General features: G+C 39.0%; 1 protein-coding gene across 3 annotated transcripts; it reads left to right on the top strand.

Moving 5' to 3' along the window:
- The first annotated feature begins 32,460 nt into the window (after positions 1–32,460).
- Positions 32,461–57,189, top strand: CNR1 (cannabinoid receptor 1). Of its 3 annotated transcripts, XM_047735085.1 has the most exons (3): positions 32,967–33,742; positions 35,160–35,242; positions 53,265–57,189. In XM_047735085.1, exon 3 carries the CDS (start codon positions 53,328–53,330, stop codon positions 54,744–54,746), a length of 1,419 nt encoding a protein of 472 aa, XP_047591041.1. In that variant the 5' UTR covers positions 32,967–33,742; positions 35,160–35,242; positions 53,265–53,327; the 3' UTR covers positions 54,747–57,189. The 3 variants fall into 3 exon arrangements, with proteins under 3 accessions (XP_047591042.1, XP_047591041.1, XP_047591039.1); XM_047735086.1 differs by lacking the exons at positions 32,967–33,742; positions 35,160–35,242 and adding an exon at positions 32,461–32,540; XM_047735083.1 differs by lacking the exon at positions 35,160–35,242.
- Positions 57,190–72,089: the final 14,900 nt, after the last annotated feature.

Below are 72,089 nucleotides of genomic sequence, written 5' to 3'. Positions count from 1 at the left end.
AGAGGCAGGTTTCTTGCTGAGCAGTGAGCCCGATGCAGGGCTCTATCTCGACCCTGGGATCATGAACTGAGCTGAAGGTAGACGCTTAACTACTGAGCCACCCAAGGGCCCCTGCTAGGAAAAGTTCTTGAAGGGAATTAAAAGTGCTACTCCAATGAACACATGACTGATAAGAAAGTGAAATAGCTTTGTTGCTAATACGGAGAAGTTCTAATGCCCTGAAGAGAAGATCAAACCAGCCACATTCCCTGACCCAAAACCTAATCCAGAGCAAGGTTCTAACTTTCTTCAAGTCTATGAAGGGTGAGAGAGGTGAGGAAGCTGCACAAGAAAAGTTTGAAGCCAGAAGAGGGTGGTTCACTGTCACAAGTTATCCATAAGATACAGTTTAGATGCTTAATGAAGGTGGCTATGACAAACAACAGATTTTCAGTATAGATGAAACAGCCTTATATTGGAAGAATATGCCATCTAGGACTTTCACAACTAAAGAAGAGAAGTCAATGCCTTGCTTCAAAGCTTCAAAGAACAGGCTGACTCTTGTTCAGTGCTAATGCAGCTGGTGACTTAAAGTTGAAGCCAATGCTCATTTACCATTCTGAAAATTCTAGGGCCCTTAAGAATTAAGTCTATTAAATCTATTCTGCTTGTACTCTATAAATGGAACAAAAAAGCCTGGATGGAAACACATATTTTTACAACATGGTTCACTGAATATTTTAACCCACTGTTAAGACCTACTGTTCAGGAAAAAAGATATCTTTCCAATATTACTGCTTATTAACAATGCACCTGTCACCCAAAACTCTGATAAAGATGTACAATGAAATTCATGTTATTTTCATGCCTGCTAACACAACATCCATTCTGTAGCCCATGGATCAAGGACTAATTTTGATTTTCAGGTGTTCTTATTTAAGATACACATTTTGTAAGGCTATAGCTTCCATTGATAATGACTCCTCCAATGGATCTGGCCAAAGCAAATTGAAAACCTTCTGGAGAGGATTCACCATTATACATGTCAACAGCAAGACAACTAGAATTAGAAGTGACTGAATTGCTGCAACCTTGTGATCAAACCTAAAGGGCTGAGGAGCTGCTTCTTACGGCTGAATAAGGAGAGTGATTTCTTGAGATGGAATCTCCTCCTGGTGAAGATGCTGTGACGACTGTTGAAATGATAACAGAGATTTAGACTATTACACAACCTCAGTTGATAAAGCAGTGGCAGGGTTTGAAAGGATTGACTCCAATTTTGAAAGAAGTTCTACTGTAAGTAAAATGCTATCAAACAGCATCACAGGCCACAAAGAACTTGTTCCTGAAGGAAGAATCAATCGATGCAGCAAACTTCATTATTGTTTTATTAAAGAAATTGCCCAGCCATCCCAAAGTTCAGCAACCACCATCCTGATCAGTCAGCAGGCATCAACACTGAGGCAAGACTATCCAGCAGCAAAAAGATTATGACTTGCAGAAACATCAGATGATGTTTAGCATTTTTTAGCAACAAGATATTTTTTTAATTAAAGCAGATACACTGTTTTAAGCTGTAAAGCTATTGCATACGGAAGAAGCTACAGTATAGTGTAAACATAACCTTATATGCACTGGGAAACCAAAAAATTCATTTGACGCATTTTATTGCGATATTTGCTTATTGTGGTGGTTTGGAACGGAACCCACAATCTCTTCAACGTATGCCTGAACTCTGTACAAAACTATCATGGTAGATACATGCCATCATACATTTATCAAAACTCATAGGTACAATACCAAGAGTAAACTCTAATATGAACCATGAACTTTGGGTAATAAGGACATAGGTCTATCAATTGTGATAAATAGACCACTGTGGATATTGATGGGAAGAGTGCGTGCACAGGTAGAGACAGAGAGTATATGGGAAATCCCTGTGCCTTCTACTTAATTCTGTTGTGAATGTAAAACTTCTCTAAAAAATAATGTGTGTTAAAAGTAAACAAATAAGCCCTAGTCTTCAAGATACAATTCTTTCCCTAACAAGGTATTCCTGGTACTTCTTGAGGCTGACCTTCATCTATCTCTTCCACCACATCCCTCTATAATACCATTCATCCACCTATAAAATATTTACTTAGATTCTTTACATGCCACATATTGCTAGGTGCTAAGGCAAAATGGTGAAAAAAGCAGACACCATTATAATATGTATAACAGGAACGCCTGGGTGGCTCAGTTGGTTAAGCAGCTGCCTTCGGCTCAGGTCATGATCCCAGCGTCCTGGGATCGAGTCCCACATCGGGCTCCTTGCTTGGCGGGGAGCCTGCTTCTCCCTCTGCCTCTGCCTGCCATTCTGTCTGCCTGTGCTCGCTCGCTCTCCTCTCTCTCTGACAAATAAATAAAATCTTAAAAGAAAAATAATATGTATAACAGTAAATCATAACCATCGATTTCTTTTTCATTTTAAGACTTTGAATTCCTTGAGGACAGAGATTTTATCTTGTTTACCAAAAGATAGGGATGCAAAGAAAGTTTGTGGTTAGATATATGAATAAATAAATACATAAAATTTTTCTTTATGACATTTTGAAATTTTGAGTTTGGTTTGCATATTTATTTACACTTCCTTCTGAAAATTTTCTTCTGAAGCCTTTTAAGTAAATGGACATTTATTAGGTATACATACATTATTAAATTATTTTCCTTACTATCCAGAACCTCCTGAGAGGCTACCCAAGACTAAAAGAGTTATGATTCATGTCTCAGCAATATTGCAACTGAGCTTACCTCCTTTTGGAGTAGGGCAGAAATGCATACCTGTTCTAAGTGCTTGGGTTGACAATGACTGACAGAAGTCTTGGCAGAGGAAGAAGATTTTCAGAAATAGAGTTCAGCTTTGACATCACTAATTATAAGAAGTAAGATTTCTGAGTCATCTCTCTTTGAGATCTTACTTGGTCATGGTTTTTTCACTTTTTACTTCAATCCACATAGGTGAAAAAAGGTATTCGAACAATTTTTAAGAAATTCTTTAAAATACTTGCTCAACTTTTAAGTATGGAAAATTTCAAACATATGCAAGAGTAAAGTAAGTAAAATAGTGATTTTTCATTGACAGATACCCAGTTTCCACTCTCACCAGCTCATGGTCAAAGCTGTTTCATCTATACCTTCACTTGCGTCTCCAATCTCTGCTGGCCATCTGGATTGTTTTGAAGACAAGTTGGTCTGTAAATATCTAAAACATAAGAACTCTTTTTTAAAGATGTAATATATAATACCATATCACACCTAAACAAATTAAAATAATTCCCTTCTATCACTAAATAACCTGTTAGTGTTCAAATTTTTCTTTTATCCCCCAAATTTAAAATTGTACATTTGAATCAGCATCAAAGACCATGCACTGTCATTTGTTGATGTCTCAATTCTTATTTAATTTAAAGATGCCTCTCTCCTTCCATTTTCCTTGCAATTTATTTTTTAAAAAGAGCTTTGGTTTATTTGTTTGTCCTGTAGAGTTTCTGGATTTGCCAATCTCAAACCTAGGAGGTAGTTTGGCACATTGCTCTATTCTATGTATTTACTATAATTTGGTAGCCATATGTGGATGGTGAATGGAGTCAGGTTCAATTCTTTTCCCCCTTATTTACTAGCTTTCAAAAATAATGGATTGATTCTTCTCCAAACTGACCAATGAAGTTTTTTCCCAATGTCATTATGAAATTGAGATTTTAAATATATTTGATATTCCAGTGATCCTATATTTGCCTAGGGGGGCAGAGGCCTCTTTGAGTTGTCTCACCGGCTCGGCAGATATGACTCCAACAGACTTTAACAGCTTCCCAGCTTTCACATATGATATGCCAGACTCATCTTGCCCTGAACCTGAAGTCAGCCATTTCTCCATTAAGTCTTGGTTCGTTTTATTGGGAAATGGTTATTTCCCAGACCACAGTCTGGGTACTAGAGGTACACTATTGGGTTTGTCACTGTTCTGGGGCCTTTTCAGTAGATAGAGTTAGTGTACAAATATATTTATTTTAAGAATATAAACAAATATGTTAAATGCTTTTCATCATTTTACTCACGCTATCTGACTTTTGGAACAGATTATTTTAATATATACTTTTGGAGTAACATTATTAAAAACTTTCAAACTTCAGACTATGTTAGTGGGAGATAATGTATGAGAAAAGTTTCCACTTGAAAAATTGTTCTTCTGGATATGAGGCCCCTCTTTTAAATAAACTGTTCAGTTGAAAGGAGGGTTCAAATTCTTACAAGTGAATTTATGAAGAGTAGAACTGATCATAATATAAAATTATTTTAAAATCATTTTGAAGGCAAAAACAAATATACAGTTATATTTTGTAAAAATATAGAGAAAGAGGGTGCATATACAAAAAATGATTTTGGAAAAGCATGATGCTACTGAAAATAAATATACTTAATTCAATATTCTTTGTAAAAAATATAAAATTCAGGAAGTATTTTAAGTTTTTTTCTATAGATTCTTACCATGTCAAAGAAATGTGTACATAAAATTCTTGTATTGATTTTCATCTTTAAAAGTTTGAAAACTTGTTTTGAATAACAGTATTTCCGGCGGAGGGGGGAGTCCTCTTTTCTACATTATCTACTGTATCCTTAGCCTAATTAGTTTTGTTTCCAGAATAATAGGCTGATTAATTTCCAGCCCTATCAGATTTCCTGGTTATATCAGATTTGTATTAAAGAAAATATTTTTTAGACATCCCTGTTCCTTTCTTTTATATTCTGTTACATCATAGTACATTAGGATTTCTGGGTTCATAATTTTTCAGCGTTTTCATCTGTACAATGCATTTTCATCCATTTTCAAATGGATGAGAGCAGAGAAGAGCAGAAATAGCTTTACCCCAGAGTCAATTTCCCATACATTCTAATTCAGGAGTGTGGAGGAGAGACAAATTATGAAGTCTCTATTTTTGTCACAGTCTTGCTCCCCACCATTACCTTCTCATCTCTGAAAGCTTTTCATCCTATCATTAAAAGGACTGCCAGCAATGTGTGCCTATATTTTGGCATTTAACTCATAACTATTGAGAACACGTACACATTTCCCCTCCAGCTAGATGATGAATAAATCCTTAACTGATCTAAAAGACACCCCCAGTCACCAAGTTCAGGGCCCACCATTTCCATTTCTATGTGGGCTCTGATGCTACTTGCCTCCTGAGAAGGTGGTCTGGATTGAACCTTGCACAAAGAGCTGTTGTAGATGCCTGGAGTGCAGGTGCCTGGCACACCCAACCTGACTTGGACAGCAAATGCCACAGTGAGGATGACGTCTTGCCCAGGTTTTGTCACTCCACATTAAACAGAACGTGGACAGAGGGAGAAGGGTCTGTATAATATGGAAAATGAATCTTACAAGCCAAGATGAAAGGAATGTGGGTAGTGCACTTTGGTAGGAAAAACCTGGCTTCTGTTGGCACCACACCTGGGCTGCGGAGCTGGAGGTGGAAAGAAGAGGCAGAGGGTTCGAGAATCGACCGGAAGCCTAATTTTTAAGCTATGGATTTCCGTTTCTTCTCAGAACGCACGCTTTCATTTCATCTTCTCCATTAGTTTAACACAGACTCGTTTCAAATGCACAATTTCACTGCAGTGTGAAGGAGTTTAGGAATAAACAGCATAGTTTCAGGGGGAGGGGCAGATCACACATATAATCTTAGGTTAACTGAATCTCTTAGCATAAACCTAAAACAGGAAATTCTGTCAGCTGGTCCCTGTTGCTATTTCACTTTCACATTGTAAGAACTCCCTACAGAAGTTTCATTGTTTCATTTCTAAGTCAGTGGCTTGTTGTTGCTGCTGTTTTGTTTGTTTTGAGGGAGAGAAAGGAGGGTGGAGAGGAGTCCCTGCTCCCTTTGAGAATCTGACGCCTGCTAAGGATCCAATCTTCCCAGGAAAACAAATGCCGAAACACGTATTTTTACACACAGTTTCAGAAGGGCGTGGACCTCTACTCTGCTTCATTCCAGTTTTACTTCCCAGTCCAAGGACAACTTACTGCCTTTGTGCCGTTTTCTGCTTCTGGAAGAATCAAGTCCTTCTCAGATTGAGCCTTGCCCCAGACTGATCCAGTTTAGTTTCCCCCTGCCTCCACCCCTAATCATAGGCTTTTCATTCCCATCCTTACCTACCTGGCCACTGGCCATGGGCCTCTCTAACCAGTCTTATCTGTCTCTCAGCCTGACCTTCTAGAATGCACTTCCTTGCTCTTCTTCCTACCCAGCTCTCTCCAGAATCCTCCAGTCCTCCGGGTCTGGGCAGACCCCTCCTGACCAGCTCAACTCTGCAGGAAGCCTCCCTGCCTCTTTGAGGTTCAGTTCACACCCCCATCCCCATCTTTACAGTCACTCCGGTGGGGAGTCACAATAATGACACCATAATGACAATTCCACAGTCCTTCCTCGCAAATTTTAAAGCACTCAAGACTGCCCCATTTACATTTTAACGCAAGAATCATTAGTCCCTTGACAGAGAGAGCTCAGCTCGTCAATTCACAGCACTTTTTTCCCCTTTTTTACCAGTAGGGAACATTTTATCACAAGCCTAGATAAGTAAGATAAAATATGACTTAATGGCTCCCTTCATGCATATGTTTCATTAGAGATTACTCTATTAGAGCTACCAAAAAGGCACACTTTTTTCATAACTTAAAAAGAAGCCAAATCAGCATATTTCTTATCTAACCAGTTTTTGTTTTCCCACAAAAGTGACAGCATGTGAGAGCTAAGATTCTGTATATTAAACATGGAAACTTATTGTAGTTTTCTTACCTTTTTTTTTTTACCAGTAATATAACAATAATTAAAATTACATTGCATAAATATGCCTTCATACATAACATGCACAGAGTATTAACTATAAATTTAATTATAAATCTAGTAAAAGTCTTGTTTTTCCATGGGTGAAATAACATTGAACAGTTCTAATTAGTTACCGGTCTGAATTTCAGGTTATATGGTTTATTACCAAGTACATTTCTGTGATTATTTGCTTTCTTTGTGCTTTTTTAATTTGTATGTCCCTTAAGGAATTACTAAGAATGTCTACAAAAATGTGTCCCAGTACATGATATATGATACGTAGAATTATTTGAAGAACTCTCAATGTTTTTTTCATTTGAAAAAATGGCTTAAAACAAAAGATCTTTTGATGAGACATTCTCTCGGTAACTTACTCAAATTTCTGGGAAGCTTACTGTTAGTTGCTATACTGCTCTTAAACTGGGATAAATCTCAGCTGGGAAAAGAGAAGAAAAAGTGAAGACAGTAGGGTTAGTATTGTCAGCTTGCTGACACACCTTCAGAAATATGATCCTGATTGGCAAGGATGATATTAAAATGAAATTTACCACTTTATTTAGAGTCCTTCTAAACATGACACCAAGTTTTGAGGGCAAGATGATTTGGGGGCCAAATGCAGCAAACCTAGAGCAAACCTCTTGCCAGCCAGTAAATGAAAAGATGGGGCACCTCCCAGCACCTGCTTTCTCCCATGCTGTCTTCAACACACAGACAGCTCTTACCCGAGAACTTCAGTGTTAGGCTTACCAGTTCTCTCTGGTATTGCTTGGTCAAAGGCGTGGGATTGAATGTATCTTACTCTTTTTTTGTGTCCCCATTGCCAGCTCTTTAATGGGTGATCAGTAAATTCTTAAATATAGATATGACATCAGTGCCCGCTGTGGCCCGAATAAAACCCCCCACAGTCATATGTTAAAATCTAATGCTCAGTGTGATGGTGTTAGGTATGTGTGTCGGGGGCGTGGGAGTGGTTTGGAGGGGATTAGGGCAGAGGGTGGAGTCCTCCTGACTCATATCAGTGCCCTTATAAGAGGTACCCTAAATACCTAGCTTACCCCTTCTGCCATGTGAGGTTACAGAGAAAAGATGGCCATCTGGGGATTGGGTTCCAGCCAGCCACCAAACCCAATGGTGCCATGACCTTGGAGTTCCCAGCCTCCAGAACTCTGAGAAATAAATGTTTGTTGTTTCTAAATCACCAAGTCTCTGGTATCTTGTTCTAACAATCTGCACAAACTAAATAGTTATCTATGAAAATCTTCTTAGGACTTTTAACTCGACTATTTTTTAAAAAAGATTTTATTTACTTATTTGACAGAGATAGATCACAAGTAGGCAGAGAGGCAGGCAGAGAGAAAGAGAGAGGGAAGCAGGCTCCCTGCTGAGCAGAGAGCCCAATGCGGGACTCGATCCCAGGAAACCTGAGATCACGACCTGAGCCAAAGGCAGCGGCTGAGCCACCCAGGCGCCCCTTAATTCGACTATTTAAATTAACTCTTGTATCATGGTTGCTTTAATACCTACTAAGGGCCAATCTGATGGTATTTTTTTCTGAGCTGCTTTGCTTCATTAACATTTACTCATCCTGCTGTCTCAACGAAGACCTGAAGTCTCAACTAAGATCAGGAATCTCCCTGGTCATCCTAAAATAGGTTGCTCCCCTCCAAGTTGTTCCCATAGTACCCTGTGCTTCTACTTCCAGAGCCAAGTGGGAGACCAACAACCCACCAAACCACTACTGAGATTACTTCAAAGTGAATGCATCTGAGTTACAGAAGATATAGAAGGAATTCTTACCTGGACTTCCCTTATCTGACTGGAACAGAATTTGATAAGAGTCAGTGGCCATAAATCTGCCCCCCACCTCAGGTCTCTACTCAGGGATGCACTGAACTTGGGAAAAAAAAAAGTGTAAATAATTCTCATCAGAATCTTCTATCCTTTGAAACCCTTAAAAGTCACCCTCCCTTCCAGCCTTTATTAAGCTGGTATAAAAACCTTTACCCCAGGTGCTACTATCTTTATAGGGTACTCCTGTGTGTATAGTATTTTTCCTCCTGTTAATTTTTCTATTTCAGTTAGTTTGCAGGCCCCTGACCAGTCTAACCTAAGTCAGTAGAGAAATTTTCCTCCAAACACATTGTACTGTTCATTACAAACTGATTTTAACAGAACTATAAACTCTCAAAGCAGAGATTGAGTCTGTCTTATACTCACTGACTCCCCCAGAAGGTTCTCTAAGCAGATGCTTATCCTTGACCATTATTTCATTCCTTTTGACCAGAACAACAAAGTTACTGGAATTGGAATTCATGTATAATAGTCTTTTCCCCCCAAAGCTAACTGGATATTTCTTAATTGAACTAGATATTTGATCCTTGATGAATATACCAATTCTTCTTCTTCCTTTTTTTAAGCAATTTTATTTATTTGACAGAGACCACAAGTAGGTAGAGAAAGAGGGGGAAGCAGGCTCCCTGCTGAACAGAGAGCCCCACTCGGAGCTCCATTCGAGGACCCTAAGATCATGACCTGAGCTGAAGACAGAGGCTTAACCCACTGAGCCACCCAGGTGCCCCCAATTATTCTTCTTATCCACATCCTTATCCTACCCTCCAGATCCATGCCATGTTTTCCTACCTTTCACTAACCACTAGGAAACTGACAGTTCTTTTTTGCCTACCTTGGTACTCCAGTTGGCTGACTCCTCATTGAGTTTGGCCAATGGGAAGTACCAGCAGGAGATCAGAGAGCAGGAGGAGGGACAGAGAGGTTAAATTTGCATTTTCTGCATTCCCCCCTCTCAGGGCAGCATCTCTAGTAGTTGTGCAATTTTGCAATTTTAGAACCCACACAGGTTCCTCCTTCCAGGTTCTAGCTTATTGGATTCTGCTAACTCCACTTTGTCTCCTCACTCCTTCAGCCCAACAGGTATCAACAATTTCCCATTGCTACTACTGTAGCAATTATTACTGTAGTTTCTGGGTACCTAACCTTCCTTTTTTGGACTTTGAACCCTCTCTGTAATTGATGCCTTTATTAAAATCTCTTCACTGAATCATAGAAGTAGTTCCTGTTTCCTACAGGGATCATAACTGACACAGTAAATAACTTGATGTGTTGTTGGTTTTATTTTGTGGGGGAAAGTGGGAAGGAGAGTGGGAGTGTTAAAAATGCTGGGGTTTTTACATGTCCTTAATAACTGAAAATGGCCAAATATTATTGAGTATTGATGTTTTGTTATGGCATGTGCCTAGGAATATTATTCATGTGTTGATGTTTAGAATTCTAGATTGAGTTTCTTTGGATTATCCAATTATTCTTCCATTAACTCTTTGATCTTTGTTTCTGGTCCATCTATTCTATTTTTTCCTTTGGGAATTCTGTATTCTTTCATTGGATCTCAGTGATCTTTTTCCCATTTTTAAATTATCTCCCTCATCACTTTAATCTTTTATCCGTTTCTTCTGTGTTCTGAGAGAGTTTTGCAAATTCTATTCACTAATTGATTTTCTACAATATTCTCCTTCTATTGGCTATTTCCATCTCTTTTGAACTTGGCAGTCATGTTTTTCAAATTCAAGCAATCCTTCATTATTTCAGATTTTCATAATTGTTTATTCAAGTTATATAAATGCAGTTCTCTCTTGAATCTTAATGAGAAAACAAATCAGATATTTTTCAAAGCAGTTTACTGAAAATCACAGATCTCTGAGTTGGATTACTCCCCTATTTTTCTTTGGTTTAAAAATACATTTGTAGGCAATATAATATTTGTCTTTACCCATCATTCAGAGGGTGCTATATGCTTCCCAGGTTTTGTTTACAATTCAGTAAAACTTGACTTAGTTTCTGCAGAGATTGGTTATGAGTTTCTGTCCAAACCCTTAATTCAGAAGGGCATCTGAGTCAGGGTTAAAGAAGTAAGGGGAAAAGGCTTCAGAAGATATCAGCAGAAGCCTGTGAGGAGTGAGTCAGAAATGACCTGGAGCTTGAGTTGTTGCCAGTAACCATGTTTTATTTTTTGTATTCCTAGCACAATATTTGGCATTACAAAAAAAAAAAAAAGTTTTGATGGATGGATGAACGAATGAATGAGTTCAAAGTTCAAGAGTTTTTAAAGTAGTCACTGTAAGAAATTTCCATATTAAAAATAATCAAACCTTTAAATATTCATTATTTTAACACACTGTCAGCTCAACAAATTGTGGGTTTAAAGAAGAAATTAATTTAATGTTTTTTAAGTCCTGAAGTGTCATTTTTATTTAAATGCCATTGTTTTCTAAGTCCTGAATCAATAGTCTTTCTCTCTGTACTTGGAGAGAACAAATATGCAGATGAATCATCCAACTTGCAAATAGGCCATGCAAGGCATGATGGTGTCAAGAAAAGAGCAAAGCGATTTGTGAGAGTAGACCAAAGTCCCATTTTCACTATTCCAGCCATATGACTTGGGTGTGCCACTTAAAGTCTTGGATTTCTTATCTGAAAAATCTGTTTTATTTATCTCAAAAGGGGACAAAAGTGTATTTAAACTATGAAGTACTATGCAAATCTCAGTTGTACCTATTATTATAATTTCGTGTACTATAATGATTGTAAACAAAATGTTGTCTGAGTTAGAAGGTAAAGAATACCCAAAACTTCAAGAATGGGAGAAAAAACATAACTGATCTGTGGTTGCCAAGGAAATAGAACCAAAGGAGATTTATTTCAGTGAAAAGCAGAATTGAGAGAGTCATAAAGCCCTTGCCTTTCAGAATGACTGAACACAGCCCAATCTACCAGAGAAGATCAAGGTAGCTCGCTCTTCAAAAAAAAAAAAAAAAATCAAAAAGAATAAATAGGTCATTCTATGTTGACCAAGGGGTGCAAAGTGACCAAAGGCCAAATCTGTGCTATGGATGAGCTTGATTTGACCAACAAAGATGTTGTTGTTGTTACTTTTTACATTGAACTTGAATAGTCTTTCTGTCTTCACAACCTTCTGTTGTCTCATACCCAACCCCTTACTCATTCAAACTACCTGCAGAGCCCTCAAGGCTTTTGAGGTTTTCAACTCAACTGAAGGCCAAGGTCCAAGCTGAAGACTTTGCTATTGTTCCTTCTCAGCTTTCCCCAAAGCATTCTAACTGGTCTTCATGTCTTCAGCCTATCTCTCCTCCACTCTATTGTCTTACATATGATGAATCTGATAAGTCCTTAAGTCCAAATTTCTTAAGATTGACATACAATAGCTTTTAAGAAATGTTCCCCAAATTCCCTTTTTAGATTTCCTTGCTTCCACACTCCTCTCTCTAGGTACTTGAAACCTTCCATTTGGGAGACATGTCATCCTTATTTATACTTCTGAGCCTTATGCAAGCTGTTTTCTATGATTAGAATGTCTCTTGCACTAACTTTTATACTTCACAGCCACTCTATATCCAATTCTAGGACTTCTATTGCATATAAGTTTATGTATCCATGTCTATTTTCCCTGCTACACTGTAAGATCTTCAAGGCCAGGGGCTCCATCTAATTAATTTTTGGATCTACCTCAGTTCTTAAAGTGATGATTATCTCAAGATTATGATTTAAGAAAAGGTTTGGAGAATACATAATTTTCAATGGACATCCCCTTAAGGAGGTTAAATAAATAAAGTAACACAGGAAGAGTGCCTTTTGCTTTCCATTTCTTCTTGAAACAATAAATACCTTTCTGATTGGTTAAGTTACCAATCATAGGGATGAGAACCAGGCTCTCAAACATGTATCTTTGACAAAGCAGAGTAGCCTGGAACACTGTCTAGCTATCGTTCTATTGCTACTTGCCATCTCCTTACATACATACAACTGTAAAAAGCACCAGTTTTAACATAGGCTGATGAAGAATTGCCTGACGTACTCTAGGGTAGAGCAAATCTTGAACACAAGTGACAAAACTGGTGGACTAAAATCCCAGGGCTGTGATATTATCCGTGTCAACAAACAGAAGGAACACTCCATTTTTCACATTGCTTTAGAAGAGACCCAAGAGCAACAGATTTGATATATTTATGTATATATAATAAATACATATGTAAATACATAGTATACATAAATATATGTAAATAAATAAATACATAAAATCAGTATTGAGAATGAAGTGCCATAAGAGGGATTTCATGATTCCTAGACTATACTCACTTAGAAAAACATGCATAACTCTGTGAGATGTTCCTATGTAACAGTGATCCAGCAGAATACTAGTTCTTCATAACCATTAGATTAGTAGATTAGGGTTAAATAAGAAGAGTTGTACAAAAACATTTCTGACCTTTGAAGCTTATGTGTAATTGTATGGTGAAATAAGAGTTATATCTGGCATATCTCTCTATAATCTCAAAATAAGGAATTCACTCTTTATAGAATGTATTAATTCATTAATTCAATATTAAGAATTATATTAAGAATATATTAAGTATTCTAGGTGCTGTATGAAAAAGATGAACAAAACATACAGAACCCTGCATTTATAGAACTTGAATTCTGGTGGATGGAGTCGACATGTTGGTGATGAATACAGATTTCTTAATTCCTTTTTTTTTTTTTAATTTCAAGGTCTTCTGGAAATACTAGAGATAGTCAACATTTTGAAGAAAGGATTTTGACATTATGCAGAATGAAAGTCGGAGAACAGTAATAAATCATCTTAAGAGAACAAGAGACTGAAAACTATTTAAAGCACAACTGAATAAAATTTTAATTGTGTCATTTAACACAAGAGTTAGATTCATTCTGAAATTATGAGAGCCTGAGCTATGGTTAGCACATTGTATAGTAAACTAATTATATCTTGCACTTGCACTCTCCTTCCATACCTAAAACTACAAAAATCATCAATTACACAGCATAGGTTGAAGAAAAACATATGCATACATATATACATATATATGACATATACATTTATACATGAGGATATACATTTATATCTGAAGACTGAGACATTGACATCCTGTGAGGTGAGAAGGCAGCATCCAAGATTTCCACATGAAGCCAGGACCTTAGAAGAGGATTAAATAGATCTAAATCCAGTAGCTTCCCCCAACCACACTGAGGAGGGCCATCTGCTTTACTTAGTTCATGAATTCAAATGGTAATTTCTTCAGGAAACATCCTCACAGATATACTCAGAAATAATGTTTTTACCAGTTATCTGGACATACTTTAACCCATTAAATTGACATATGAAATTAATCATCACAATATGGTACACTTTCATGACAATGTCCCTAAGTATGGATTTATTTATTTATTTATGAATTATGCCTTCTCTTTTTGTGGAATTATGTCTTTCATCAAATCTGGAAGTTTCTCCAACATTATCGTTTCAAATATTGCCTGCTTTCTATGGCTTCTGTTCTTGCTTTCTCTCTGTGAGATTCTTCAGATTAAGTTCTACCAAATATAAGCTCCCCATCAAAATTCCCCAAACCATAGGAAACAAAGTACAATGAGTAAAAGTGAGCAAAAACAATGCATAAAAGATGATCAACCACTGAAAACTTCTGTATTAGAATTATTAGATATCAGATGTAAAATAATTATACTTAATACGTTTAAGTAATAGAAGGGAGTAAAAAAGGAGCAAAGAACAAGAGACCATCCCAAAATCCAGGTACACTTAAAGAACTAAATATAATGCATAGAAATGAAAATTATAATTAAAAACACAAATTTGAATGGGAAGAACATTCAATTAGACACAGCTAAAGAGAACACAAGTGAACACAAATACAGATCTGTGCCACTTACTCAGAATGGAACTCAGAGAAACAAGGAGCTAGAAAATACAAAAGGGAAGTTAAGAGACTTGGAGGATAGAATAGAAAGTCTAAGTTGCTTCCAATCAGAATCTCACAAAGATAGAGAAAACAGAGGTCATAGAAAACAGACAATATCCAAAGTGAGAATATTGGAGAAACTTCCAGATTTGATGAAAGACATGAATCCACAAAAAGAGAAGGCATGATTCATAAATAAATAAATCCATACTTAGAGGCATTGTCATGAAGGTATAGCATATTGTGATGATTAATTTTATGTGTCAACTTAACAGGCTAAAGTATGTCCAGATAACTGGTAAAAACATTATTTCTGAGTATATCTATGAGGATGTTTCCTGAAGAATTTATCATTTGAATTCATGAACTAAGTAAAGCAGATGGCCCTCCTCAGGGTGGTTGGACAGTATCCAATCCACTGAGGACCTGAACAGATCAAAAAGGTGGAGGAAGGGCTAATCACTCTCTCTGTTTGAACTGGGACATCTATTTTCTTCTGCCTTCAGACGTTTGTGCTCCTGTTTGGTAAGCCTTCAAATTTGGACCAGGACTTACACCATCACCACCCTCCACCCCCTGGTTCTTAGGCTTTGGACTCAGACTGAATTACACCACTAGATTTCCTGGTTCTCCAGCTTGCAGATGGCAGATTGTGGGACTTCTCAGCCTCCATAATCATGTGAGCCAATTCCTATTTTGTATATATATGGTTCTGCATTCTCTGGAGAACTCTGACTAACACAAATATCAAGGAAAAATAGGCAATCTTAAAAGTAACCTGAAAGAAGAGAAAAATCTGATAAATCATTTAAAAGAGAATGACAACTAGACAAAGCACCCTGTTTAACAGCAATAATGGTAGCCAGTGATAGTATAATTTACCTTTAAAGCAAATTGTGTACTCAACTAAATTATCTCTCAAAAAAACTGCCTTTCAAAAATGAAAGTAAAATGAATATATTTCCAGAAAAACAAAAACTGAGGAAGTTATCACTAGCAGACTTTCAGTAAAGGAACTTTTAAACTTCAAAAATCTATTTAACACTTAAATAGCGCTCACTACATGCCAGGTTCCTTGTATTTATTAGCTAATTATCCTCAAAATAATTCTATGTGGTAGGCACTATCATTATCCACATTTTACTGAGAGGTTAAGGTCCAAGGTCACACAGCTAGTAAATAGCAACTCCAGGGTTTGAACTCAGTCTAAGTAAAAGTCTAAATGAAGTTGCATTTCAGGACAGAAGAAAATATTACCAGGAAGGTCTGAGATTCAAGAACAAATAGTGGAAAAAGAAATCAGTAAATATATTGGTATATATAAACAAATGTCTGTATAAAATGGTAATACTAATAATTATGCTAATCTGTGGAGTTAAAAACCATATAAAATGGATAAAACTGCATATAAATTCAAAGGGAGTAGTGTTCTAAGTCTATGTTCTAAGTATAAATTGTTCTAACGTCTATGTATTTGTCAAGATGATAGTAAGAAATGAATTAACTTTAGACTTTGTTAATTTAAGAATAGATGTTAGAGTGGTGTGCGTGATTTCTGAAAAAGGCTGCTGCTTATGACTAAAGACGTAGAATGGCTGAGTGGATTTAAAAAAATAAGATCCAACTATATGCTATTTAAAAGAGACTCACTTTAGATTTAAGGACACAAATAGGCTGCAAGTGGAGAGATGGAAAAAATATTCTGTGTAAATGTAACAAAAGAGAGCCACAGTGGCTATACTTATATCAGACAAAATAGACTTTAAGTCAAAAATTGTCACAAGAGATAAAGAAGGATGTAATATAATGATAAAAGGGTCAATTGACCAGAAAAATATAACAATTATAATTATAATTGTACCCAACATCAAATACCTAACATATAAAGCAAACATTGGCAGATCTGAAGGGAGAAATAGAAAGCAATATAGTAATGAAGTAGGAGACTTTAATACCCCTCTTTTGATAATATAGAGAATAGCCAGACAGAAAATTAACAAATAAACAGTGAACTTGAACAACATTAAATCCCAAATAGACCTGACAGACATATACAGAACATTCCACGCAATAGTAGCAGAATATACATTCTACTCAGATGCATAGGTCACAAAACAAATGGTAACAAATTTAAGAAGACTTAAATCTTAACAAGTAACTTTTCTGACCATAGTGAAACTAGAAAGCAATAGCATAAGGAACACTAGAAAGTTGAGAAATATGTGGAAACTAAACAATATGCCTTTGAATAGCCAATGGATCAAACAAGAAATTGAAGGAGAAATTAGGAAATATCTTGAGACAAGTGAAAACAAAAACGTAACATTTCAAAACTTTTGGGATGTAGCATAAACAGTTGTAAAGGAAGTTTAGAGCAATAAATTCTTACATTAAAAAATTGAAGATCTCAAGTACACAACAAAACTATACACCTCAATGAACTAGATAAAAAAGAACAAACTAAGCCTAAGTGAGCAGAAGAGAGGAAATAATAAAGATTAGAGCAGAAATAAATCAAATACAGAACAAAAATATTTTTTAAATCAACAAAAGTAGGAGTTGGCATTTTGAAAATATAAATAAAATCGATAAGCCTCTAACTAGACTAGGAAAAAAAAGAATATTCAAATTAATAGTCAGAAATGAAAGAGGAGACATTATAACAGATGCCGCAGGAAAAAAAAAAGACCATAAAAAACCACAATGAGGGACGCCTGGGTGGCTCAGTTGGTTGGACGACTGCCTTCGGCTCAGGTCATGATCCTGGAGTCCCGGGATCGAGTCCCGCATCGGGCTCCCGGCTCCACGGGGAGTCTGTTTCTCTCTCTGACCTTCTCCTAGCTCATGCTCTCTCTCACTGTCTCTCTCTCAAATAAATAAATAAAATCTTAAAAAAAAAAAACCACAATGAACAATTATATGCCAACTAACTGAATAACCTAGAGGAAATGGATAAATTCCTAGAAACATATGGCTTGCCAAGGCGAATCAAGAAGAACTGGGAAGTCTAAACAGACCAATAACAAGGAGACTGAAGAAGTAATCCCAAGTCTCCCAACAAAGACAAGCCTCAAACTAGATGGCTTACTTTTGAATTCTGCCAAACATTTAAAAGAAAATTAACGCCTATCCTTTCAAACTCTTCCAAAAATTGAAGAGGAAGGAATACTCCCAAAATTACTTTATAAGGCCAGATAAAAATACTACAGGAAAAGAAAACTATAGGCTAATGTTCCCCATGAGTATAGATACAAAAATCCTCAACAGAATATTAGCAAACTGAATTCAACAACACAATTCACTGATCATTTCAGTGAAAGGATCATACTCCATGACCAAACAGGATGTATCCCTGGAAAGCAAGCCTGGTTCATCAAACAAAAAGCAATTAATGTAATAAACCACATTAAGAGATGAAGGAAAAAAAACACATGATCATCTCAGAAAAAATGTTTGATAAAATTCAACACCCTTTCATGATACAAATTTTCATAAACTGGGAATATAGGAAAATTAGCTCGACACAATAAAGTCCATATATGAAAAGCTCACAGCTAATCTCATACTAAATGGTGAAATACTGAAAGGTTTTCTTCCAATATCAGAAACAAGGCAAGGTTTCCTACTCTCATCACTTCTATTCAACATAATACTGGGGCACCTGGGTGGCTCAGTGGGTTAAGCCTCTGCCTTCAGCTCAGGTCATGATCCCAGGTCCTGGGTTCGAGCCCCGCATCAGGCTTTCTGCTCAGCAGGGAGCCTGCTTCCTCCTCTCTCTCTGCCTGCCTCTCTGCCTACTTGTGATTTCTCTCTGTCAAATAAATAAATAAAAAATCTTTAAAAAAAAAACATAATACTGGAAGTTTTACCCATGGCAATTAGGCAAGAAAAAAAAAATAAAATGCAACCAAATTGGAAAGGAAGAAGTAAAATTGTCCCTGTATGTAGATGATAGGGTTTTATATATGTGTTCCCTAAAGATTACACACACACACACACACACACACACACACACTGTTAGAAGTAATAAACAATCTCAGTAAAATTGTAGGATTCAAAATCACACAAAAATCAAGTGCATTTCTATATAGTAACAATGAATTATCTGAAAAGGAAAATAGCGAAATTATTCAATTTATAATAGCATCAAAAAGAATAAAATAGGAATAAACTTAACTGAGGAGGTGAAAGACATATATTAAAAACTACAAAACATGATGAAAGGAATAAAAGAAGATACAAATGGAAAGACATCTCATGTACACTGATTGGAAGACAATATTCTTAAAATGTCCACACTACCCAAAATGATCTACAGATTCAATGTAATCCTATCAAAATTCCAATAACATTTTTACAGAAATAGAAAAACCACTTCTCTAATTCACATGGAACCAAAAGGAACCCCAAATAGCCAAAACAATTATAAGAAAAAGAAAGCTGAAGTCAACACACTCCCTGATTACAAAGCTCCAGTAATTAAAACAGTATTTACTGGCACAGAGACAGACATAAAGACCGATGGCAACAGAATGGAAAGCCCAGAAATAAATCCACACATACACAGTCAACTAATTTCAATGAGACTGTGAAGAATACACAATGAGAAATGATAGTTTCTTCAACAAATGGTGTTGGGAACTGGTATTGATGTGCAAAAGAATAAAATTGGACCCTTATTTTACACCATATACAGAAGTCAACTCAAAATGGAGTATAAGCTTAAATGTAAGATCTGAAACTATAATACTCCTATAAGAAAATGTAGTGAAAAGCTTCATGATCTTGATCTTGGCAATGAATTCATGGATATGGCATCAAAAACACATACAACCAAAGCTAAAGTAGACAAGTGTGACTACATCAAATAGAAAAGCTTCTTCACAGCAAAGGAAACAACTGACAGAGTGAAAAGGCAACTTACAAAATAAAAGAAAATATTTGCATGCCCTATATCTAATCATGAGCTAATTTGCAAAATAGGTAAGTAACTCCTATAATTCAATAGCAACAAAAAAAGGTATTAAAAAATGAGCTGAGGGGGCACCTGGGTGGCTCAGTTGTTAAGCATCTGCCTTTGGTTCAGGTCATGATCCCTGGGGCCTGGGATCAAGCCCTGTGTTGGGCTCCCTGCTGGATGGAAAGCCCGCTTCTCCCTCTCCCACTCCCCCTGCTTGTGTTCCTTCTCTCGCTGTCTCTCTCTCTGTCAATGAAACAAATAAATAAAATGTTAAACAAAAAAAATGAGCTAAGGACCTGAAGACATTTCTCAAGAGAAGACATACAAATAGCCATCAGTTATATGCAAAGATGTTCCATGTCACTAATCATTACGAAAATGCAAAGTGAAACCACAATGAGATATCACTTCATACCTGTTGGTGACTATTACTAAAAAAAAAAAAAAAAAAGAAGAAGAAGAAGAAGAAGACAATAAGAGTTGGAAAGAGTGTGAAAGATCAGAATCCTTATAAAAACTGGTGGTGGGAACGAAAAATGGAATAGCTACTATGGAAACCTGTAGGAGAGAGGTCCTCAAGAAATTAAAAATAGAACTATCACTCGATCCATCAATCCACTTCTTGGTATTTATCCAAAATAATTGAATTTAGGATCTCAAAGAGGTAACGGGACTCCGGTGTTCACTGTAGCATCATTGTTGCAAACTCAATGTCCAGTGATAGATGACTAGACAAAGAAAATGTCATATTATTCAGCATTTAAAAAGAAGGAAATCCTGCCATATATGTCAACATGAATAAATCTGGAAGATATTACGTGAGCGAAATAAGCTGGTCACAGAAGGACAAATACTGTATGAGTCCATTGATATAAAGTGTCTAAAACAGTGAAACTAATAGAAGCAGAGAGGAGAAAGGTAGTTGCCAGGAGCCCAGAAAGAAGGAGAAAAAGGGAGTTGCTAACCAAGAGGTATAAAGTTTCAGTTATGTAAGATGAATAAGTACTAGAGATCTGCTGTATAACATTGTGCCTATAGTTAGCAATAAATACTGTATTGTGTACTGAAAAAAAATCTATTAGCAGGGTACATTTCATGTTATGTTCTGACTACAACAAAACAAATTTTTTTAATTTAGAGAACTTTAAGGAAAAACTGATATATCTATCATCATAGTGGAAAATTCAACATATCCCTCTTGATTATTAATAAGGCAAGCTGACAAAAACTTAGTAAAGCTATGGAAAATTTGGACAACAAAATTAACAAGTGTGGTCTCTTGGACTTATACAATACAATGCACCCATCATTTTCTACATTTACTACATTTACAAATGACAAGTGTGTCCTCAGCCACAGGACAAGTTTTAGCAAGGATTTGCATCACGTAATCATATTCTCTGACCACAGTGCAATTAAGTTAGACATCCATAACAAAAAGATCACTGTAAAAAGTCTTCACACAGGTATTTGGTCAGGAAACACTATTCTGAAAGTTCACAGTACAAAAAAAGAAACAAAAATATAAATTTATTTTAAAACACACTGGAAAAAAAATTAAGATGTTGAAAAAAGAAAAAGAAAAAATAAATTAAAAAACACATGAAATAATAAAAAAATGAAAATTTAATATAGCAATACCTATCGGATACACTGAACATGTATTTCAAAAGACATGTACAGCTTTAAAGGGCTTCTATTAGAAATAAAAGACTGGGGGCGCCTGGGTGGTTCAGTGGGTTAAAGCCTCTGCCTTCGGCTCGGGTCATGGTCCCGGGGTCCTGGGATCGAGCCCCACATTGGGCTCTCTGCTCAGCAGGGAGCCTGCTTCCTCCTCTCTCTCTGCCTGCCTCTCTGCCTACTTGTGATCTCTGTCTGTCAAATAAATAAATAAATAAATAAATAAATAAATAAATAAATAAATAAAATCTTTAAAAAAAAAAGAAATAAAAGACTGAAAATTAAGAAGTTAAGCATCTACTTTAAAGAAGTTGGAAAACAAAGTCAAGTAGATAGGAACAGATAATACAGGTAAAAGCAGACGTTAATGAGATTATTTAAATAGACACAAAAGTAGAATTACAATTGCTGATAAGGAAAAATTTCTATGGTATGTTATTAAGTAAAAAGCATGGTGAAGAATCACATTAGTAATATGATCAAGATTACATAAAAACTAAGATGTATAATAAGTCTTTAAAGGGAAACGAAAGACAACAAATGATTGTTTCTAGAGATAGTGGGTCCAGGACAGGAAGAAGATTTTGATTTTTCATTTTATACACCAGAATATTTCTATGTTCTATATTTCTTGCACAATTAAAAAATCCAAAAGTGATTTTATCCAATAGCAAAGATTTCTTTTCTATCAAAAGGAGAAGAAGAAAAAGGAAGACAAAGAGGAAAGGGGGGGAAAAAAGAGGAAGAACAAACAAAAATATAACAGGTTTTCTGTAGCACAAGCATATTGTGTAATAATAATTTGGTTGACCAGTTGAAAATTCTTGGATAAAAATAACCCCACCAAAGCAAATGTCAATGATTCGGCACATTGATGCTCTTTGTGGAATATCTAAAAATTCCTGGCCTCTGAATAGCTCTCAAATGAACCTCTTGCAGGAATGATCAAGGAAAACAGAAACTGGGCATAGATAAATAATGATAGGAAATGACAGGCAGACTTTATGCAAATATGCTAGAAATTTAAAGGATCAAGAGCGTGTAGAAAGTTTATGCCAATATATTTGGTAATTATTTGATATTGACAAATTCCTGCAAGAATACAACTTAACCAACCCACAGGAAGAAGAAAGAGAAAGCTAGGAATGTCTGTAACCATTAAAGAAACTGAAGCAGTAGTTTAAAATCTTCCTACATAGGAAACACCAAGCCCAGACAGTTTTGCCTCAAAATGAGATAAAACTTTATACCTAGTAAATTAGAAAGAAAGTAGAAAGTCTGACAACATGAAATTTTGATGGTGATGTAAAGCAAGCAGAAGTATTCTTCACTGAAGACAGGAGAATAAAGTGTACAGGCATTTTTAGAAATAATGGCATTATAAACCTGAGTCACATACGCTCATACAGTGTAACCCAGCATTTCCATTCGTAGGCATGTTTATCCATTAGCAACACATGTCTCTGATCTAGAGACAGCCAAGAGAATGTGTATAGCAACAAGCATCCTGCATATATGCACACAAAGATAGACCATTTAGAAGTGAAAATAAAAATAGCTAATAAAAAAAATCAAATGAATCTTATCTACAAAAAGCTAAGTAAAATAAACAATCTACAGTACAACATCATTTTTATAAACACCAAAAACAGTATTTTGATGATCAATAGGTGATAAAATTTATTTGGAAAAAAAAGCAAGGCAATGTCATACAAATTTCAAGAGGTCAGTTATTCTGGTGAGGAGATAGTGTATAGGACAGACAAGTATAAATAGGCATTTTTTAAAGTATTAGAAATTTACTGACTCTTAGGTTGGGCAATTATGTTCATGAATCTTCATTTTATTAATGGTTCATAATTTACTTTTTTTAAAGATTTTTTTATTATTTATTTGACAGAGAGAGATCACAAGTGGGCAGAGAGGCAAGCAGAGAGAGAGAGAGAGGAGGAAGCAGGCTCCCTGCAGAGCAGAGAGCCCGATGCGGGACTCGATCCCAGGACCCTGAGATCATGACCTGAGCTGAAGGCAGAGGCTTAACCACTGAGCCACTCAGGTGCCCCCATAATTTACTTTTATATATTCTTTTTCTGTTACCAGCATGCGAGGTGAGTACAGGAGAACTGATTCTGTCACAGTGGTTCAGGGGAGGGGTGCCCTGATCAGCTGTTAGGGCTTCTCCACTCCCTCAGTAGGTCCTTGTGATGGAGATGGCTTAGCTTCATGACAGCTTCATGACAGCTGCTTGTAAGGTCATCAACCTTCCTTCTCATTCCCATGCCTACCAACTACCTTCTAGTAGTAATTTAACTTACTATGCACAGACAGATTGTGCTGATGAGAAGAATCACAAGTGCACAGCACTTACCCTTCATCACCATTTCAGTTTATGTACCTCAGTGCCTTGTGAGTTTAGTTACCATAAGACAGCATCTGTTAGAAGATCTAGATCAAAGGACGCAATGACAAGATGGTGTGTCTTATCATTACAGCCATGGGATCCAAGGTGTTGTTGCCACCTTGAATGTCCAGTCTCCTTTCCACATCATGCTTTTTATCCTCTCTGATGCAATCCTAACCAGTTCCATACAATATGAATTTGTTTAGGGCCCTCTTTTATTTCATATAAGAAAAAACATTTCCTTATGTTTCTATATAATACATGCAATATCTTATATTTGGGGGTATAGATGGATACATGTATTAATCCGTTTACTTTTAGTGAGCACCAATCTAGCAAGTTCTAATCTAGGCTTCAAGGCTACAAAATTCCTACCATCAGAAGAAAACTTCTATTCTAGTGGAGTGTAACAAATCAAAAGGAATTTTCTCTGCAATAAAAATGTGCTATTAGAGAAATTAGTAGAAAATCATGGTTAAATAATGATTAAATGAATGTGAGATGGACTTGAAGCAATAATAAAGGAAAAAACTAACACAGTAGCATTAGAATCATTGACAATTACAATTACATGAATATCCAGGATATATTTTTAGGTGATATATTCCCTTTAAAGTGAAATCAGATTGTATATTACCTGCACCTGTAAAATACATATATATAATTATATAGAGAGGTAGAATAATCAGTTTGGATAAATATACACCAAATATTAATAATCATTTCTGGGTAATAAGATTTTAAATACTTTTAGTTTTATTATCCATGCTTTCCAACACTCTAAATTTTTATAATAAGCATTTGCTACTTTTTTTTTTAAGTTTTATTTATTTCACAGAGAGAGAGAGATCACAAGTAGGCAGAGAGGCTGGCAGAGAGAGAGGAAGAAGCAGGCTCCCCACTGAGCAGAGAGCCTGATATGGGGCCCGATCCCAGGACCCTGGGATGATGACCTGAGCCCAAGGCAGAGGCTTTAACCCACTGAGCCACCCAGGTGCCCCAGAAATACCTTTTTTGATAACAAATATTTTGTACTATCACCTAAACTTAAGCAAAATAAAATTTATAAATAATATAATTTACTACACACCTGCTTTTTGAAGAAAACCTAATATCACACCCTAAAAATATAAGAAAGAACCCCAAAGAAACAATTTATTAATGTACATATATATCATTCTGTATAAGCTTAGGCATAGTTATGGTGTAGTCAGATAATACATAGAATTACCGTGAGTGCACTAGTTATACAGAGAGACCGATAAAGATATGTTGATTGAGGATATAAATGCCATAGTGATGTAATTTTTCAAAATGTTTCACTCTCAGTTTACATGGTGGTTGTATTCCTGGAAAGTTCAATGTGTATTAAAAACATGACAAAGGAAAAAACATCAAAGAACTTTGATGGACTTAGGCACAAAAATGGTAGGCTCTGGGCAAAGAGTAATAAAGGCTCTTCACCAACATGAATGCTCACCAAAACATCTGTAAATTATATGAGACAAAGGACAGGGTTTTAATTGTGTGAGACTGCCCTGTGAATTGTAGCATGTATAACATCCCAGCCTCTTATTCCATCCTCCCAACCATGGTGACAGCAAAGTACCCCTTCTTTAACAATTTCTAAAGTTCCTGGAGGGTAGTACTGGTTAACTGTCTTTGAGCTACCCCAGTGCTATCTTAGAGATAAGCTAGACTGGGTTTTCACTTCATTCCAGCCATGTGTATAAATGACTTGATCATGTCCATTTAAAGGGCTCAGTATGGGGTGCTGGGTGGTGCAGTTGGCTGACTGTCCAACTCTTGGTTTTGGCTCAGGTTGTGATCTCAGGGTCACAATCTCAGGATCAAGAGACTGTGCCCCATGTCAGGCTCCACACTCGATGTGGAGTCTGCTTGAAATTCTCTCTCTCTCCCCTCTTCCCTACCTCTCCCTCTGTCCCTCCAGCTCGTGCTTTCTCTCTCTAAAATAAATAAAATAAATCTTGAAAAAATTAAATAAAATAAAGGGTTGGGTATGTAATTGGCATTTTCTGTCAATGTTTGAAATATACAAAACTTTCACTCCAAAATCCCATTTCTGGGAATTTGTCCTTTAATTCTCTTAACTGATTATACATACAAATAATGTATAATAGGATATACATCACTCTTAATAGCAAATATCTCTTGGTAAAGAGTTGAGAGATAGGGGTAGGAGGAGGAGATTTTGACTTTTTTTAATCACAAAATTTTTCACTATGATGAGCATGTTTTAGTTTCATTAAGACAGTAGCTTTTAAGTGTTATTTTTACTCAAAGATAATTAAGGCTGAGAATGAAATGATCAACTTGATTTTTGAACCCATGGTTTGCTTCAGTGACTCAAACAGTTGAGCATATTAGCCCCAATGTTTTATTGTGAGGTCACTAAAAAAAATCATCCTGACATTGTATTATCTTTGAATCATTTTTTAATAAAAAAAAAATAAAGCATCCATACTTTGTTTCAATGTGCTCTTTCAGGGTTATTCCTAAACCAGTCCATTTCTCTGAGGTCTTTTAGAGCAGAATGAATTACTAGGGAGCTACCCTTACAGAATATGCCAGAAATTCTCCAAAGTCAGACCCTGGAGGCTGTTTATGAAAGATGAGCTTCATATTTCATATTTCATATATTTCATATATTGTCTCAAGCTTCTCTTTTTTAGTATTTAAGGGACATTAGGAGTTACAGGTATTCTGGAGAAATGTTTTTTATTTTCTACCTTCCTTCTGTTTCTTTTTCTTTTTCCATATTTCCCATCCACCCACCCAATGGGTTCCTTATTAACAAAAAATCTATTAAAGGGAAAAAGAACTGGAGAAAGGGAAAAGAAAGGCTTCCTCCAGAAGGTGATGAAGGAGAGAATATTTCAGCCAGTTGGAGTTGCGGTCTTGACATTAGGATTCTCCTTATAATAGATCATGATAGAAAATTTCAGAACTGAAGTTGTTTAAATTTTCTTAAAGATTTCATTTAATTATTTTAGAGAGAGAGAGAGAGAGAGCAGGGGGAGGGGCCGAGGAACAGGGAGAGGGAATCTCAAGCAGACTCCATGCCGAGCACAGATCCCAATGTGGGGCTCAATCTCATGACTCTGAGATCATGACCCGAGCTGAAACCAAGAGTTGGACGTCACCCAGGCACCCTGAGGGAAATGATATTTCTAAAGGAATAATAAATAGAATATTTTCCAGATTTTTATGTGTAAGGAAACTGTGTCCCCTTGAATTGAAAAAGTAACCCCCAGTGGGCAACAATTTGTAGCATGCGGTAGCAAAAATCACAGGTGGGTCAACGCTTTTACTATACCAGGTTAGAGAGACATCTCATCAGGCCACAAGCTGAAATTCCTTTCAATTTCTGTAATCATCTGTTACAAATGTCCAGTGTTCTTGCTTAGGAGTCCAGTTTGGTTATTAGCACCCTACATGTTCTTCCCTGGGCCTTGGATACAAAGTCAGTGCCTTCAAAGCTCTAAGATTCATTCTTTATTTATTTTTTTATTTCTCTCTCTTGAAATGAGCAGAATATTTAAAATATTCCATGTAATTTGACACAACTGAGAAACCAGTGGACCATTACACCCGATAAATTATTAATGGTAATAAAATCCTTCACCAAATTTTTCTTGAAGCTCTCCAATGTATTTCTACCTTTGTTACATTTTTAGAAAGGCTCAAAGACTGTATTAAAAAAAAAAAAAGACATTAGTATTATTCCCATCTCACAGAATAGAAAAGTGAGGTCTAGAAATGGTAAGTTATAGTCTGTGTCATCGGTTCCTTAGCTGGCGTTTTGCTCCCAAATCTCATGACCTGTCTAAACTGATAATTCTTTAAACACAAATTTAAAAACAATGTGATACTTTCAATCCTTCCATGATGTTGAAACAATAAAGTCTGAGCTGTACTTGTTTCTTTAACATGTTTTGGATACAACAGATAAGACAACAAACCCACAGACTAATCACGTACCCCATTGGCTTTTGCCAATTCTCATTTTTACTGGCAGCTGCATTTCAAGGAAAAGCTGGTGAACTGCAGGGAGTAGATAATGCGGACTTCTCAAGGTATCAGTACATCCAGACCCCTGTGTAAAGCAGATAATCGACGGCATCTGTTTAGAATGGGAGCCACAGCAAAGAAGTCACAGCTGAGCCCCCAAGAAACCAGCAAAACGTGAGCACTGTGTTTACAAATCAGCCACCCCCCTCCCCTTTAAGAATGAAAGATCCTCTCGCCATACTGCCATCCTTTCCAGATATTTTATGCAGACACAGCTACAATGTAGCAGTCGTGGCGGGAGAAAGAAAAACAACTCTCAATTACAGAGGGTGGAAGTTCCAGGCACCAGGCTGGAAGTTTTACATTTATGATGACTTTGAATCCTTACAACCAGAGACAGGTAGATATTTTCCTTTTTAAGCTCCCACCTGAAGTTGAGAAAACCAGGAAAGATGCCAGGAAGAGAATTCACTCAGAAGGCAGGCCAAGTGACTATTTAAGAAGTACCTGTCTTTTAGTACTATTTTTTTTTCATTATTTGCCATATTTTGACATTCTCATACTGCTGCTTGCCCAATTTTTCAAAGAAGTGAAATATTTAGACATGGAATGTTTGTAGCCTTTTTAATTATGAAGTTTTGATAGTTATTTTGCAAGAGTTTAATCAAGGGAGGAACAAAAGCTTTATTAACCTGTTTCCTCACTCTCTTTATTTGTACTATGTGTTTGTTTATTATCGGTTAGCACATACTCCTCATATGGTTTGATGTAAAAGGATGATCTGTCTCCTCATTACCGATCCTCTGCTTGGTGATGAAAAACAAAACAAAACATATGAACAAAGGGAAAATGCCTTCCTGTCATTTCTCAGCCTTCTTTGCTGCTGCTCAGCTGGGCTGTTAAAGAGTGGGGTTTAATGAAAGAAGGTGAGAAGGTGAAAAAAACCGCCCTAATGAGCATGTGTTTAGTTATATGGGAAGATCACAGAGAAGCAGCAGTGATTTCTTTGTGCCTGATTTAACGCCCTGTCCCCCAAGGTCAAGGAAGCCCATCCTCCTTCCTCACCTATTCATTCCTTACCCTGGCAACCCCCTTCTCCACCTAGACCAGATTTCTTTTTTCTTTCTTTTCTTTCCTTTCCTTTTCCTTCCTTCCTTCCTTTCTTTCTTTCTTTCTTTCTTTCTTTTTTTTTTTTTTTTTTTTTTTTTGATAGTGGAGTTACAAAGATTGTCATTTTCCATCTCCGGCTTGTAGCTCTTGCGAAACACGCAAAAGTGGTGCAGGATGTTCTTTGGGTTACCTGCATCACTGGCAGAGCATGTTGTGAGCAAACATTTCCCATCTCAAGCCTGGGATGACAGAGTCTGTCTGAGGCTTGCTGACACTTACCCTTTAGACTGGGAGTGAGGAAGCAAATTCCCATCCAGCACAGAAAAACAAAATGCTTTAATGCTTCAAAGGAGAGCCAATAATAGCTGTCAAAACTCTACAGCAATGCTCCGAATTAGAATGAAATCGTGCAGTCATAATATCATTCCCCAAAATGTCTTTAATCAGTGAGCATTCCAGTCCCGCGGTGTGAGCGTCACACTGAAAATACCAAAGAGAACACGAGGGTCAAACTTGGATAGAGCTTTCAAAACTCTGAGAGGGAGTGATGTTTTTGCTCATCAGTTCCCAAACCAGGGAATCATTATGCATCAGTCCCAGAAGACTGCTCCTGTGGGGAGTGGGAGAGAGGGGTAAGGCCAACCATAGATAAGAAAAGAAGAAACCTCCAAGCACAGCTCCCTGAGGATCCACAGCTATCTCAGGGAAGCAGGACATGCTTCTCTAATGTTCTGTGTCCAGTAAAATTATTAACATTTTGGCAGAAATAAATTGAGATCTTTCTTTGAAGTTGAAATACACAGCCTTAACTGTGCTCTCATCCTCTACATTTCACTGAGTGAATAACCTAAATTACACAGAACGGCAGTAAATTGGCTCATCATAGCCCTGTTCTAATTTTAAAAGGATAAAGAACTAGAAAACGAGACAGCCTCCCATGTAGCAGTGCAGGGACCAGTGAAGCCTGTTAAAGGACTGCCATACTCGGTCCCCAGACAGTCATGGGTTCAAATTCAACCTGGGTGGTGGTGACCAAGAACCATCCAATGTCTTGTGTTGAATGTATGTGTGCCCTCCACATAAAGTTCCTAATAGGGATGCTGACAGCTTGCATTTGTCACTCTTGCTGACTTTCTCAGGACTATAGTGGCTGGCCAACCACGTAGGGAGACTAAGTCATTTCCACCCATTTAGAGGTGATCCTTGCACTGGGTGAACTCTGAGGCACTAAAAAGCATCTTGCTTTCACGCCATTTGCTGTCTGCTCTTCTTCCAGCTCTGAAGGAAAAGTATATCAGCCTTTTAACTGGGGAGTGGGGTGGGTGGGGGCATCTAACATCCTGATGGGTCCAGGACAGACTTTAAATTTTAAACATGTTCAAGCATGCCCACAAGAACTGCATTTTTCAAACAACAAAATAACTCTCTCAGTTTCAACAAAGCTTTCACATGTGGTGATAAAATGCCAGGTCACAAGTCAAATTTTGACTCCATTACTGAGCATTATCCTTGAGCTCTAAATGGAAAGTCAGTACAATTCACCAGCTGTCAGGCTCCAGCCTTTGCCCAGCCTGAACAACAACAGAATCACAGGCGAAATAGTTATAGCTGCTGGAGTCACTATTTGATTAGACTCTTAATGATTGACTCTGTCCACAGGTCACTTCAGCCCGTCACTCAACAAATAGACTTCAAGCTATTTGGATCCCAGGTTTCTGCTTGGAATTTCGTAGAATTCAACGAAAAAAAAATTAAAAATCTACCATCAACCCAAAGAGATTCAGGATGACTCAGAGACCCTTAAGGTAATTAGATTGCTCCTCTTTGTGAAAAAGCAGAAAGTTGGTGTGAATGGGTTGAGATACGATGTTTCCATGGAGTACCTTTTGTAGGCTGTAAACGGGTGTTCGGTTCACCTTTAGATCTGATATTGAACACCACCGTGTAGGTTGATGAGTGGGGGAATGTCCTATCAGGGTTACCCGTGGGGTGTGTCAGAATTGTGGACGCGAGGGATCCTAAACCCATGGGCCACCCCAAGAGAACAGACGACCAGCCCACAGGGAAGAATGGTTGCGCCCATGTGAAATCCTGTTGCTGAAAAGCCTTCCATGAGCTCTCCAGTTTTCCTGTCACCCGAAAGAGGTGCTCATCGCAGCAAGAAGACCTGCCTAGATCCTTTCTTTTGAAGCAATCACTTAAACCTGGGCTACATGGGAAATGGCAACACTTTGAAGTTGGTGTCAAGTCACCAACTTAGTTGGGAAATTAGAGCCCGGGGGGGTCACAAGGAGGGCAAAACTGTGCCTATGTCCTCCTGCGAAGGGTGTAGGTAAAGGTAGAAATCTAACATCCATGACCCCTAAAAGAAAACCAAAGCAACAGATGCTGAAGCCTCCCTACCAGCCTTTTACATCATTAGATGACACTGTGTCCCCCGTGGAGGTAGGCCTGAAGATGCCTTCCTCTGCTGTGCGTACCAGGCACTGGGTTTAATGCCCAGCACTCATCCCACATCTACCCACCTGTCAGTTATTCCTTCATCTATTGATGGGTCAGTCAGATCTTCGTTTATAACCTATTCCATCTACCTACCTAGTAGAAAACGATCATTTCAGTTGTGGGTTCTTAAATGGCTATTTCTCTGATGGGGTAAATGGGAAACACTTCTTTTAACCTAAAGCAATCTGGGGAGATTTTCGAAGACTGAACTAGCACTCTGCAGGAAACCTGTCTATGACTGGCCTGACGCCAAAAGGCACTCACTGCTTCCAGGGTTCTGGACTCGCCACCCTCCAGCTTCCTCCCCAACAATTTCCCCTCTTCCTTCAGAGGCTGGCTTTTTCGGATTCTCTCCAGTAGGCCAAATATGGGTCCAGATGTTATAAATGCTGCTGGGCTCTGGCCTGGGGCGAGAGGAATGTGGAGGTCACTACCCGAGGGCGTCCGGAATGAGGACTGGGGCGGAATTTGCTAGATCACTGGCGAGGTGTCATAAAATGAACGCTGTGGCAACCACGGAGAGGAGGATTGGGAAGCGAACCAAGTGCTTTCGGCGGGGTTCTTGGGGCCCAGAGTGACGTGGCACCCTCCATCAGGTGGAAACCGTGCAGTTCTCCCTCGACCCAACTCACGAGAGATAAAGATGGCTAATCAACTACCAGCGCCGCCGCCACAACTCTGCCTGGGCCCCGGAGGGAGGGGGAGCGCCTTTTCTGCTGAACCAGCGACTCCGGCTTGTTTGTAGGTTCGCAATTCACCATGATAAATGTAAAGACCAATTAAGGTTTGATCCGTGCACACGGGAGGCAGACGGCGGCTGATAGTGGAACCAATTAACGAGCATGTACCCTAATTCCTGTCGCGGCCACCGGGCGCACCGCGGTTCCCCAGGCGCCAGCGGCTGCTGTCCCGGAGCCCCCGTGCGCCTCCGGCCCGGCCCTGCAGGGGGGCGTCCTCCTCGTGCGGGAGGGACGGGGAGTTGGGACCCCCCAGCGGCTGGGGAGGAGGCGCGCCGGACAGGGAGGCGCAGAACCAGCCGCCTACAGAGCCCAACTGTTTGTAGCCCGGGCGTGCGGGTGGGGCGCGTCCCAGAGGTCCGCGCCGGGCGGGGGCGACGGGGGCGGCGGGGGCTGGAGAAGGCTCCCAGCGCGAAGCCAGCCGGTGCCCCGAGGGCGGAGGACAGGTGGTCGCGTGGCCACCGCCAGGTAGCAAACCGCTCGGGGGCTGCGCAGCGCGGTCCCAATGCTTCGCCCGCCCCGGGGCCTGGCTCACTATTGCCCACCGCGGGGGCGACTTGGGGCGAGCTGAACGGCCTGTGGCCGCACCCCCGGCCCGGGGCTCCTCGGCCTCTCGCCTCCTGCTCCCCTCTCCCTTCCGGCTGCCCCAGACGTGACCCCCGCGCAAGGTGTTGGCGCTGCGCGCAGCCGGGGCGCGCGTGATTAATGGCCCCGAGGTCGGGGGTGGTGCAGGCATGAGCCCCTTCTTGGCTCGGCCGGGGTGTGAGGGTATCCGGGAGGAGAGCCAGGTCCTGGCAGTGGGAGCCCCCGGGACCGCGGCGGCGGCGGCGCAGAAGGAGGAGGACGAGGAGGAGGAAGAGAAGTAGGTGACGCGGGCCGGAGAGGCTTGTCCCCTCCGGCCCCAGGGCCGGCGCCACGGCAGGTGCCCCGCGCCGGCAAAGTTTGGAGCCACGGGTGCCGCGCTGCGCGGTGCGCGGGTCCCTCCCCGCGCAGTTCCCTCGGTGGGGTCTGTGCCGCCGCCGCTGCCAGGGCAGGACAAAGGCTCATTAACACGTGATGGGACCGCGCTTCATAAATGGGACTGGAGCGAGAGGGAGCCAGAGACAGAGCGCCAGCGGAGGAAGAGGCAGGGACCGCACCAGCGTGGCGAGGCGACGGGCGTCAGTGCTGGCGGAGACCTGCGGCCCCACGCCGAGCCAGGCTGGGCGAGCGGGAGGACCCACTGAAGAGCCCGGGGAAGGGGCGAGGCTCGCGGGCGGCGGGAGAGGAGGGGTCGCCAGTCGCTGTCGCTGTCGCGGGCGGGCGGGCACTGGAGGCAGGGGACGCCGGCGCGCGGGCAGCGTGGACCGACTGACTTACTGACCGACCGACGGAGGCACACCCCGCTCCACCCCACCCCACCCCGCCTCGCCTCGCCCGCATCCCCGCGCCGGCGCCGCCTCCCTCCGGCTACTCCCTCGGCCACCCCTTCCTTCTGCACTTCTTTTCCGCCTCCGCCTCTTCTTGGCTCCGGCGGCGCCAGTGCCTTCCCCTGGCCCGGGCGGGGCGCCTCGGCTCCCGCAGAGCTCCGTAGAGTCGGGAGGAACGTTTCGTTCTAGCAGAGCAGCAGCCCCTGCGCTGGGCGAGAGGTGCCGAGGGAGCTTCTCCCGGAGGACCGGGGGATGCGAAGGGTAAGACCTGGCAGGGTTGCGTTTGGAAATACTTTTCCGCCTCCCGCCCCCTCGGGTACTGACCAGTGTAGTCCCCAAGTGTCCTTCGTGGAGTTCTTATTCCGTGTGAGCGAATCGTGCGTCGATGTTTACTTAGCTGTACAGCCCCAGCTTGTAAACTGTGGTCTGGGCTACTTCTGGAGCTTTCTACCATTTACTACTTATTGAATGTGTGTGCACCTCTGTGTACACTGATGTGTGTTTGTAGGAAACGTGTAACTGTGCATGTTTGAAAAAAATAGGCGCTTGAGTTGGTGCTGAATGTCTATAAACCGTATCAGCAACTAAGTGTTCCCAAATACATCGATCTGTGCACCAAACCTAGGAACTGCCTAAAATATTAAATGTCATATAAAGAAATGTATGTCCGATAATAAACTTTTGGTGTAGAAAAATAGCTGCAGGAGCCACTCTTTTTAAGGAAAAGTAAACGTACGTTTAACAGCTAAATTTAAATGTTGATGGAACCATTTAACCCAGAACAAGCCATTAGATGAGAAAAGTTGCTGTGTTTTTGAAAGCCATTTCTCGGTAAGGCTCACAATCATAAATGGATCGCCTCTCCAGTGGAAATATTGGCAGTGACAGACAGGAGAAACTGTCATTTGGTCATTTGAAAGTTTGAAAGCAACATGCATGCTTCTAATTTTAGTTTTAAATTGAACAAATGAGAAAAAAGTGGTAATCTGTTCATCATTTTGCCTCCCATCTTCTTTATTTCCCTTCAAATTAAGTGCCATTCTTGTCTTTGTTGTTGCTTCTTGATACATTAAGCATCCTTGGGCATTTAATAAGAGATTATAACAGATTTACTGGTTTTAAAGGTGTTGAAAGATATCTCTGTGGGTCCCATAACTTCTCCTCATTTTTTATTACCAAGTTAATATCGTTTCAACAATGGGGGAAATATAATTTCTTAGCGTAAACTCAGTAAACATTGAGTATGGGTGGGGGGACCACTGCCATCAATCTATTTTGCAGAATATTGAGAAGCTCAGAGCAACTAACCTTTAAGGTTCCCATAGGACTTTGTCTGATTTAAAGTGTTGCTTTTCTAATCCCACCCTACTGACAGTTTACAGGGGAAGATATACTGATTGATTTTTCTCTGTCTCCTTTCTCCCCCTGGTACTCCTTCTCCCTCCCACCATCTCTAACTCAGTTAAAAGCAATTTTATCAAAATAAAAGGCCACGCATAGTTTCTTAAGTGAGACAAATAATTTTCTGATTATATCCATACATGAACAGAATCCACGAGCCTCCAGATTTTTAAATGTTGCATACTGCAAGCGGTTACTTGTAGGCACGATAGCAGTTGCTGTAGTTGGGCAAGAGGCAAGAGGATGGACGTGGTTTTTAAAAACTAATCCATTTTAGGTTACCAACAGAACTTACTGTGAACAGATTCTTTTTGTTCCAAAGATGTCTCCCACTCCAGGCAAGGAGCAATCCTGGCTGAGGTACGTATCAAGTGTCTAATGGGGAAAGGTCTCATTGTGTTCCTAAGTCTCTGTGGGGGTAACGTGAGGCCCCAGGAGGGAAATGCTCAGTTCTGACCTTTCAAAAATAAAATTACTATGCTTGCACACTCATTGTTAGGAAGGCAAATTAGATATTCACGCCCCCCAATTTCAATAGATAGATTCGATATAGATGCCTATGAAAAGAATGTTATTCCTGGTCCCTTAAAAAACCAGATGATATTATTTAGTGTGGCATGTAAAGTTTTACATTTTGGTGCAAATCTGATTTCATGTTGGAGTAGTGCTTGGCTTTGTTTGTTATCCACTGTTTTCTGTCTTTTTCTGTTACCCTTTTCCCAGTGGACTCTGTGCCTCCCTGTCGCCTGTGAGATCGTGCCTCTCTAAATAAGCCTAGCTGCAGGATCAGTGTGTTCTTTTTGGCATTTCAAAATGTTAAAATAGTGAAATTGTTAAATGTTAACAAGATGAAACTGCTGGGAATGAAATTCTCTGGAAGAACCACTCTATCTGTGGCACATTACAGTCTATTCCAAAAGAAAACTCTTTCAATCCTACCTCTTTTCTCAAGAAGGAAGCAGCCCCATTGATTGTGGTGATAAGTATTTAGTATGCAGTGTCAGCTTATTAAGTACTAAGGCAAAGCCTGAAGAACTCTTTCAAAACAATCTTATGACATTCTTCTTTGCTTTGACTCAGGATTAACATGAACTACCAGGAAATTGAGACAGGCTCCTTGGTTGTCTCGCATGTTAGTGTTTGGAAGTAGGATTGAAATACTTGGCTGTTGAAGAATAAAGTATGATGAAACGGAACTTAGAATAGCTGTTGGTAGTTCACCACGCTTACCAAATGTTTCTTCCCAGAAAACAGTTGGCCTAATAAGAAAAGGGATTATTTCCCATAATTAGCTCTCCAGGAATGCTGCAAAAAAAAAAAAAAAAAAAAGAGTACTAAATTGAATTTGGAGATACCTAACAACACGTGATGAGTAAAACGAGATTTAGTGATAGCGTCTTGAATTTGGTTAGTCAGATGGAGCCTGTCCTTGAGGTTGCTGACTGTTTTTCTTGGGGTAATTATGTTAGCTCAGTTGTCTGAAGAACACAGATGAGAGCTTTCATTCCTGCAAAAAAAAAAAAAAAAAAAAAAAAAGGATGCTGTGTCTTCAGTGTAATCTGTCTCTTCTGTTTTTGTATTCATCATTTTCTAATTGAACTGACAAATGAGTTAGAGGGAAACCAGCCTTTGGGTTTAAATTATTTATAATTCTGCTTTTGCCTCTGAAAAGACCTGGACCTAACATTGTTTGAAAAACTGCTGGGGCCAAGTTTACATATTGCATATCTTTATTTTGAGGGACTACAAGCTCTGCTGGTTTTTCTTTTCTTGATTGAAGATTTGGTAGAGAACCTAAAGAATAAGAGGAAATCAAAACCAATTGATACACTTTGTATTGGCAAAATTTTAACTTCATACACCCCATCTCCAGTGCTTTCTTAATTCTCTTCTTATAGCAATGTTCACTTTCTATTATAACTGCGTGAATGCTGTTTCTGAGGTTTTGGGGGATAACTACACTTTGCCACTGAATTGTTACTTAATGTTTTTGATAATTATTTAATTCACTGATCTGTATCTTCTTAGATTAGATTGGGTTTAACTATTACATATTACAGGTCAACTCAGATTTCTCCCAGATATGTTTTAGACTAAAAGAAAGAATAAATGTCATCCGGAAAAATATATAAATTATATCAAATTATATCCCGCATAATTTTAGATGATTGGGATGTATGAACACACTTGTATACATATATATGAACAAACTTTTTCATAGGTGTGTATCATGCCTGACATAAAAATTTAGACCCATTGTCTTTATATATCTGAATATATAATTCAGATTTTAAATAAATACTACAAATTTGGGGAAATGTCCAAATTCAAGGCAGCTATGCAGCTGGACACAGAAGACTCAAGGCAAAAGAAGTATCCACCTTGCATTGAAACAAGGCTGTTCTGATTCTCCAGGGTAGTGGAGATCTGTTCCCATCTCAGGTGGTTCTAAGAATCTTACAAAGATGCCAGGATGGGCATAACTACCTTTGATTATACTTTTCTCATCAACACTGATTGATGTGTTTAATACAGTTTTCACCGGTCCTACTAGTTGTTTATTATTTTTGGAAAGGAAGTTGGGAGAAAAAAATACAAGATTATTATTATATCATAGAATGCATATTAATACCAGTGTATTTGTAATATACAGCACATTAATTATAGTGTCATCACAAATAAGTTTAAACTACAGGAAATACGTGAGGAGGGAGAGAAAAGGTTGTTTTTAGAGTTTTCCAGTGCCTCTCTTGGTACTACTCAAATAGTTTGATGTTAGAGAAACTCCTATCTTAAACAGGCCTCAATGGATAATAGGTATGTTTATGACCTATCAGTGATAATAGGTCAAAGCCATTACATAAAGTAATCTGTGATTACCTCTACTTTTTAACAGAAAATGTTTACTAAAAGCTTTCCTCGGTCATATTTCTTCGCTGCAAGGGTGCCTCATGCAAAGTAAAGTACATTTCATTATAATAGTTTTTCTAGCACAGTTGCCGTTACAAATATATTCTTGAGCCAGTTTTCGTTGATATTTTCCATATATTTGAAGTATTTTCCATATGGATTATTAACAAATAACGTCTGGATATCCTCTAATTTAAAGTTTCATTCGGACAGGTTAATTTAATTTAGTGAGCACGAGGTTCATTGTTTTGTTTGTATGGGTTTTCGAAGGAAGAATTGTTTACTCACCAAACCTGAGCAAATGGGCCTGGCAGAGTCAGAGCAGTTGTTCTGAAATACTATAAATTCTGGTGCAGCCCCAGCTGGAGAAATTTTCACACCTGCACTTTAGGAAAGCTTTCAAAATTTTGCTTTGTTTTGTTTTCTTTTGTTTTTGAATATGTGAGTTGAGACTGGTTAGATGGGAATCAATATTTCTTAGCTAAATCTTTGTTTTTTTAACTTATTGTGCTATTGCATTATATTCTGTAGTTTTGAATGAGTTTCCTAAGGTAGATTTTGCATTTTTTTAATCTAACAAGGGATTTAAGTTCCCTTTTCTCCTAACACAGACAGCAAATCATTTTTCCTAAGGGCACAATATTTTATTATCTAATTCTTATTTTTTCCCCTTGAGTTTGGATTCTTAATTGGGTAGAGTTTGGATTCATTGAGTAGAAATTTGATATCTTTGGCTTGATTCTTTACCATTATTATCTACTCCGAAAAGCATTTAAAATTTGTTTTTTACTTTAGAGATAAAGTGCAGTATAGTTTCCTAAATTTGACAATGTAATATCTATTTTTTTAATTCCTACTAGCAAATTCCATGCTATTGCTTTTTAAAGAAAAGCAGAGGCATTTTTCAAAGATGTGCCAGGCAATCTGTTGTGGTAGTTGGATATACTGGCAAACGCTTTCACAAACTGTGTATGTCAGTAGTATATTTAAATATAATTAAAATAAAATATAATTAGGAAATAATGTTTTTCAAAGTTTATGTTTAAATGGGAGGGTTCCCTTCTTTCCTCATTATTTCTTCATCTGTTCTTTTAGCCCATCTATTTAGAGAAGAAAATTGGACTATGAGTTCTATAAATCGAATTAAGTTGCAAGGAGTTTTACATTTAAATTGGTGACAAATTCCAGCGTGCTTTTTAAAAAACAAATTTCTCCTGGATATTCGTCTAGGAAATTTTATAACATTGATTTCTGTTGGCCAAGAGGCTAATATAGCAAGCGAACCAATGCCATAAGCAGTATGCCTTTGTCCATCTTGTTTGCTTTTAACTCAGCTATATTTAAAAGTAATCAACCTGATTTATTCGTTAGAAAAGAGACTTTATTTAATGCCACTATGATCTGTGTATTTTGGTTTATTCCAGTGTGGCTTGTGAAATGGACCAGATTTCCAACTCATTTCAATGCACTGCTACCAGAATATGTAAATGTTTTCTCTAGCATTTGTACAAATTGTGGTGAGCAAGCAGGATACATGTGGAGAAGAAGGAAAGCTAAACAATTTAATACATAACCAAAGTAAGCAAAAGATCGTCCAGAGAGTTCGGTGTCTTTGTCCATGTGGGAATTTGACTCTAGAAGACAGACAACTAGTTGTGGGAGTTCCAGCAAAGTTCTTACAAACAACAACCAGAAAAGGGAAAACCTTTGGATGATTGTAGTCCTCAGCGGAGGAAGTGAAGTATGAGTAATCTAAGATCCATTTTTATTGATGAAATAATTAGAAAGGAAACACTCTGCCCAAAGTTAGACATTTAAGTATTTTGGGATCCATTTCCATGTATTTATAACGTTTAGGTATTTTTGCAAGCTATATGTCAGCTATAAGTAGTAATAGGTTGCATAATTTAATTCTGTAAGTTAATTTGCTGCAGATCTGCATTTCTTGGGCCTACTGCACAATTCCCATTTTAGTTTGTTGTTTTCTGGGTGCCTCTTCTGTGACACATTGTTTTACAGTTTGAGGAAGAGATGAACAGAAACAGAAACATTTCTAGTTTAAAAAAATAAGCTGAATGTTAACTACCATTCCTGGTTTCCCGTTCTTTTATTCTCAGTCATCATGGGTTCTTTCACAGTGGAATGGAAAGAAATGGCTAGCAGACCTAGAGAGCTTTGCATAGACCTTGTAAATAGAGTTAGGAGAAAATGGTGTGTGGAGTTCTTAATTTATGTCTGCATGCTGGGTAAGTACATATTGTATCTTGAAGCCACTTTTCTCTGTTGGTCAACAATATAACAGTAAGTTTCCTGAAAAACTGCAGAGATTTCCTGAAAAAGTGCAGAGAAGCCCCGAATTGTAGACCGTTGAGAGGTTCCTTGAGAGGTTTCCCCCTCATTAGGTGATGTTTCTTTTCAGGCTAGACCGCAGAATTCTATTTCGGTCCCATAGAAATACCTTGGTTTTAAACATCTTCTTTGGGAAACTACTTTACCATCAGCGGGCTCCCTTAGCCATCCATTTCAACCTACACTCACAGAATATTCTTTCTTCCTATCCTCAATTCCTAAAGGTTCATTTTTTATCTGCCCCCTCAAGCATTTAGTCTTTCTCATAGGTCTCCATAAACTTCAGAGTGTGTTAGAATCTCCTGGAGGGACTTCTGACAACACACCTGTTCCCCAAACCCCACTATTTCTGACTCCATAGGTCCGAGGTGAACCTGAGAATTTGAGGTTTTTTTAAGTTCCCAGGTAATGCTGATACTACTGTTCGGGAGACCACCCCTTGGGAACCACTGGCCTATAAAATCACTCTGCATGTGCTCACAGACCACTGTGGGACGTCTCAGACTGTTCTTTGAGGTGTGTGTACCCTGGATGTCCAGCCTGTTCTCACCCATCTTATTTCTTAATTCTTCATCTTCATGTCACTGTTTCTGAATATTCACAGTTCCTCAGCTCGGTTCATAATCACGAAATTGCACCACACAAATCCTGGGGAGGGTTTGACTTTGAAAGAGTACAACAGAATCACCTCATGGTTTCAGTGACATCAAATCCTATCCTTGCATCCAATTTGTACACTTCTGTCTTAATTGAAACTACATTTCCAAAGCACATGTTTCATCTCCAGTGAAACCTACTTCTTCCAGTTCTGTTTGTATATAATTATTTGCATCTTGAAAGCATATTTTTATGTTTGTATCTTGCATGTTAGTACACACTAAATTTTTTTTTTAATTTCAGCTAAAGTGGATGGCACATAAGTACCTAATTTATAAAATCATGTTTGAAGGGAATCTGGATTTAAACAATAAAAACTGTCTTAAAATTATTCCAGTGAGAAGATGATAGGAAGGAAAAGGAATTATTTAGAAAGCTACCATATCCTCGATTTGTATGAGTATCTGGACAAATATTCATTTGTGAAATATTCCATTGTAGCCCCTGTAATGATAAATAATTTTCCATTCTTTTTCATCCCAGAACAATGGCCTGTGTTGGTGATTTCATATTTGAAAATCAGAAAGCCAAATGTTTCATAAAATAGAAATGAGTTGGGTTTGTTATTAGAATTGATTTTGGGCTCCTGAGATATTCCCATCTTACTTTTAGCATCTCTTGGCATAAACATACTATTTGTTTCCAGTAAAACTACTTTCCTTTACTCATCCTTAATTACTTTCTTGGGGCAGACTTCCAAATATTCACAATTAATTTTATCAATATATTAAAGTTTCTCCATGCCCCTTTGCCCCAGAAAAGCAATTAAAAATGTAGTTTTTGTAGGCAATAATAATAACCCATATTAACTCTCCAAAACATATTTTCTTATTTATGTTTTAATTAATTTGGTTGTAAAATACATAAAATGTTGTAGCAGGAGGAGAAGTTGCTCAACCAAAGCAAGAACTATGTCCACTGAATAGAATAACAAATTGATTCCTGAGGGCTTATAAAAGCCACTCCATCTAGTGGTTGAATTTTCACATAACTTCTCTTGATAAGTGGTTTTGAAAACACACTTGCACTTGGAGGAAACCCCTTTGGGAAAGATTAATGCATAATAACAGGCATTCGAGGGAAGGAAAAAGTTCATTATAATCACAACCTCATAGATCGTCTTTAAAGGTCTATCAGCAGCCTGTAATCGGGATTCATTCAAGGCTGTGCGTGTCACAAAAATCTCTTTGTTTACCATTGCTGTGTGCCAAAACAGTGAGGTTTATAACACACACCCAGGTTCCACAATGATTGGAATAAAAAGTATATTCCTAATCTTTGCCTCAGACTTCCACTTGCCATCGATATAACTACCGGTTAACGATGAGATAAAAGGTCCTGGGATGAAGAATTGTTGATGCCTTTTTATTGGGGCAGTTGTTTTTGTTTTTGTTTTCTTCAGGTGGATGTTTGTATGAGACCAAAACTCAGTTTTAATTCCCTTATAACCGACGGACTTTATGCCAAGGAAAATGATCCACAGTTAGACGCCTTTTAGCTAAGATAGATCTGCCACGTCGCTGACGAACACCTACATCCGTTTAGTAACCAGTTATTGAGTACCTACCCCGGGCCGGACACTGTGCCTGGCAGAGGACACGTGAGGCATATAAGACAGGTCTCTCCTCTCAAGGTGTTCATGATTTGAAGGGTTTCGACACAAGAAAGACCGACACAGGGTGACTCAGCAGTGCCCATTCTCTCTTGAGGGAGAAAAACTCAAAGCATCTGTAGGAAGGGGGTTACACAACCCAATTACTGGGCTACGCACCCCATACCATTGGGTGATGCAATACGGTAGGCCTATGACATGTGTTCATATCCGATTCTATTCTGTCATCTGTGGGAGGTGAAGGACAGATGGGTGGCCTTTATTGGACAGAGTCGGGGGAGAGGGAAAATCATTTCTCTTGCTCCCCGGACCTGTCCCCCTTACACAAGTGTAATACGTGGATATGTATTTCATGTCTACAGTGCTAGGCACAGAGTATGTGCCCAATGAAAACGTGATACATGAAGCAGATGAGGGCATATAACTTTGTATCCATCAGCTACATGGCTGTCGGGGACACACCTTTGTGCTCTTTGGGGACCAGGAATCTGTCACAAGCACTCCCTTGTTGGAGCCTTACAAAGGTTTACAGAATTTCTTCAGCCTTGATTCCAGCTAGCATCTTAGGAGCGGGCCTCAAAGAGTCATCTTCTGTCTGGGCCCAGCAAAACCACACTGCTCATGGTGGGAAACTGAGTGATTTCAAGTTGAGTTTGAATTTCTCCATATGGGAATGAAAGCTTCGAGCTTTTGTTTACTAACCATCATGCCCCATTCAGCCCTAAACAAGGTGTCCTCTCCTTTCCCTACTGGTATTGTAGAAACTGTCATTTCTGTCCACAGTCCTTACAGTTGACTCAATGAAGGGGGAAAAATCTAATTTAAAAAAAATGGTGGCAAAGACAAGTTAGACTTTTTTTATTATTTGCCAACAGTCGCTGAAAATAAAGTGCTAATCCAGGGTTAGGATATATAGTTTATAGTTAATTATCATTATTTTTTCCCTGAAGACCACAAGGCAAGGGTGTTTTGCAAGCACTATGGGCAGTCTTTTTGCTGTCAACAGATCTTTCCTTCAGATTTTAGTCGTTTGCTATGTAAAATGATCAGCTACTGTTTATTACCTCCTTTCCCCAAAATCAGTGCTTCCCCCTTAGAAACCAAGAAAAGGGTCTTATGTAGTTTCTGGACCTCAAAGTTAAGAGCAGTTAACTTCTAATTACTCAGCCCTGGATTGAGTTCTAGTTCTGCTCCTCTAGTTAGAGAGAGACCTAGAGTTATTTTACTACTCCAAGCCTCAGTTTGCTCCTGTGTAGAATGGGGATCGTGATAGCACCTAATGCATGTAAATATTTAAAAAATAATATATATTCTTATCACAAACATTCTAATGCTCCTTATTACATTATTGGGGAATTGGAATCTTCTCTATTGTGCATTTATTTAATCACCCAAAACATTCTATCACTCTAAGATTTGAAACTAGAGAAACAAGACGTAATTTTTCACTGGGCTTAATTTGTATGTTCGTTGATTCAAAGAGAATGTACCTCATTGAAAGATGAAGGAAGAAACGGAAAGGGATGCTGCACCACTGAACAACATGTAGCAAACTTTATTTTATTATTTTTTTTTATTTTTTATTTTCAGCATAACAGTATTCCTTGTTTTTGCACCACACCCAGTGCTCCGTGCAATCCGTGCCCTCTCTAATACCCACCACCACTCCCTTCTCCTCCCTAACTCCCCTTGTCCTCCATGCTATTTGTTATGCTCCACAAATAAGTGAAACCATATGATAATTGACTCTCTCTGCTTGACTTATTTCACTCAGCATAATCTCTTCCAGTCCCGTCCATGTTGATACAAAAGTTGGGTATTCACCTTTTCTGATGGAGGCATAATACTCCATAGTGTATGTGGACCACATCTTCCTTATCCATTCGTCCGTTGAAGGGCATCTTGGTTCTTTCCACAGTTTGGTGACTGTGGCCATTGCTGCTATAAACATTGGGGTACAGATGGCCCTTCTTTTCACTACATCTGTATCTTTGGGGTAAATACCCAGTAGTGCAATTGCAGGGTCATAGGGAAGTTCTATTTGTAATTTCTTGAGGAATCTCCACACTGTTCTCCAAAGTGGCTGCACCAACTTGCATTCCCACCAACAGTGTAAGAGAGTTCCCCTTTCTCCACATCCCCTCCAACACAAGTTGTTTCCTGTCTTACTAATTTTGGTCATTCTAACTGGTGTAAGGTGATATCTCAATGTGGTTTTAATTTGAATCTCCCTGATGGCTAGTGATGATGAACATTTCTTCATGTGTCCGATAGCCATTTGTATGTCTTCATTGGAGAAGTGTCTGTTCATGTCTTCTGCCCATTTTTTTTTACATGATTATCTGTTTTGTGTGTGTTGAGTTTGAGGAGTTCTTTATAGATCCTGGATATCAACCTTTTGTCTGTACTGTCATTTGCAAATATCTTCTCCCATTCCGTGGGTTGCCTCTTTGTTTTGTTGACTGTTTCCTTTGCTGTGCAGAAGCTTTTGATCTTGATGAAGTCCCAAAAGTTTATTTTCGCTTTTGTTTCCTTTGCCTTTGGAGACATATCTTGAAAGAAGTTGCTGTGGCTGATATCAAAGAGGTTACTGCCTATGTTCTCCTCTAGGATTCTGATGGATTCCTGTCTCACGTTGAGGTCTTTTATCCATTTTGAGTTTATCTTTGTGTACAGTGTAAGAGAATGGTCAAGTTTCATTCTTCTACATATACTGTCCAGTTTTCCCAGCACCATTTATTGAAGAGACTGTCTCTTTTCCACTGTATATTTTTTCCTGGTTTGTCGAAGATTATTTGACCATAGAGTTGAGGGTCCATATCTGGGCTCTCTACTCTGTTCCACTGGTCTATGTATCTATTTTTATGCCAGTACCATGCTGTCTTAGTGATCACAGCTTTGTAGTAAAGCTTGAAATCAGGTAACGTGATGCCCCCAGTTTTGTTTTTCTTTTTCAACACTTCCTTAGCGATTCGGGGTCTCTCCTGGCTCCATACAAATTTCTGGATTATTTGCTCCAGCTCTTTGAAAAATATTGGTGGAATTTTGATCGGAATGGCATTAAAAGTATAGATTGCTCTAGCCAGTATAGACATTTTAACAATGTTTATTCTTCCTATCCAAGAGCATGGAATGGTCTTCCATCTTTTTGTGTCTTCTTCAATTTCTTTCATGAGTGTTCTATAGTTCCTCGAGTACAGATCCTTTACCTCTTTGGTTAGGTTTATTCCCAGGTATCTTATGGTTCTTGGTGCTATAGTAAATGGAATCGATTCTCTAATTTCCCTTTCTGTATTTTCATTGTTAGTGTATAAGAAAGCCACTGATTTCTGTACAATGACTTTGTATCCTGCCACGTTACTGAATTGCTATATGAGTTCTAGTAGTTTGGGGGTGGAGTCTTTTGGGTTTTCCATATAAAGAATCAAAGAATCATGTCATCTGCAAAGAGAGAGAGTTTGACTTCTTCATTGACAGTTTGGATACCTTTTATTTCTCTTTGTTGTCTGATTGCTGTTGCTAGGACTTCTAATACTATGTTGAACAAGAATGGTGAGAGTGGGCATCCTTGTCGTGTTCCTGATCTCAACGGGAAGGCTGCAAGCTTTTTCCCATTGAGGATGATATTTGCTGTGGGTCTTTCATAGATAGATTTTATGAAGTTCAGGAATGTTCCCTCTATCCCTATACTTTGAAGCGTTTTAATCAGGAACGGATGCTGGATTTTGTCAAATTGTAGCACACTCTAAACTGTTGCTTCCTTGGCAATGAACTGTCAGATAACCTATCTCCTGGGTTCCAGGTGTTTTTTGGGCTGACTTTTAATGAACAAATTTCACATACATGATAAAGATGAGCTTATGGAGTATTTTGTATATGGACTGGGCTTCTATTGAGTTGAAAATTTTGCAGTTTTTAAGGGAAAGCTGCATCTATTATGCCTGGTTACTTTCTTTATAGATATGTGGAAAAAGTAGCCCTCTTTAAAAAAAGAGAGACAAAGGCACTTAGTAAGAGGAAACATCAGAACAGTAGAACAAAATTAAATGGTAAATGGAGAAATGGAATTGGTTATGAAAGTCAACAAATCATTTCACTTGTATCATTGCCTTTGTGATAGACTTTTCTTACAGCATCATCACCTAATAGTGAATGTTTAATCTGATGTAGTTTTAAAGCCATCATTTTTTTAAGCCCTAAAATTCTTTAAATTTTAACAAGCTTTTAAATGTTAAATAATTAGGCATACTTCAAGTTAAATTTGAACAGAAATATAGCCTTATTAGTGCCTTAATGTCTATTTAGATCATATTAATTGATATATTTTCATGAAATATATTTTCTTACTAACAAAGACCAGAGAAAATTGTGCATTTAATAACTTCTATTCCACATTGCCAAATATATGGAAAACTAAGGCTTTGAGAACCAACCGAGCATTACCTACATAATGGGATTTTCTTTTATATATGGGAAAAGGAACTGACATTAATACAAGGAAGAAGGATTATGTATTTTTGCCTGAATTATCAGGATAATTAAGTCAATCCTTTACTTCTCTTTGCTGTAGAAGATAATGCAAAAAAGCTACAAAACTATTTTAATAATTCCAAAACTTTGATGGTTATATAAGACTTAGAAAAGACTCAGTTGCTCATTCAGCCATAGCAGAAGCATCATTCATCCAGCTATGGTGTTGGCTCATGAGATTTGCCATGTATACTGAGGACATGTCTTAGACATAATGCAATTATAAGGGTCAACTAAAAATTTCCTACTAACTTTAGAGAAATACATTATCAAGTTATTTTTTCTTGATCAAATTAGTAGAAACCAGACTTGTTCCCAGAAATGAATGGAAAATAACAAATACATCCACTGGCACCTTCATTCTCTTGAACCCTTCACAAGACTCTTTTATGAAGCTACCTAAGCAGAATAACACAAAGCCAACAAAGAAATAAGGGAGAATAACAGGGCTCATTTAAGCATGGGCCTGGGACCCCTGCTTAAACGGGGTCTTGGACTCCTATCAACTTAGAAACCATGAGCTTGGCATTGTGTCCTTAAAGCATTTCTACACTTAAGATATTACAGAAGGAGCCGGGGGTAGGGGCTGCGCTGAGACAGTCTATAAGTATATCAGGAGCACTGATCCTTCTGATGCTTCTAAAGGATTTTCAGCCCAACTAGTCATGACATCCTGCAGGGATACCCAGAGAGGCTTGCACAGTCCAGAACTGCAAGGATTTTTACTCCAGTACAACAGTGATAAGTATCTAACTTACTGAAATGTATCTCTAAAACAAAGAATGTCTTCAGTAGGGCAGTGAAAACTAAAATAACCTGCTGTTGATCGTATTGATATAGAAAAGACTTTATTTGAAGTCTTGTTTTGTCACTCAATGTTCACCCTAATCAGGACATGGATATTTTATACCCTCAGTGGTCACAGAAACAAAGATGTCGACTCTAAGTAGACTTTAGAACGCTTCATGCTGCTCATGTACCCAGAATGTTTCTTTGATGTATTACCATAGTTGCGACTTATATAAGTTTAGGGGTAGTAGATGGAGAGACAATTGTGCACTTAGTGAGACGGACAAATAGATAATACCATTCCAAAAATTTGAAGTTTCTTTTTTTAAATAATAGATTCAACACATTAAAATATTTTTATTTTTCTAAAGATATGATTTATAGCTTAAATTACTAGAATAAGTTGTTTATATTTTTAGAAACAGAATTCTAGGAAAATCCTTAAATGTCATTCAGTCATTGTTTTACTCTAACAGTAATAAAAACCAACTGCTTCTTTAATAGGTGCATCTACGCATCTTGCTAGAAATTTCCAATTATGATTTTCCCAGTAGCAAACAAAAACAAAATTAATGGCAGCTGCATCCCCCAAAGCCTAAACTGTATTACTAATGAACTCTCAAAGAAAACTCTCAGTGCAAAAAATAATCAGGTGAAAATTACTGTAATAATCCAAAGGTAGAAATAAAGGAAAGAATTACTGAAATGCAGAGGACCACTTACCCACCACGATTCTGTTAACTGGTAAAATTGCCTACTCACCGTGGTACTTTGACATTACTAAAATCCTTGAACTGCACAAAACCCATGTATACTTTAAAACTGTATTCCTTAATTAAAGTTGGCTGATACTGAACAGAAATTAGTCTATATTTCATAACCACACCATGCTCCAGCTCAGAGTTAACAAGTGACTGTGTTTTAATGAAAGTGCTTGGTTGCATTTAATTGGGAAATTGTGATCACACAGGTGGTAACCTTAATGTAGAGTAAATCCCAGGCACACATAGGTTTGTGTTGCTGAAAAAAGATGTGTGATCCTTTGTCTTCACTGAAGAAGCTTTGTAGCTCTTCCAGATACTAAAATTTTAATCTTTGAGGCCATGCCAATAGGCAGATTTACCTGGATTGGCAGGGATAGGAAATAATGATTTAGTAGGAGCTAGTCTTAATTACTATTGACAAAATGCCTTAATTTGGGTTTGTGAGAAGCTAGAAGGCTTGAATATAATACAGAAATCAAAATGGCTTTATTCTAGTTACTGTTAATTCCTAAAACCATGCATAAAGCCCAAGAGCAAAAATTCTGGAGTCTGAGAGTCTGGAGTCTGTCAGCTACAAACTCTTCATCTTCTGGACAATTTGCATTAACATCTAGTGACCTCCATTTCCTTATCTGTGAAATAGGGATTAATAAATAAGCATCTAATAAAGTTGTCATGACAATTTGATGATAGAATATGTGTGAAGTCTCTGGTCTCCTGGAGTTAAATAATTCTATATAGACCGCCCATAACATTTCCTCCTCCACACATGCACCCATGGGTGCATCTTCTAATTCCTTCATGCTTTAAGTGCTGAGACAAAAATAAAAATTGAATAAGCAGCCTATGATCTAATAAGGCAGTGTGCTATCTCAAAACAATATATGGCAAGAGTCATGGTACTAGGTAATGATGAAAAAGTCATATTTACTGAAGACTTAAATTTTGTGCCAGACACTATGTTAAGTACGTGATCTGCTTTTTTTTTTCATTTAATTTTTAGAACAATCGTATAACTTAGGCAATATCCTCCTCCTCCTCATCCCCATTTTGCAGATGAAATACTGAGGCTTATCGACATTAACTCCTTGCCCAAGTACAAGTCGCATAGTAATCTTGGTCTGCTAACTCCTAATTCATCGTTTTCCCCAGTACTAGTGTTTTGACTGGTTGGAATCAGCGGGGAAAAGAAGGGAGATAGTAGCATCCTTGGCTCAGGTTAAAGGGATGATGGCTCATTAAGATTAAAAGCAGCTTTGGACCCCAGCATGTAGCTATTAAAAACTTCAAATGTGGCTAGTACCAGGTGTTGAAGTAATAATATTTTGGATACACTGAGTTAAATAAAATATATCATTAAAATTAATTTCACCTTTTACCTTTTCCTTTTTACCTAGGTAGCAGAAACTTTAAAATGCATATGTGGCTTTATATTTTTATTAGACAGCACTTGCTCTAGAACCAGAACATTTGGGTTTGTTCTGGCTTGGTCACCTACTAGCTTTGTGAATGGTGAATTCCTTACCCTCTCTGTGCCTTTCATCTGTGAAATGGGGATAATAGCGGCACCCACCTCATAGGGCCATTGTGAAAAATAAACAGTTCCATAGACATAAGAGGCTCAGGAGGCCGCCTGCACATAATAAGCTCTCCCTTAGTGCATAAAAAGGGAAAATCAGCAAGACTTTGAGGTCTGCTTGATTATAGAGGCCAAGAAAGAAGAGGTGTTCGGGGCGTTCAAAGTATGAGATTGGGCAGCTAATATGATTAGTCATAATTCCATTAGAAATGTGAAAAAAGACAGGACTGAAGGTAATTTGCGGCAGCACTATTTGTAACAGCAAGAGATGATGAACAATGTAAACCTGCATCAGAAAGAGGCTGGTCACACTCATCTAAGGGATACTTAAGGCACCTGCTAAATGAGGAGAGGTTTTGTGGACCAATGGGGAACTGTCTTCATGCATACTTTTAAGTGGAAAAGCAAGGTGCAGAATGGTAGGTGTGGTATATTAGTATCCGTTAAAAAGAAAATAAAGAAAGAATTCATGTATTTGCTTGAGTATACATGGAATATCTCTAGAAAGAGTAACAAGGGTCTTCTTGCCACCGGAGAGGAAAACTGGATGGTTGAGACATGGGGATGGGAGAGACTGACTTTGCTGTGTATCCTTCTGTTCCTTTTGAATTTGGAATCATTTCGTTGTAATATATGCATATAAATGATCAAAATTTCAAATAAGTTCGTTTTTAATTGAGAAATGTGAAGGACAAGTTAGTTACTTGAAATAAGCGGACTTGGGAGGGAGGTCCTGGACTGGCTCCCAGTTTCAGTTTTCAGGCCAAATACCCATTGAATTAATTACGTTTCTCTCCTCTGATTTTTAGAAAAGACAAATAAGTATTATTAAATCACTGCTTTTATGCACCAGTTAATAAAATTCAGCTGCCATCTCTTAGGTTCATGTGAACATTTCTAAGGGAGACTAGCCATCTCTTTCTTCTCTGCTATCATGTTATCAGGCTGGTGAAACACAGAAGAAAAAAAGATACCATTCCTGTGCTTGGAAACCACTTTTTAGTTATTGAAGTAGATATGTAAGCTCATGATTAAATGATACAGTGAGCCCTGTAATAGAAGGGAAAACTGGGGGAATTAATTAGTTCTGCCTGGCAGGAAGGGCTGGCCAAGGGGATATCAGAAATGGAGGTAAGTTTGGCACCAGGCCTTGAAAGATCAGTGGAGCAGAGATCTTGGAAATGCGTATTTCAGACAGTGGGAGGCTCAGAGGGAAGGAGGAACGTGTGTAGGTGTGACCCAAAGAACAGCAGGGCCAGTGAGCTCTATGTTGGAGTATGGGTGGGCGTTGAGAGGCCAAAGTTGGATATGAGGATATGCCAGGACCATGAACAGCTCTCTCACAAATTGTGGCTATTTTCTGTGTCCTTCAGATGGTGGATGAAAACTTTCATGTGTAAATGGAGTTGTTTAGCAAATGTAAGTTAGCAGAGATTGGAGTTGACTCAGAAGACAGCCTGGACCCAGGGATAGTAGAATATAGAAAGGTGGACCACATTCAGCACCTTGTCCCTATTCCAAGTTACTAAATAAAGCAGAAGGAAAAAAAAAAAAAACCACATTGTGATACTTAAGGTATTCATTAAATTTTTCATCTTTGCCTCCATGTTCTGTCTCCACTCACTAATCCTACATACTCTTGGCATAGACATCCTTTCCTTGGGGAAGCCTCCTTCTGCCCCCCAAGACTAGCCGCCCCCAACAGTGTCTGGTGTATCTCCAGTCATAGCTGTCACCACACTTCATCATAATTACCGGAGTCAGCTGTCTGTCTTCTGCCACACTGTGTACTCCATGTGATAGGGACTCTTGCTTGGTACTGTACATGCCCAGCCCCTAGTGCTTACCTACCACAGAGCCTGGCACATACTGGGTCCTCCATAATTTGGCGAATGAATGAATGAGTGAATCATGACTTCAGATAGGTAGGATTTCTGTATTTTAGCGGGAGAACTCAGAACATTTTCATTTGTTCCAAGATACTAACTATCCCACAGCGACCCCACCATACAGTGTGATATATTTAAAAAAAAAAGAAAAATATAACTAGGAAATAAAATGTCAGTTTTTATGATTATTTTAAAATTATTATAGATACCACTTAGTAATTCTAATATCATTATAAGCGAAAGAGCCTAATAGCTGTGTTTTAAAGAGAATTTATAAATAGTAAAATCAATTCCCTGGCTGTTTATTTTGAAACAAACACCAAATTGTTTATCTTAGAATTCAAGAGCTCTTAAAATTTGGCTCCCTTTTCTTAGTTATCCTTATTTCTGATGCCATCTACACGGAAGCCTAGATGATACAGCATTGAGGCCTGCTTCCTGTCTCCCAGCATGCTTGTGTCACCGCAATGCTCATGAGGGACACTGTCAGGAAACGCTCTCCTTCATCACTGCTTCCCAGTGTTCAGGATCTTGGTCTGCCCAGGAGCCTCAGTGCAAGCTTGCCCTTCGTGACATTTTTCTTGGTTGGTGTAGACATGTTCAAAGTTCACCTCAGCCATGGGTTGGTCCAAATGTCTCCTCTGGGGGAGGAGACTGTCTCCTCCTCCGGGGGAGGAGACAGGCCAGCATCCAGGTCTTCCTCCCATGGTCATCTGTTCCTCTGGTTCTCAGAAGTCTCTTCCTCCCCCTTCATGTTCAGCACGTAGGCTGCACACAGTCCCTGATTCCATACAGCCTCATTCTTTGGTTGTGCTGTACATTCAGTCTTACTGGTGTGACAAGGTGATAAAGTCTTTAAGAGCAGTAGTTGTGTGACATGTTGCTTTACCACGTCCCCACCAGCATTAGGATGCTGTGTGTCTGTGGTGGTAGAAGCCAGTGGTAGACATTTCCTAATAACTATGAGGTGTGTGCCACGCCCAACACACCTTTCCTTCTGCTTGACTGTCAGACCCTGGAGGTCCGTGCAGGATCACACAGTGACTTAAATCCAGACAGCTTCAGTAATGAAAGAAATGTGTTTCTAGTGGGCGCCTCCACATCGCCAACTCTGGGTGGCTTTTCTGTGACTGACTGACTCATTTTGTTGACTGAAGGTGACAAGGATTTTATCTAGACTCAGAGACAGGAATAAAATACCATGATGGTACACGTTTGGGATGTTTATAGTCAGTTTTTAAAACATTATTATGATTCTCCCAGGTTTTTCACCATTGAGCTTTTTTGTTTTCCCTCCTGTTAGGACTCCCTGCTGTGGGTCTCTTTCTCAGTCCTTTTGAGTTTGGCCTGATCCAAGACGGAGGTGATGAAGTCTATCCTAGATGGCCTTGCTGATACCACCTTCCGCACCATCACAACAGACCTCCTCTACGTGGGCTCCAATGACATTCAGTACGAAGATATCAAAGGTGACATGGCATCCAAATTAGGGTACTTCCCACAGAAATTTCCTTTAACTTCCTTTCGGGGAAGTCCCTTCCAAGAAAAGATGACCGCTGGAGACAACGCCCACTTGGTCCCGGCAGACCAGGTGAACATTACCGAATTTTACAACAAGTCCCTTTCATCCTACAAGGAGAATGAGGAGAACATCCAGTGTGGGGAGAACTTCATGGACATGGAGTGCTTCATGATTCTGAACCCCAGCCAGCAACTGGCCATCGCCGTCTTGTCCCTCACGCTGGGCACCTTCACGGTTCTGGAGAACCTACTGGTGCTGTGTGTCATCCTCCATTCTCGCAGCCTCCGCTGCCGGCCCTCTTACCACTTCATCGGCAGCCTGGCCGTGGCCGACCTCCTGGGGAGCGTCATTTTCGTCTACAGCTTTGTTGACTTCCACGTGTTCCACCGCAAAGACAGCCCCAACGTGTTTCTCTTCAAACTGGGTGGGGTCACCGCCTCCTTCACGGCCTCCGTAGGCAGCCTGTTCCTCACGGCCATTGACAGGTACATATCTATTCACAGGCCCCTGGCCTATAAGAGGATCGTCACCAGGCCCAAGGCCGTGGTGGCGTTCTGCCTGATGTGGACCATCGCCATTGTGATCGCCGTGCTGCCTCTCCTGGGCTGGAACTGCAAGAAGCTGCAGTCCGTTTGCTCAGACATTTTCCCGCTCATCGACGAAACCTACCTGATGTTCTGGATCGGGGTCACCAGCGTGCTGCTGCTGTTCATCGTGTACGCATACATGTATATTCTCTGGAAGGCTCATAGCCACGCAGTCCGCATGATTCAGCGCGGGACCCAGAAGAGCATCATCATCCACACGTCCGAGGACGGCAAGGTGCAGGTGACACGGCCCGACCAAGCCCGCATGGACATTCGGCTGGCCAAGACCCTGGTCCTGATCCTTGTGGTCTTGATCATCTGCTGGGGCCCTCTACTTGCAATTATGGTGTACGACGTCTTTGGGAAGATGAACAAGCTCATTAAGACAGTATTTGCGTTCTGCAGTATGCTCTGCCTGCTGAATTCCACCGTGAACCCCATCATCTACGCTCTGAGGAGCAAGGACCTGAGACATGCTTTCCGGAGTATGTTCCCCTCGTGTGAAGGCACCGCGCAGCCTCTTGACAACAGCATGGGGGACTCGGACTGCCTGCACAAGCATGCCAATAACACGGCCAGTGTTCACAGGGCCGCAGAGAGCTGCATCAAGAGCACGGTCAAGATTGCCAAGGTGACCATGTCTGTGTCCACAGACACGTCTGCCGAGGCTCTGTGAGCCTGACGCCTTCCTGGCAGCACAGGAAAAGAAATTCATTTTTTTTTTTTTTTAAAGCTTAAAATCTAGAAGAGTCTGTTGTCTCATCGGTTATATTTTTTTAAGTTGACCATGCTCAGTGAAAGGGGACTGTCACCAGGATCGGTTCTCAGTTCTGTAGCATTTCGACAGTGTAGGTACCGAAACTCAGTTCTTCAGGGGTTTACAGTGAAGAAAGCCAGCTGCTGATGTGACCGAAGCTTCTTCAGGGTCTCAGCAAAATGGGAGAGACACGTGTGGCTACATGGCCTGAAGTCTAAGGACCCGTAGGAAAACATCATCAAATGAGTAATGCCTTTGTAACCACAACTCTCGTTATAATGTGAAATGTATTTGTCCCTAAGTATCAGAGATGTCCATTTTTACAAATTACAGTACTAAAGTAGAGCTCTTTTGTAAAATGTGTCGTGTCATGTGAGATGTGGATCCGTGTTTACTGTGTGTTATTTATATTCGTCTAGTTCAGCAAAACTGGAAGGTAGATTTTCATGAGAACAATGGGACACAAGCGGCAGATATACACCAGTGAGACCACTTTTTTAAAAAAGTATTGCCCGTGACTTGAGAAACCTTAATATTTTTTTCCAATCTATTTAAATTTGACACTGAGATACTCATAAAGGTTTATTTTTCTGTTAACAACAAGAAGAATCTGAAGACTATCCAGAGCATTGAGCAGAATTCACTGACACTTAAACATTTGTTAGCCCTGCATTTTCATACATGGACATTTATTATCTTCTGGACTATGGCTGTTCTGTTGGGTGATGGATTACAAGCAGAATGGAAGAGAGAAGGCATATTGACTTTTCCGGCTGACATATCTGACTTTCTTTAGTCTTTAGCTATTACTAGACCTCTTAAGACAGCATGTGTCAACCTTAATGTATATTGTTATCACTGTGCAATTGCTGTTTACTTGAAGAGTACTGCATTCTTATATTCCAGGTTTCAGTAGATTTCATGCCTGGATGGCCAAATGAGTCTTCATTTTTTCTTAATTGAAAATAAGTATTGTCTGGATCAGTAAAATTATACCGTGCGTGAGTGTGACTATAAATGTGTGTGTGTTTCTATCCTGTAACCGTTACAGTCGTGTCCTAAAGTGAGAAAACTGTGACCAAGTGTAAATCGTACCACTTGCTGCATACTTGCACATGAATTCAGTTTCTAAAATTGAGTTCTTGATGAAAGCTGTTTGGTAAAAATACCATAAACATTCATAAAATTCCTCCCCCACCCCCTCACCCCACCAAGGGATTGGGTCAAGTACTACTAAACTGACCTTTAGATATTTCTTAAGACTCGTGTTTACCAAGGAATGATCAATGACAAACACGCAAGTGAAGGTCTGTATTTGCCATGTCAGTGTTGGGAAATGAGTGTCTTGGTTTCTGAGCACCTAAGGTCTACCAGGTCTACAGGGAGGTAAATCATCAAAGGGAAGCAGTTCTAAAGAAATCCATGATGACATTTATTGTCGGAACGTGGAGCAGTGTGATCCCGTCTAAGCAGCACTGGACCCCGCCTGCTGAAGGAGGACTACCCAGTCTGGTCCTCGTGGCTAAGGAGGCCGGGCAGACAGTGGTGAGACAGAAAAAGGCAGTGAGGAGCAGACACCCTTGCGACTGAGGCTTGGATGACATACGGCTGCTTCTATGCTTTACCCAGATGCCCTTGGTGACAGCTCAGGACCCAGCTTTGACTGGGTAGGTTTGGGCTAAGAAGTAGGCTTCTCCTCTTTTCCTGGTAAGCAAGATCTGCTAAAGTATAAGCTGAGCATGGCTTGCTTTCTTCTTGTGCCCCAGCCTCATACTCCTTAATGGTGCCATGGGTGCTCAGAATAAGGCCTTTTTCCCAGTAAGCATTAATATTGCTTCAGAAGTTACTTGACCCTGACCAATTTTACTTACAAATAGTCTTCTTATACAGATAAAGCATGGCTCCTACAGGACCAAGAGACCTGCCTAGCATGAATTAAAGTGGAGAGCTAGCATTTATCTGGTGATTTCCACTCTCTAGATAGATGAGCAGTCTACTGAGGCACTGTCCTTTTGTGGCAGTATATGGTCTGCAGCTGAATGTGGCCTGTGGGCCAAGCTGGGATGGATTTAACTGTCTGTACGTACAGCTCAAATCTGCCTGCTGGTAGCCTCATTTTATCTCTCTGTGATATGCAGGGGAGGGCTCAGCATGCTGGAGGATGAATAAGCTCTCTTTAGGAGAAAGAAAAAAGATCGTTTCCAAAAGCTCACCAAGGTCTGGTTCCACTGAAGAACTGCCATTCTTTCGTCCCGCATTACCCCGAATATTAATACACATGTCTCAGAGCTCACCAGACAGCACCAACTCTCTGCTCACAGCTATGAAGACCTGGTGAAGACGAAATTCTCATTATTTGTAGGAAAATTCCAGGATTCATTTTTGAAACTGTTTATCTGTGTGTATGCAATATAGATTTTTATGGTGTGTTGTGCTTTCAAAGATCTGAATCACATATAACAAATTAAGGGACAATGGGGCTGATGGCACTAAACTTGGTGCTTATTGATATTCTAAGAAATATCTGTGAAATACCATCACATATGTGTTACACTACCTTCATTTTAAAACTCTTCAATTAGTTTGATTCACTTTGATGCTTTAGTATCATTTCCCGACCCAAGAGACTCAAATGTTCTCCCTAATGAGTAGACTTATTAGAATTACCATTCATCAGTATCATTCATTACCTAGTCCCTTAATTAGGCCCATTAACTTAAATATAATTTAAATTTCAAATAAGTCTTGTAAGGTCTGACTTCAGACTTACCTACGTTCCTCTGAGGGTAACATATTTGTCCTGACCGTGCATTTCACTATCACACATGTCTTCAGAAAGGGCCAAATTCCTAACCTATTCAACTTCTTCAGAGTAATGATGAGTCTTTCATAATACACCAATAGTTTCATTTAGACAAAGAGGGCTGTTTACAAGAAACTCTGATTTTCCATTATGTAGGAGATTTATGGAAAAGAAACATGGATCTGGGAGAAGCTGCAGACATACGCCTACACTTGAGATGATACCCAAGCCTCCCCACCACGTTGAGTCAAATCTACCTGGCATTAAGTGTCAAGGAATTTTGGCTGCCTAAACCCACGTTGCAGGAACCAGGCCCAACCACCAGATGAGAGTTAGGCCCTGGATGAGTAGCACTCTAGTTACTGTCCTGTTGTTTCATTTCTGCCATCCCACATCTGTAAAAGAGCCCACTGATACCATGCGCAAAATTAGATTTCTCACAATCTAACTGTATATTTGTATGATATTTTAAAATCTCCTAAATGCTGGGCAATGGCTATTAAGAATTGTCTTGCATTGGCCTTCTGATGAAATGTTAACAATGCCTATTGTAATATAGACAAAACATTTTATCTACTGATTGGGGCTGAATGTATGTAAATAGGTTTTAAAAAAAAGTCAGACATTTAAGCAGTGGCCTACAAATCAGTACTTTTCAGATAGAAGGGTTTCTTTACATTGCTGTGGCATCCTACAACTGATCTTCCTGTAAACTTAGTGTACTAGGCTTGCTGGGGATCCAAGTCCCCAAGAGAGGAAACCTTTTCTTGTGATGGTATGAATCAAGATGCCAGATTATCTGGATTCTTACTTCCGATGTTTCAACTGGGAAACGGAACTCTTTACTGTCTGTAAATCTAACATTATTCCTTTTCCTCTTAGAAGAATATGGTATCGTTAGATGCCATTGAGCTGGTAACACCCTTGCAACCGCCGTAATATCTTCGTTAGTAATATGTATAATACTTTGTACACAGGTACTAGTAAGATTGTTATTCAATGTAGCTTCAGTCATTAAATTACTAGAGCAAAGTAGTACTTTCATAATATTTACAATGTATTAAGCCCACACTATATTTTATTTCGATGATATAATTAAATTGTTATTTATTCCAAGAGAAAACATCCCATCATGTCTATTGTCCAAAGTTACCTGGAATCCAATAAAAATTCTAGATTCTCATGAAGAACATAAAATGCCTTTGAATTCTGCCTTATTTCACAGTCTAACATTAAAACACTCAGGATTTAAGTTCTGAAAGATTGTTGAACAACTGATTTGTTCCCAAAAACACTTAGGACTTTGAGAAATGAGGACAGATTGGGTTAATGTAGTCATTTTTAACATAGGAAAAACATGCATAAAGTAATCATTTATATAATTAAGAACAAAAGCCTGCCATGCTTTTTTAAAACATTATTTCATTAAGGGGCTTAGTGATTTTGCAGTAAATTAAAACAAATGTACTATTCACAATGTGTAATGAAATCACAACTTAGCAGATTTAGCAAAATATATAAATCTGAGAAATTCGTAAACATATTCTGATCTATATGAGAGAGATAATTACTTTTCAATATAACTTATAAAAAACACAATTTTTACTTGAACAAGAAGAAAAAATAGTTTGGAAATCTTATGATGAAGTAAAAAAAAGCATTATAATGAAGTTTACACATTCTTATTATCTGAAAGTCTATTTGCAGTTGATTTTGAATGAACATTTAAAATTTTTCAAATGATAAATTGGCAAATATTTGGAAATAGATTATCCTTATTATTTTAATGACAAAATAAAAATTTATCATTCTGTCTGTTTTAGTAAACACTGTGGTTAACTGCATAAGCTGAATGCTTCTACCCAAAAAGCAAATGCCATGTGTTCTTAAGTTCTACATTGGGACTTGATGGGCATAAGGTACTTATTTCCGTATCTTCATGTAGCAAAACTCAAAACTGATCCCCCATCAATAATATGTGTTGCCATCGATAGTGAAATATACATTTAGAATGATACAGGAACAAAAAAGTAAGCGAGGTATGCAAGAGGCTCCAGAGTGCCCCCTTGGATGGTTCCAGCTGGAAAAATTCCAGCCTTAACTCTGGAATGTTCTGTAAGAGTTTCTCCTGGATTGAAGGTGATGCATGTGAAGTTTTTGGCCCCATATTGGAACATAGAAACTGGGCAATATGAATTATCATTGTTCTTCAATTCCCTGTCCCCGAATGCTGGCGAGGGAAATTTGGAGTGTACATATCTCATTAGTTTAGAAGGTGATGAAATGTGAAGAAAGATAAGTCTCCAAACATCTAGAAGTACAAGTCATTGAGCTACTGTTTTTCAGAAGTTTCTGATAATATTAAGGGATGGATATATAGGATTATAGGAGACATGGTTCCCTGTGACATATTCAAAAGAAAAGAGAATGACAGAAAGGAATGTAATAGGGTAAGGAATTAATTAAAATAATACAGCTGTAGACTTGGATTAACAGAAAAATGAGATTCTGAGACTCCCCAGTGTTGACCGCAGCAGCTTATTCATTGCTTTGAACGTGGGTGTTCAAATATTTGTAGAGCAAATAAATAACTTTTCTCTTACCACTAAGAAACAGAGGACTTACGTAGCACTTCAGTTGTTTAAGAATAATAATATTAGTGTGGTGTCTGGGTGGCAGAGTTAAGTGTCCAACTCTTGGTTTCTGCTCCGGTCATGATCTCAGGGTTGTGGAATGAAGCCCCATGATGAGCTCTGCACTGGGCATAGAGTCTGCTTGGGGTTCTCTCTCTCTCTCTCTCTCCCACTGCCCCTCTCCCCACTCTCTGTGTCTCTCTCAAAAACAAACAAACAAAAAAGCCCACTCCATAATAATAATATTAGAATTCCTAACATCCTTAGGTAAACCTGATCCATTTGAAAACGTTCAAATATTCCTTATCTCGTATACAACATTTTGACCGATATGAGAATCTGGCAAATCTCAAAGATACCTGGTTTTGACCGACAAAGCAGCTCTTATGCTACAAAGAACACTGGGGAAGAAATTATGAGACCCAGCATGTAGTTCTGGATCAGTCACTATCTAGTTGTTTGGCCTTGGACAAGCTACCATTTCTGATCTGCTTTTCACAGCAGTAAAAATGCCAGCTCTGAAAATATCAGTAGCATCCGATGATATCAGATGTCTTGAAGAGCTTTGAAAACTGTGAAGGGCTATACATGTATATGTATATATAGTATATAGTATAACGTGAAGTATTAGCATTAGTCCATGTTCAGAGCATTCATTTTATCTTAGTGACTCAGTTAATGTCTACACTAGTCCTTGAGCTAAAAATCAGGAATAAAAGAGCTCCATTGTGTTAGCACTTTACATTGGCACTACATATATGTGTGCACATATATAATACATTTATATACATACATACACATATATTATTTATATATATATACATATATTATATATATACAATATACATATTATTTAATCCTCAAGCAACTTTATGATGTATATATTATTAGCCTTATAATATAGGCGAGATAAAAACTGAGTGAGGCAAATACCACATTGCCAAGGTTAGAACCCAGGTGTTCTTGATTCCAAAAGCCCATAGTGTCTTTATCAAACCACAGTGACTCCAGTCATTCATTTATTATTCATTTAAAACCATATAGTCCACAAGTATTTATTGCAGACTTCCCATGTTCTAGAAAATGCAGAGTTGAGGAGCATCACCATTACTTACCAGAATGCTTAGTAAAAATAATACCCAAAGTTCTATCGTTTTGCAGGGCATTTTCACACACATAGGACCCGGAAGTCAAGTATCTTGCTCAAATTCACATCAGTAGTTAGTAGTATGTTGACTCTGTGGAGCTCAAACCCAGGTCCTTTGGTTCTAAATTCTGGATCTTTCCATCTCACCACATTGCAAAGGAGCATGGGATGAAATGAAATGTGTGGCTCTTGCCTTTTCCTTCCTTCATTCTCCAGATGGCAGTAATTCGAGAACTTGTTCAAATTGGGATGTCAAAATAAATTAAATTTGTGTTCTTTATTACTTGCCTAGTAAGATTCATCACTCACTTTGGGAACCTGAAACAGTGGCTGAGGAGAAGTTTGATTTACTTTATCCCCAGATCTGGGTGCTACAAATATATTCCTTATCCCACTGACAATAGTGATTTTCCCAGCTCTTTGGTCACTTCCTCGAGCAAAGTTTTCATTTTAATTCTTTCAATTAAAGAAAAAAAACCCTTGCTTTATTTTTAACTTGTATATAGAACAAGGCATCTAGGAAATAATGCTCTAACAGTCAATGAAATGTGACTTGTTAAAATTGTAAAATATAAGTTAGCAAGTGTTTACTGAGAATCTACCTTGTACCTGGCACAGATAATAATAGTGAGCATGTACCCCACTTATTACGATTGCATCATCTCATTTAAACCTCTTAACCAGACTGTGAAGTATTATGGTTCCCATTTGACAGACAGCAATCTGCACAAGGTCACCCAACTATTAAGTGGTAGAGTTCGGATTTGCTTAGTTACTACATTACTGAATTGATAGCTCCAGGGCAATTTCCGTTTAGCAAACTGTACTGTAAATGTATTCTGTTCACTTCAAACAACAATGCTATGGTTAAAATGCTATGTCTTCATGATAAGTCATCAAATTACTTAACATCTAATGAAAGAAGGTGAACACTTAAACGGGTGATCTCAATGCAATGCAGTCAGTGCTAAAAGAGAGGAGGCTATGGGAAACCAGAAAGGGCACAAGTAATATTGACTTAGGAATATTGAATCTTGAATATTCAATATGGAATATTGAATCCTGAAGCAGAATATTGAAGACCAAGTGGGAGCTATCTAGGGAAAGACGAAAGGCAAGATAAAGAATGTTATAGAGAAGATGGAGATAAGGAATGTTATACGAAGAGAAATAGTGGTGGGGTGAGGGAGGCAGGTGAGAGATTTAAGAGAGCATGATATGTCCAGAGAATGACACACAGTCTCATGTGGCCAGGACATGGCACCCATAGGAGAGTAATAAGGATGAGGGCCAGGGGCCAGATCACCAAGGGCCATAAATACTTAGGAGATTTATTTTTCTTGATGCACTTCAATGTTATTTTCAGGGGCCTGAACAGATTTATAATATTAGGCAAAAAAGGTCAATGTTTAGGAAAACTTCTCCCTAATTCTGCATATTCAAAGAGATTTTTAAAAAGACTGTATATGTATGTAGGAGTATCACTTCATACTTGGCCCAGTAGAGCACCCCGTGGTGGTGATGGTGGGGGTCAATATCCTGTTTCCCCATTAGCTGGCCACATATTTTCCTTCCTGATGACATTACTGTCACTGCTAGAAAGAGCATTATTCACTAGGAACTGAGGGACATCAATTAGCTGGCGAAACAGAGCAGTCATCAGTCACAAAGTGTTGCTGGTCATTATTCACCTAGGCTGGGGCAAACCCTCTGAACTCAGGATGACAGAGATGGTATTGAACACTAGCCCCTGAGGCCTCCAATCTTCTGCCCTCCTGCCCCCTTTGTAAATAAGATTATTGCTGCTGCTTCTGCCTGGTTTGCCCAAAGAGATACAGAAATCCTTCAGGGAACAAATAGATAAGAACTAAGATGAGAATCTTTTAAAACCATTCAAAGCAACCCAACCCTACACCTGACCCAAGTGTAATTATCTTATTCATACTGAATAACACTGATGGCTTTTCAATTAAGAATTTGAGTTTATAAAGGGAAAGAAAAGAACTAAAAACAGTTTCTGAATTATGCTGTGGGGAGGGGATAAAGCTCTAAAATATTCTGGCATTAATCCTTTCCCAAATTAATTGCTTATTTCATAGTTTTTGTAAAGATTTTACCATACATATATTCACAAAATCCATACAAAGAAATTTTGTGTCTTTTTAAAGGGGCGCGCGGCTTGCCATACCTTTTTCTTTTCTTTCTTTCTTTCTTTTTTTTTTTTTTAACAATAATTTTTCTGGTTTGTGCCTCATTCAAATCTCTGATTATTCTAGAAAGGAATCGAGACCCTTTAGCCATCCAATTCAGCCTCTGACTACTTGTCTTGTTAAATTCCAATCTTTCTAACCTGGGTGGTTATGAGTAATTTGTCTTACTTGGTCATCTGATGCAAATATTTTCAAGTATTAATCTCTTCCCACTGATTGAGGAATCAGAGAAAAGCCTTACAGAATGCCCTTTGTTTCCTAACAGAAGGAAAACCCTGATGAAATTTATTTATCTAATGAAATTAGATAAATACAAATATTTCTTTGAATGACCCAGAATATGTCACACCTATTGCATAAGACCACCATCTCCCGAAGAGTGTCTCCAGGCAGAGTTGAGCAAGATGGGACAAGTATGTTACAGAAGATAAGGAGCAACATAGATCCTGGTACAAGTTGCCCCTTCTAGTGGCCCCTCAAGAACATGGGGGCACGTATGGTTCCCAAGAGCCCCAATTCCAAGACTGCTTGGCTGAGGTCCCTAGCCCTCACAGCCATTGCGATGTCCACGTGGAAGGGGGAATAGCAGAATTCACACGTGGGAGGAGGACTGCTGGACAGTGTTTAGTAACAATTCTGCTAAGTCCCAAAGCATGAGAGCTCTTTGTTCTAATCACATTATGTCCAAGCAAAGGGAAATAGGAAAAGAAATATTGATTCTGGGAAACTGATTATGAAATTAAATTCTTTAACAAGGTGGCCTCAGGAGATGCTTGCAGTAGAACAGAAGATTCTGGAGGCTTGGTGAGCATGCTAACAGACTGCCGTTGGTAGTCTGAAGCTAGAAACAGACAGTGCTGTGGTTAAAAGGCAGTGCTCACCAATGGCATCAGCTTCTACAGCTCTCCTCTTCGAAAAGGCACACAGCTAGACTTCTTAAGGGTGGAGAAGAACCAGGCCTGCTTATAAGGGGAGTAGGCAGGTAGCCAAGATATGATTTCTCATCTTAGGTGGAGGGGTGAGAATGAATACCAAAGCCAGGGAACAGTCATGAACCAAGAGCCTTGGCCAGGCGTGATGCCATTCTTCTTGTTGCTATCATCTCTGACAGTAAATACTACAACCAAGTCTAAAAAGGAAATCCCTGCCTTTGTGTCCAGGGCTAGAATATTCTGAGTATACCTAATGGATGTCAGGCAGTGGGCCAAGAGAAACTAAAACTGTAGGCAAAATCAGCTTTATGATACTTAAACACTTGCAATTTTTTTTTGGCTTATTTTTCATGGTACTGTACGTTTGTGCTGGAAATCTGAAGCCATCTGCACAAACGACAGCAAAGACAGAGACAGAGCAATCATCTGGAAAATGGGAGGAACTAAAATCACTAGCTTTTGTCTAGGGATAGAAGAGCAAAGAGGAGGTATAAACCGCAGAAAAGAGAAGGAAATTTATAAATGAAAAAGAGCTTACTCCAACTTGTTGGGTCTAAATGAAAACACGGTAGGCAACTGATTAAAGTGTTTGCAAAGATACTAGATTTAGAGACTTAAAAATAAATACAACCCAAGTATACAGAAACACAATAACCAATAGATTAAACATTACATACAGCAGAAGCTTCTAAACCTGGCTGTATGAACGGACCCATTTGCTTTTCTCCTATATACAGAGAATGAGTGTACAGGAAGTGTAGGAACCTAATCAGGTGTGGCCAATTAAAAACCTATGTCCAATTTACAATAAGCACTCCTCAGCTTAAGAATAAGTCTGTTCATCTACCGGGTAGTCAATGAAAAGTGTCTTGGCAGACTGAGCTACACAGCTGTTTAAAGACAACTCAATATATTCAAATTCATATTCATAAAAACGATGAATGGGGAGGGAATTATTTCCTCCCAAAAATACTTTGCACCTGGAAAGAGCCCATAACAGGGTGTGCCTTGAGTTGTCAACTCCTCTGATGGGTTTAGAACGTAACTTCATGTTTAGAAATGTATTTGAAAGAACTTTTCAGATAGAGCTCTATTGTTCAGAAGGAGATGTTCCTACAGTTTCACACTTTTCCACCCATCCTACCTTCTAATTCACACAAGCACTTCTTGGCTTCCTTCTGTATTCGGTAACCCACCATTGTTTGCCACGGATAGATTGATGAGCTGAATGTGTGCGGTTCTTCAGGGCAGAAGACCCCTCCACAAATTTGAAATTGTGTTCAGGATATAGGCAAGCCCCGGCTCTTCATAGTAAGAGTGAATGGAATAAAGTGACTAATGAAATCCATAAATAATCCCCAAATGCCCAAATCCTCGATAGCGAAATATGAAACATTTGAAAAGATGTTTCCACTGATGCTAACAAGTGGGAGAGGAGGCCTATTAAAGTCTGATGCCTTCTCTCGCTGACCTCTGTGTGCTGACAGAAATAGCAGGCAGGCAAATGGTCAGAGAGCAGGCAGAACCTGGCTTGGGAGCAGAGACACTGGGCAGACTGCCTAATTAGCTCCTAAATAACAAGGGAAAGACCATAAACAAGCCAAAAGCAAGCCAGAGGGGATTTTGCTTCCATTTAGCAATGAATTTGTCCATGTCCACTGGATGCCAAGAAGACTAAGCACCTCGGCCTAGGGTGGTACCCTGGACCTTCTCCCGCAGCTCTCCAGAATGGCCACGGGCATCGTGCTGCCTCCTCCCACAGAGGCCCCCTAAAGCTGCAGAGACACAGAGGGGCTCCTTTCTGCAGTGGAAGGGATGCGAGGCCGGTTGCAAGGCCTGACGTAACAGCTGAGTTTGCTCTTGGCTGTACTTCTTCCCTGCCCCATGTATGAGGACTGCTATGGCAGTCCTCTCCCAGCTCCTTGTAGGGCCGATGGTTTAGAAGTCTGATTAAATGGCATCACCACTGTAGCTACACCTTGAGTCTGTGAAGTTTTTGTCTGGGGGAGGGTTTAAGAAATGAGCTAGCAGTGCAAGTAATGTCAGATGGGCCTGTGTCTTACATGAGCATCTGGTAGGGTCCAATCCCTTTGTTCTGTTTCACCTTCCTTACCTTGCTCCAAGAGTGCTGACAGCCTGAAGGGGAGTGTGCTGTTTGCAGCCAATACTGAAAAGAAAAGTGGCAAACTTCTGCTACGTGGCTGCATTGCTGGGAGAATTCTTTTTAAAATATGATTCTGTCGTCTATGATCAAATTCAGTGCCACCTAGCTCTCCCCAGAGCCTCCTGGGTGACTCAGGAGCAGCTAATCTGTGCACAGAATTCATATATAAAGTCAAACTCTTTGCTATAGATATTTTTTCCCAGAGATGATATATATGCAAAAAACTGTAGGCACTGAAAATTAAAAAAAATATATAGATGATTCTCTGTAGATTTACAGGCACACTTGAAACTTCTCTATGTAACTGATACTAGTATTTATTTCGGTACCAATTTTAGATCTAATTTTGGGAATTCATTTTGAGAACATAGATTGAAAAACTTGTACATTTGACTTTCCAAAACAGGACTGTACCATGATTCCCAGCTCCCAAATATCACATTATGATGTTTTGGTATAATTGCTGATTGCTATATTGTTTTTAACTTTTTAGCCAGACTAAAGCACTATGCAAAGACCAAATTGTTTTACTCTGTTCCTTAACGATAGTTGTCGTGAACCAACCAGAATTTGATTATTTGTTGATTTATATGTTATCCATTCAACAAACACTTGTGTAAATCTGTTGCCTACGCTGGGAAAATAACTCGAAGCCCTTAAGAGGTTATGTGCTTCTGTGATAATTGATGGTACGTAAGCAATCCCCTGTAGTGATGGATCTATGATTCCTTGATTTAGAGTATCTGTTAAGTTTTTGTCAACATTCACTTCTCCCTCCAAAAATGCTATTTTTACCAAGCCCCATGAGATATGAAGTCACTTGGAAAGGTGTTAGGATAGAGAGGTATAAGTGACACAATACTTCCTGCTAAGAAACAATATTGATTCTGTGCATTTCACATTGTATGAGACTAGTTTGCAAGGCAGGGAATGGTGGAGAATGCTGACCCCATAGCTGGGGGCAATGAGCGGTTGCTAGGGGAGGAGAAGCTGTGGTTTCTCAATTAGAAATGAGTTCAAATTAATAAGATCCTTCATTAGATTGCAAATGTCCTCATGTTGTATTCAACTTATCAGTCATTCATACCTTAGTGTAAAGGTTTTTAAATTATAGCTTCAATTGTATGTATTTTTAAAAAATAAGCATTTTTACTTCACTTACTAGGTACAAGGCACTATTCCAGAAGGTTCCTAAATCAGTTTTAGATAACCTCATAATAAGAGCATCTTTCTGCAATACTCAGGACAGTTTTTCAACAACTTAAAGAAAATTTCACCTCATGCATAGAAAATATTTGTATATTAATTATGCTAGAGTCGATTGCTAAAGCAACTCATGGCTGGAAACTACTGCTCTGAGACCCTCCCCAGCCACCCTAAGGACTGAAGAAAGAAACAACCTTCAATATACTTGTAATCTATTTCTGGCACATTGGCTGGAAATGTCTGACTTCAGGAAGCTAAGATTTAACTTGGTAATTATATAGGATAAGGACTTTTGGAGCATGAAGTATTTGGAGGAAGGTGAAAAGCTTTGAACAACCAAAGGGTAGCAAGAAGTCTTCAATTCTTTTAATCTGTCTGAATATGAAATGAGAGGGCTTTTCTTTATCAATTGTTAGGATGTTCGCTAGTCAGATTTAAAAGCCATATGGCTCTGGTTCTTAGGGAGGAGAGCTTAAAATCTATGATACTATATAAAGCCCAAGCTTTAAATAATATATGTCTACTATGTAGATTCTGATCTATTGTCAACTTCCCCTTCAGATCAGACATCCGTTCTTCTTGTAATTCTCCTGGGAACGTCTTGATCTCATTTGTGAGAAGGCCAAGAGCTGCTTGCACCATCTCAATCTAATGCCTTTCAGGCTTCCAGAGTTCCATCAATGAAATAAGTGCTTATTCTGTCCTGGGAATTTCAGTTTCTATATAAACATTGTAGTAAGTCATTGTTTCTGAATAAAAATGGTTGAAAGATGATTTTGATAGGCTACCATGTGAGAAGTTCTGCATTCTTTTAAAGTTAGTAATAAAGCTGTTGTTCATGTATATGACATTTTCTTCTACTTGGAAAGTGTTTTCCAATAATTTATTAGTTTCACTCAATTGAAGCATTTGCCCTTTGGTCTCCCTGGTTCTTATTGAAGGCACGTTCTTCTTTTCCCCAGTAATAACTGGTGTTATGGAAGAATCTTTCATTTCTGTTTTAATTTATATAATTCTTTGACCCAAGGAGTCAGAAGTCACTTACAAACAAATTGCTTTTTAAAAACCCATCAGGCAATAGTCATTACCTGCCATTCGCAGATGTAAATACTGCCATTTACAAACATAGATACTAGAATCACCTGAGAATTCTTTTGTTTTAAAGTCATGTACAAATACACAGTAGGTTTGGGAATTAATATCCTCTTTAAAAGATGCAGTGATGGTAAGGTAGAAAAAATAAGCAGAGAGCAGTGAGGAGAAATAGAGTCCAACGGAATTATTCCAAATTAAACCAAAGCATTGAAAATTCCCTCTAACTCACTGCAGGCATATCTGACTTCGCCAAATAACCAAGGTTAAGTGCAACGTTTAGAATACAGAGGATCCTCCATCTTGGGAGGTTTGACTGCACAAAGCTGCTATGTCTTCTTGTTCATAAATCCAGAGACTCAGAAACAGTTAAGTTTATGGAAGTTTAGCTGATCAAGGGTGGAGATTCTGGAATCAGAGTGCATGGGTTCACAACCCAGCTCTACCACTTTGTGGTACCTTGGCCAAGTCATTTAACCTCTCTCTACCTCCAGTTTTCTCCATTTGTCCCATTTTGAGAGCTCATAAGACGCATATATAAAGGGCAATTAGTCAACCATTTGAAGCTTGAAAATTAATCATTCTCATCTTTCCTTATTATCTTCAACATCTGTTCCCCCAAATAACGGGTTTCCCATACTGAAAAATCTGTTGAGATAGATGCCTTCTACCTCAATGAGTGCCACTCTGTCATGAGGTATTTCTTGGCTCTGTATCAAACAACCCCTGCCTTTGTTTCCCCCTACATGATCTAACCTTGGTCAGATACCAAGGGGGACCTTGGACCTGTGAAATCCTCCATTCCTCATGGCAAAGTGTCATCAGGAGCACTTTTATCATGGATTGGTTCTAAAACAAACTCCAGGCATGCTACTGAATTTACATTAGAATATTAGGGATCCCATATTGATTTCCAACATTCCAGCTATACGTACAAAAGATTTTCCAGCTGTCAATCACTTTCTTGTCCTTCATCTAAAGAAAAGGTCAATGTCTCCACTTGGGAATTTACTTTAGGACCACTTTCAAATGCTGCCAAACAAGCAGCACCCCCCACCCCTTGATTTTAAAATGACCTGGAGCTTGATCTACTCCTCCACCTCTGCCCACCCATCAAAATGCCTGCAGTCCCCAGTGTAGAACACTCAGACAGGCCTTCTTATGTTTGATATCAAGCATTTTCATCCACTATAGAGAGGTAGAAGTGTAAAAAGTACTACACCCTTACTGAAGGAATACATCTTCCTTTCTCCTCTACCCTTCCCCTGGTCCAATGCTAAGTAGCCAAACACTGCTTTCAGTGACCCTATTATTAGGAAGAGAGATGTATTCTTGGCATCCAAATGCATTCTTCTTTGTCCTTTACAGATAGTGATTATGTCTGTTAAAAGCAGCACTATTCATGCTCTTCTGCAGGCACAGCATGGTTTGATCTGGTTATCTAATGACTATAGATAACAAGGTGTTTATAGGAAAACATCCTCCAAGTGCCAAACAAAAACCTTATGAACAAACTATAGGGATGAAGGTTACCTCTAGATTAGATTCAGCCTCAAAGATGCTGTGTTTATGGAAAACTCTTGCTTAAACTTTCAGTGAGGTCAGCCCCTTAACTTTCCTTTGAGGGGGGCAGTCCCAGAGATGGACCAAGAACACATCACCAGTCTGTCTGTCAGCAAGTTGTGACCTAGAATTGTCCATTTTATCTGGCCTGACTTGGACTTGTAGCCCTGGGCAAGTTAACAATTTGGTATCCCTTAAATTTTTTTTTTTAAAGATTGACTGATTGATAGATTGATTTAGAGAGTGGGGGAGGGGCAGAGGGAGAGGGAGACAATCCTCAAGCAGATGCAGGGCTTGATCCCAGGACCCTGAGCTGAAACCAAGAGTCAGATGCTTAACTGACTGAGACACCCAGTTGCCCCTTGACATTCCTTCTAATGAATCTTCATTAAATATTTCTTCAACATATATTTGAGATAAAAGTTGAGTATTATTCAGAAGGGATGGACAAAAAGAAGACCACAGTTTTGTATCAATTCGTATGCCCACCTAATCACAAAATTAAAGGCTCTTCAATTAACTGAATCTACTTTCCTTAGTAGGTATAAGTACCTTAAGTACAGGTAAGTAGCTGGACGGTAGGCATGATCCTCAGAATGTATTCTTGGCAGAGTCAGCCTGTGTGTACTGCCGGCGCTCACTCCTGGTCTTTGGGTAGGGACCTCTCTTTGCCCCTTTGGATGAACATGGAACCCCCTGCTGGAGGCAAAAGGCCCATAGTCTATCCCCCTGAGGGTAGTGAAGAGGAGAAATCAAACAGGCTGTAATTAGCTATTGATTTCTTCCTTAAGATTTTACCAAGATTCAATTTAAAAAACAAGGTCTTTTAACCTAAATTAGTCAGCAGAAAAAAAAACATGAAAAGCTGAAGGCACCATAAGAGTATGTGGAGTAATGTTCAAGTATTGTTCAAGGGCTCCATTCCAGGTGGTGTTGGGGTGTTTTAAACTGCATTAAAGAACTCCCTCCATTAAACTTGTAATAAAAGCCTCGTGCAATGATTCTCAAACTTTAGCTTGCATCAGAGTCAGCTGGAGTATTTGTTCAAATGCAGATTGCTGGGATTTACTTATAGAGTTTTCAATTCAGTAGGTCTGGAATAGAATCTGAAAAATGGTATTTATAACAAGTTCCCAGGTGATGCTAATTGCGACAATCAGTTTTTTTTCTGCGTCCTTTTAATATTTTAATATCTCTCTGCATCTTTATAATATTTGTCCTCCCATTTAGAATGTAATTATCTTGAGGGAAGGAGCAAAGTTTGTCTTGTTCATTACAATAATTCTAGTTTCTTCCACAGTGTCTCAAATATTTGTAGACTGAATAAATGACATGATATTTATTACTTTATTTTTTGCTTCCATCTATATTTCAAAACCCTATCTTAATAAGAATGGAAGTTATAATAACTAAGACTAATGTCCATTAAAACAGCCTATAAACTGTGCCAAGTATTGACATACATAATCTCATTTAATTATGACAATGATTATTTGAAGATTTTACATTATT

Source organism: Lutra lutra, chromosome 6 (assembly GCF_902655055.1).
Source record: "Lutra lutra chromosome 6, mLutLut1.2, whole genome shotgun sequence".
NCBI lineage: Eukaryota > Metazoa > Chordata > Mammalia > Carnivora > Mustelidae > Lutra > Lutra lutra.
Note: the sequence above shows the minus strand (reverse complement) of the source record. Positions and strands in the feature narration are given on the sequence as shown.

What these genes read in the sequence shown, in the direction of transcription:
- CNR1 (XM_047735086.1), top strand. Translation starts at nt 53,328, where the DNA reads ATGAAGTCTATCCTAGATGGCCTTGCTGATACCACCTTCCGCACCATC.